The following is a 72089-nucleotide window of genomic DNA, read 5'->3' on the forward strand; positions in this document are numbered from 1 at the left end:
TGTATGTAACATTCAGAGCATTATATACAGTGTCAGGCACTCTAGTGTATGTAACATTCAGAGCATTATATACACTGTCAGGCACTCTAGTGTATGTAACATTCAGAGCATTATATTCAGTGTCAGTCACTCTAGTGTATGTAACATTCAGAGCAGTATATACAGTGTCAGGCACTCTAGTGTGTGTAACATTCAGAGCATTATATAAAGTGTCAGGCACTCTAGTGTATGTAACATTCAGAGCATTATATACAGTGTCAGGCACTCTAGTGTATGTAACATTCAGAGCATTATATACAGTGTCAGGCACTCTAGTGTATGTAACATTTAGAGCATTATATACAGTGTCAGGCACTATAGTGTATGTAACATTCAGAGCAGTATATACAGTGTCAGGCACTCTAGTATATGTAACATTCAGAGCATTATATACAGTATCAGGCACTCTAGTGTATGTAACATTCAGAGCATTATATACAGTGTCAGGCACTCTAGTGTATGTAACATTTAGAGCAGTATATACAGTGTCAGGCACTCTAGTGTATGTAACATTCAGAGCAGTATATACAGTATCAGGCACTCTAGTGTGTGTAACATTCAGAGCATTATATACAGTATCAGGCACTCTAGTGTATGTAACATTCAGAGCATTATATAAAGTATCAGGCACTCTAGTGTATGTAACATTCAGAGCATTATATACAGTGTCAGGCACTCTAGTGTATGTAACATTCAGAGCAGTATATACAGTGTCAGGCACTCTAGTGTACGTAACATTCAGTGCATTATATATAGTATCAGGCACTCTAGTGTATGTAACATTCAGAGCATTATATACAGTATCAGGCACTCTAGTGTGTGTAACATTCAGTGCATTATATACAGTGTCAGGCACTCTAGTGTATGTAACATTCAGAGCAGTATATACAGTATCAGGCACTCTAGTGTGTGTAACATTCAGAGCATTATATACAGTATCAGGCACTCTAGTGTATGTAACATTCAGAGCAGTATATACAGTATCAGGCACTCTAGTGTGTGTAACATTCAGAGCAGTATATACAGTATCAGGCACTTTAGTGTATGTAACATTCAGAGCAGTATATACAGTATCAGGCACTCTAGTGTATGTAACATTCAGAGCAGTATATACAGTATCAGGCACTCTAGTGTGTGTAACATTCAGAGCATTATATACAGTATCAGGCACTCTAGTGTGTGTAACATTCAGAGCAGTATATTGTGGTATTCTGAGCTTCGTATTTAAGTAAACAAGTATTTGCACATTGGTTATAAAGGTTAGCTCTAAAATTAGAGCTTGTTGCTCTTTTTTGTAGTAATCAGAAAACAACTTCTATGTAGCCTGATTAAACAATATGAGACATTTAATATATGATGAATTTGTATATTAACTACTGACTTAAGTGTTAATAAATATAAGGAATATTTAATATAATATATATCTTATGTTCAAGATATATATATATAACCGGAGGCCACAGATGAAAAAGAAATACTGACAAGCTCAGAATCTGAATTGGTAGAAACAAATGATTCTTCTTACTTCACGCAATCACACACAGCCTAAAATATTTACAAGTTCAGACATTCCACAGACATACAATGTTTGTTCATATTGGAGGAGATGCCCAATAATTCAGTATGGTAACAAAAACAAGCAGGTAAGAAGTTTAAAGGCTTTAGCATTGTTCGTATACGTTACCACCTTGAGGACCGTGATATTTCTGTTACCGCATTGGAAGATCCGTGTTTGGAGAGGCAGCGTGTGTGAATGCGGCTTACTTCCGGGTAGCGGTGAAAAAGTAGATCCGGCCGTTGAATGATCCAAAGTCGGTAATGACAAAGTAACGATTTGAGCATAAGAGATTCAAGACGCAGCTAGAGTAAACAAAGTAAACCACCTTGCACAGGATACAAGCAATAGGAGACCTGAGATAGGGAAAGCTACACCAGAGTAGCTAAGACTTCAATAATCAGGCAGTAAATGAGTGTTACAGGTAGTCCTTATATAGGGTGGAGACCAAATAGGAGGGTTATAGTTAAAGGTATACCACATCTCCCCCCCTTCAAGGAAGCACCCCAGGGGTTTCCAAACTAGGTTTCTCAGGATAGCGGCGATGAAAATTTCGTAGAAGACGAGGAGTGCGAAGATCAGAATGAAGCTGCCAAGAGTTATCCTCCGAACCATAACCTTTCCATTTCACAAGATACTCTAACCTCTTCCTATGGATCCTAGAATCCAATACAGCTTCAACTTCATACTCCTCTCGATCATCAACGAGTATTGGAGGTGGTCGAGACAAGGAGAGAGACTGAGGTGAAGGAAGATATGGTTTTAACAGAGAGACATGAAAAGAGGGGTGAATCTTAAAATCCTGGGGAAGCTCTAATCGCACAGCATTGAGGTTGATTATTTTAGAAATCTTAAAAGGACCCAAATATTGATTTGCTAACTTTTTGCTAGGAACTGACAGTTTGAGATTCTTTGTCGAGAGTAGTACCAAATCTCCAATCTGATAAGCCGGGCTAGCAGTGTGATGGGTATCATATAACCTTTTTTGATAATCTTTAGCTTCCGAAAGATGTTTTTTCAGGATGTTAAGTCTTTCTTGTAGGGTAGTTGCGAAATCCAATGCTGAGGGAGAGTTCACTTGTTGAGAGGACAATGAAATAGTAGTAGGATGATATCCATAAGTAACGAAGAATGGGGATAGTTTAGTAGATGTAGAAGTAGTATTGTTATAACAGAATTCAGCCAAAGGTAAATAGGATGACCAGTCATCCTGCAGATGAGATATATAACAACGAAGATATTGCTCAAGGGTTTGGTTGAGTCGTTCTGTAAGGCCATTTGTCTGAGGGTGAAAAGCAGTCGAGTATCTAGAATCAATTTTGATTAACTTACATAGGGATCTCCAAAAATTAGAGGTAAACTGTGTACCACGATCAGTTATTATAACTTTGGGCAGTCCATGTAAGCGAACTATGTTGTCAAGGAAAACGTGAGCTGTAGTGAAAGCTGTAGGGAGACCTTTTAGGGGAATGTAATGAGCCAGTCTTGTTAAATGATCAAAGACAACTAAAATAGTATTGTAATGGTGGGATTCAGGTAACTCGACAATAAAGTCCATTGATATGGTACTCCAGGGTTTGTCAGGAATAGGCAGAGGAGATAAAAGACCTGATGGTCTTTTGTGTGTTAACTTGTTTCTGGCACAGGTATCACAATGTTTTACATAGTTTGTAATATAGGTATCCATGAGTGGCCACCAATAATTTCTCCTGGTTAGGTCTATAGTTTTAGAAATACCTGGATGGCCTGCTAGTGTCCCGTCATGGGTTTGTTTAAGAATAGAAGATCTAATTTGTTTGGGGATATATAGTTTAGAATTATGATAGAAATGACCAGTCTTGGAATCTTTTTGACAGTCTATTCCATGTGGTGGTTCATGTTTTAATTCTTTTAAGATCTCCTCTTCTAAAGGTGTTAATAAACCTATAATTTTTTCTTTTGGAATGATTTGGTAAATTTGATTATGAGTGTCTTGTTCATGTAATCTAGAGAGGGCATCGGCTTTGGTATTTAAATGTCCTGGTCTGTAGGTTAAGAGAAAATCGAAACGATCAAAAAATATAGACCATCTTGCTTGTCTTGCAGACAAGGTCTTACTTGTTTTTAGAAATTCAAGATTTTTATGGTCAGTATAAATCTTAAAAGGTAGCTTAGAACCTTCTAATAAATGTCTCCAATGATCTAGAGCACGTTTTATAGCTAGAAGTTCTTTATCTCCTATGCTATAGTTTTTCTCAGCACTAGTTAACATTTTTGAATAGAAAGCAATAGGATGAATCTCAGTCTTGTTCTTATCTTGTTGTGATAAAACTGCACCGATACCTGAGTCGGATGCATCTACTTCAAGGATAAATTCTGAATCAAAATCTGGCATAACTAGAATGGGAGCTGTAGTAAAATTTTCTTTCAATTTATTAAAGGCAAGACTAGCGGATTCGGTCCACTTAAATCTTTGTTTTTCACTAGTGAGTGTTGTTAATGGTTTAACGATTGAAGAGAAATTTTTTATAAACTTCCTATAAAAATTCGCAAAACCAATGAATCGTTGTACTGATTTTGTGGAAGTAGGAGTAGGCCAATTTAGAATTGCTGATACCTTCTCTGGATCCATTTGAATTTTGTTGGGACTGATGATGTAACCCAAGAATTTTATTTCTGTGACATGAAAGGAACATTTTTCCAGTTTAGCATATAGTTTGTGTTCTTTTAAACGAGTTAATACCCAACGTACATGTTTTTCATGCTCTTGAGGTGTTCTAGAATAAATTAATATGTCGTCAAGGTATATTATGACACAAACGTCTATCAGGTCACGAAAGATCTCATTTATAAAAAACTGAAAAGTTGCCGGAGCATTACTCAGACCAAAAGGCATTACATTATATTGGAAAAGGCCATATCTGGTCCTGAATGCCGTTTTCCATTCGTGACCTTCTTTAATTCTAATCAAATTATAAGCTCCCTTTAAATCTAATTTGGTGTAAATAGTTGCACCAGTTAGACGTTCCAAAAGTTCAGGTATTAAAGGTAACGGGTATCTGTTTTTTATTGTGATGTTATTTAATGCTCTATAATCAATAATAGGTCTTATGGTACCATCCTTGTTTCTTACTAGAAACATACCTGCAGCTGCAGGGGATGTGGAGTGTGAAATAAATCCCTTACGTAAATTTTCGTCTAAGTAGTTTCTTATATACTGGAGTTCCTCTTGAGAGAGGGGATAGATCTTACCATGAGGGATTTTGGAACCAGGTATTATATCGATAGGACAGTCAAACTCCCTATGAGGTGGAAGGTTTTCTGCCTCTTTTAAATTAAATACATCTGCCAAATCCTGATAACACGAGGGTAAACCAATATCAAGTGACGCTATGGTTTGATGTGGATAACAAGTTTGGGAACAAAAAGCAGAATCTAATGTTACCTTATTTGAAACCCAATTTATGTGAGGGTTGTGTTTCTTCAACCAAGGATAGCCTAGGATGAGAGTATGCTGATGTATGGTTATGAGATCAAAAGATAAATATTCAGTGTGTCCCTGCAATGATGTTACAAGCAGGGGAATAGTATGATGTGTAATAGGTCCTTGTTCTATTAATGAACCATCTATCAGCTTAATAGATACAGGATTTTGTTTACAAATAGTAGGTATTCGATTTTTATTTACATAAGTGGAATCAATGTAATTTCCGGATGCTCCTGAATCAATTAATGCCTTGGTTTGGATATTTTTCTGGTCCCACTGTAAAGAAATAGACAAAGTCATGTGTGTATCATTAGCTATGCTGTAAATAAAGTCACTGGTTTTTTTCTTACCATTCTTTTGTTTTTTCAACAAAGGACAAGTAGATACTACATGTTCTTTTTGAGCACAATATAAACAGAGATTTTCCAACCTCCTTCTAATTTTTTCCTCTGGTGGCAGAGGTCCTCTAAGTACACCAATCTCCATAGGGGTAGCACTGCCATGAGCTTTGTCATGACTTGTTGTGACTTGGTAAGGTCTTCTATATGAGGTATCATTAGAGGCCTTTTCTGCCCTCCTTTCTCTCAAACGACGATCTAAAGATGTACTTAATTTAATAAGACCATCAAGGGTATCTGGGATCTCAAGACGTGAAAGTTCATCTTTGAGTGTTTCAGATAAACCTAAACGATATTGATTTTTCAAACTGATTTCATTCCACTGAGAGTCCTCTGCCCACATCTGAAACTCAGTGGTATAATCCTCCACATTTCTCTTACCTTGTTTTAGAGACCTCAATCTCATTTCAGCATTTATTTGAGAATTTGAGTCTTGATATAGACTAGTTAAAGCAGAAAAAAAATCTTGTAATGAATCCAGGATATTGTTATTGTTTTCAAAAAACCTATTAGCCCAAGTCCTGGGTTCACCTTGTAGGAAAGATATTGTGGTACAAACTTTAATCCGCTCAGTATGATGTCTTAGGTCTAAGAGAAAATAATAAATTACAGGCATTCTTAAATTCCCTGAACTCAGAACGTTTCCCTGAAAAAGGTTGTGGATAATTAATATGAGGTTCAGGTGGGTCATGAGGCTTTTGTGTAACAAAATCTTTAACTATAGTTTTCAGTGCAGCATTTTCAGTCTGCACTTCTGTCACAGCTCTTGCTAAATAATCAAGTTTAAGGTAAACATTATTAAACTCCTTTTTTATTTCATTAGGATCCATAATGTTTAATTAATTCAAAATTCGGTTTTTTGGGCCTGATTATTATGTGGTATTCTGAGCTTCGTATTTAAGTAAACAAGTATTTGCACATTGGTTATAAAGGTTAGCTCTAAAATTAGAGCTTGTTGCTCTTTTTTGTAGTAATCAGAAAACAACTTCTATGTAGCCTGATTAAACAATATGAGACATTTAATATATGATGAATTTGTATATTAACTACTGACTTAAGTGTTAATAAATATAAGGAATATTTAATATAATATATATCTTATGTTCAAGATATATATATATAACCGGAGGCCACAGATGAAAAAGAAATACTGACAAGCTCAGAATCTGAATTGGTAGAAACAAATGATTCTTCTTACTTCACGCAATCACACACAGCCTAAAATATTTACAAGTTCAGACATTCCACAGACATACAATGTTTGTTCATATTGGAGGAGATGCCCAATAATTCAGTATGGTAACAAAAACAAGCAGGTAAGAAGTTTAAAGGCTTTAGCATTGTTCGTATACGTTACCACCTTGAGGACCGTGATATTTCTGTTACCGCATTGGAAGATCCGTGTTTGGAGAGGCAGCGTGTGTGAATGCGGCTTACTTCCGGGTAGCGGTGAAAAAGTAGATCCGGCCGTTGAATGATCCAAAGTCGGTAATGACAAAGTAACGATTTGAGCATAAGAGATTCAAGACGCAGCTAGAGTAAACAAAGTAAACCACCTTGCACAGGATACAAGCAATAGGAGACCTGAGATAGGGAAAGCTACACCAGAGTAGCTAAGACTTCAATAATCAGGCAGTAAATGAGTGTTACAGGTAGTCCTTATATAGGGTGGAGACCAAATAGGAGGGTTATAGTTAAAGGTATACCACATATATACAGTATCAGGCATTCTAGTGTATGTCACATTCAGAGCAGTATATACAGTGTCAGGCACTCTAGTGTATGTAACATTCAGAGCATTATATACAGTGTCAGGTACTCTAGTGTATGTAACATTCAGAGCAGTATATACAGTGTCAGGCACTCTAGTGTATGTAACATTCAGAGCATTATATACAGTGTCAGGCACTCTAGTGTATGTAACATTCAGAGCAGTATATACAGTGTCAGGCACTCTAGTGTATGTAACATTCAGAGCAGTATATACAGTGTCAGGCACTCTAGTGTATGTAACATTCAGAGCATTATATACAGTGTCAGGCACTCTAGTGTATGTAACATTCAGAGCATTATATACTGTGTCAGGCACTCTAGTGTATGTAACATTCAGAGCATTATATACAGTATCAGGCACTCTAGTGTATGTAACATTCAGAGCATTATATACAGTGTCAGGCACTCTAGTGTATGTAACATTCAGAGCAGTATATACAGTATCAGGCACTCTAGTGTGTGTAACATTCAGTGCATTATATACAGTATCAGGCACTCTAGTGTATGTAACATTCAGAGCAGTATATATAGTATCAGGCACTCTAGTGTATGTCACATTCAGAGCAGTATATACAGTATCAGGCACTCTAGTGTATGTAACATTCAGAGCATTATATACAGTATCAGGCACTCTAATGTATGTAACATTCAGAGCATTATATACAGTATCAGGCACTCTAGTGTATGTAACATTCAGAGCATTATATACAGTGTCAGGCACTCTAGTGTATGTAACATTCAGAGCATTATATAGAGTGTCAGGCACTCTAGTGTATGTAACATTCAGAGCAGTATGAACAGTATCAGGCACTCTAGTGTGTGTAACATTCAGTGCATTATATACAGTATCAGGCACTCTAGTGTATGTAACATTCAGAGCAGTATATATAGTATCAGGCACTCTAGTGTATGTCACATTCAGAGCAGTATATACAGTATCAGGCACTCTAGTGTATGTAACATTCAGAGCATTATATACAGTATCAGGCACTCTAATGTATGTAACATTCAGAGCATTATATACAGTATCAGGCACTCTAGTGTATGTAACATTCAGAGCATTATATACAGTATCAGGCACTCTAGTGTATGTAACATTCAGAGCATTATATACAGTGTCAGGTACTCTAGTGTATGTAACATTCAGAGCAGTATATATAGTATCAGGCACTGTAGTGTATGTAACATTCAGAGCATTATATACAGTGCCAGGCACTCTAGTGTATGTAACATTCAGATCATTATATACAGTATCAGGCACTCTAGTGTATGTAACATTCAGAGCATTATATACAGTATCAGGCACTCTAGTGTATGTAACATTCAGAGCATTATATACAGTATCAGGCACTCTAGTGTATGTAACATTCAGAGCATTATATACAGTATCAGGCACTCTAGTGTATGTAACATTCAGAGCAGTATATACAGTATCAGGCACTCTAGTGTATGTAACATTCAGAGCATTATATACAGTATCAGGCACTCTAGTATATGTAACATTCAGAGCAGTATATACAGTATCAGGCACTCTAGTGTATGTAACATTCAGAGCATTATATACAGTGTCAGGCACTCTAGTGTATGTAACATTCAGAGCAGTATATACAGTATCAGGCACTCTAGTGTATGTAACATTCAGAGCAGTATATACAGTGTCAGGCACTCTAGTGTATGTAACATTCAGAGCATTATATACAGTGTCAGGCACTCTAGTGTATGTAACATTCAGAGCATTATATACAGTATCAGGCACTCTAGTGTATGTAACATTCAGAGCATTATATACAGTGTCAGGCACTCTAGTGTATGTAACATTCAGAGCAGTATATACAGTGTCAGGCACTCTAGTGTATGTAACATTCAGAGCATTATATACAGTATCAGGCACTCTAGTGTATGTAACATTCAGAGCATTATATACAGTGTCAGGCACTCTAGTGTATGTAACATTCAGAGCATTATATAGAGTGTCAGGCACTCTAGTGTATGTAACATTCAGAGCATTATATACAGTATCAGGCACTCTAATATATGTAACATTCAGAGCAGTATATACAGTATCAGGCACTCTAATATATGTAACATTCAGAGCAGTATATACAGTATCAGGCACTCTAGTCTAGTGTATGTAACATTCAGAGCATTATATACAGTGTCAGGCACTCTAGTGTATGTAACATTCAGAGCAGTATATATAGTATCAGGCACTCTAGTCTAGTGTATGTAACATTCAGAGCAGTATATACAGTGTCAGGCACTCTAGTGTATGTAACATTCAGAGCATTATATACAGTATCAGGCACTCTAATGTATGTAACATTCAGAGCAGTATATACAGTATCAGGCACTCTAGTGTATGTAACATTCAGAGCATTATATACAGTGTCAGGCACTCTAGTATATGTAACATTAAGAGCATTATATACAGTGTCAGGCACTCTAGTACAGGTAGCCCTCAGTTTACGCCGGGGTTAGGTTCCAGAAGGAATGGTTGTAAATCGAAACTGTTGTAAATTGAAACCCAGTTTATAATGTAAGTCAATGGGAAGTGAGGGAGATTGGTTCCAGGCCCCTCTCAAAATTGTCATAAGTAACACCTAATACATTATTTTTAAAGCTTTGAAATGAAGACTTTAAATGCTAAACAGCATTATAAACCTAATAAAATAATCACACAACAAAGAATAAATAATTAAACTAAGTTAAATGAGCAAAAACATTTGCTAAACAGCATTATAAACCTAATAAAATAATCACACAACACAGACTTCACTTGCATTTTTCTGCAAATAGTTCTTTCTATGCATTCCAATCTGGACTGATTTATAGACAGGAAGATCTTGTTCCTTTGAAATCTGCTCAATAGCTCAGGTCTGGTTAAACTGATTAAGTTCAGCTTGCTTGGCTTTGCTGCAACACAAGCGGACAGCTCCGCCTACTGGCTATTTTAATAAATGCACTGCTTCTCAATGCTTTTCAATAGCAGTCACATGACTGGGAAAAAAGGTTGTTATTCTGAAACGGTGTAAATTGAACCGTTGTAAAACGAGGGCCACCTGTATATGTAACATTAAGAGCATTATATACAGTGTCAGGCACTCTAGTGTATGTAACATTAAGAGCATTATATACAGTGTCAGGCACTCTAGTGTATGTAACATTAAGAGCATTATATACAGTGTCAGGCACTCTAGTGTATGTAACATTAAGAGCAGTATATACAGTATCAGGCACTCTAGTGTATGTAACATTAAGAGCATTATATACAGTATCAGGCACTCTAGTGTATGTAACATTCAGAGCATTATATACAGTGTCAGGCACTCTAGTGTATGTAACATTCAGAGCATTATATACAGTATCAGGCACTCTAGTGTATGTAACATTCAGAGCATTATATACAGTATCAGGCACTCTAGTGTATGTAACATTCAGAGCAGTATATACAGTATCAGGCACTCTAGTGTATGTAACATTCAGAGCAGTATATACAGTGTCAGGCACTCTAATGTATGTAACATTCAGAGCAGTATATACAGTATCAGGCACTCTAGTGTATGTAACATTAAGAGCATTATATACAGTATCAGGCACTCTAATATATGTAACATTCAGAGCAGTATATACAGTATCAGGCACTCTAGTCTAGTGTATGTAATATTCAGAGCATTATATACAGTATCAGGCACTCTAATATATGTAACATTCAGAGCAGTATATACAATATCAGGCACTCTAATGTATGTAACATTCAGAGCAGTATATACAGTGTCAGGCACTCTAGTGTATGTAACATTCAGAGCAGTATATACAGTGTCAGGCACTCTAGTGTATGTAACATTCAGAGCATTATATACAGTATCAGGCACTCTAGTGTATGTAACATTCAGAGCATTATATACAGTGTCAGGTACTCTAGTGTATGTAACATTCAGAGCAGTATATACAGTATCAGGCACTCTAGTGTATGTAACATTCAGAGCATTATATACAGTATCAGGCACTCTAATATATGTAACATTCAGAGCAGTATATACAGTATCAGGCACTCTAGTGTATGTAACATTCAGAGCATTATATACAGTATCAGGCACTCTAATATATGTAACATTCAGAGCAGTATATACAGTATCAGGCACTCTAGTGTATGTAACATTCAGAGCATTATATACAGTGTCAGGTACTCTAGTGTATGTAACATTCAGAGCAGTATATACAGTATCAGGCACTCTAGTGTATGTAACATTCAGAGCAGTATATACAGTGTCAGGCACTCTAGTGTATCTAACATTCAGAGCAGTATATACAGTGTCAGGCACTCTAATGTATGTAACATTCAGAGCATTATATACAGTGTCAGGTACTCTAGTGTATGTAACATTCAGAGCAGTATATACAGTATCAGGCACTCTAGTGTATGTAACATTCAGAGCATTATATACAGTGTCAGGCACTCTAGTGTATGTAACATTAAGAGTAGTATATACAGTGTCAGGCACTCTAATGTATGTAACATTCAGAGCATTATATACAGTATCAGGCACTCTAGTGTATGTAACATTCAGAGCATTATATACAGTGTCAGGCACTCTAGTGTATGTAACATTCAGAGCATTATATAGAGTGTCAGGCACTCTAGTGTATGTAACATTCAGAGCATTATATACAGTATCAGGCACTCTAATATATGTAACATTCAGAGCAGTATATACAGTATCAGGCACTCTAATATATGTAACATTCAGAGCAGTATATACAGTATCAGGCACTCTAGTCTAGTGTATGTAACATTCAGAGCATTATATACAGTGTCAGGCACTCTAGTGTATGTAACATTCAGAGCAGTATATATAGTATCAGGCACTCTAGTCTAGTGTATGTAACATTCAGAGCAGTATATACAGTGTCAGGCACTCTAGTGTATGTAACATTCAGAGCATTATATACAGTATCAGGCACTCTAATGTATGTAACATTCAGAGCAGTATATACAGTATCAGGCACTCTAGTGTATGTAACATTCAGAGCAGTATATACAGTATCAGGCACTCTAGTGTATGTAACATTCAGAGCATTATATACAGTGTCAGGCACTCTAGTATATGTAACATTAAGAGCATTATATACAGTGTCAGGCACTCTAGTACAGGTAGCCCTCAGTTTACGCCGGGGTTAGGTTCCAGAAGGAATGGTTGTAAATCGAAACTGTTGTAAATTGAAACCCAGTTTATAATGTAAGTCAATGGGAAGTGAGGGAGATTGGTTCCAGGCCCCTCTCAAAATTGTCATAAGTAACACCTAATACATTATTTTTAAAGCTTTGAAATGAAGACTTTAAATGCTAAACAGCATTATAAACCTAATAAAATAATCACACAACAAAGAATAAATAATTAAACTAAGTTAAATGAGCAAAAACATTTGCTAAACAGCATTATAAACCTAATAAAATAATCACACAACACAGACTTCACTTGCATTTTTCTGCAAATAGTTCTTTCTATGCATTCCAATCTGGACTGATTTATAGACAGGAAGATCTTGTTCCTTTGAAATCTGCTCAATAGCTCAGGTCTGGTTAAACTGATTAAGTTCAGCTTGCTTGGCTTTGCTGCAACACAAGCGGACAGCTCCGCCTACTGGCTATTTTAATAAATGCACTGCTTCTCAATGCTTTTCAATAGCAGTCACATGACTGGGAAAAAAGGTTGTTATTCTGAAACGGTGTAAATTGAACCGTTGTAAAACGAGGGCCACCTGTATATGTAACATTAAGAGCATTATATACAGTGTCAGGCACTCTAGTGTATGTAACATTAAGAGCATTATATACAGTGTCAGGCACTCTAGTGTATGTAACATTAAGAGCATTATATACAGTGTCAGGCACTCTAGTGTATGTAACATTAAGAGCAGTATATACAGTATCAGGCACTCTAGTGTATGTAACATTAAGAGCATTATATACAGTATCAGGCACTCTAGTGTATGTAACATTCAGAGCATTATATACAGTGTCAGGCACTCTAGTGTATGTAACATTCAGAGCATTATATACAGTATCAGGCACTCTAGTGTATGTAACATTCAGAGCATTATATACAGTATCAGGCACTCTAGTGTATGTAACATTCAGAGCAGTATATACAGTGTCAGGCACTCTAGTGTATGTAACATTCAGAGCATTATATACAGTGTCTGGCACTCTAGTGTATGTAACATTAAGAGCATTATATACAGTATCAGGCACTCTAGTGTATGTAACATTCAGAGCATTATATACAGTGTCTGGCACTCTAGTGTATGTAACATTAAGAGCATTATATACAGTATCAGGCACTCTAGTGTATGTAACATTAAGAGCATTATATACAGTGTCAGGCACTCTAGTGTATGTAACATTCAGAGCATTATATACAGTGTCTGGCACTCTAGTGTATGTAACATTAAGAGCATTATATACAGTATCAGGCACTCTAGTGTATGTAACATTAAGAGCATTATATACAGTATCAGGCACTCTAGTGTATGTAACATTCAGAGCATTATATACAGTGTCAGGCACTCTAGTGTATGTAACATTCAGAGCATTATATACAGTATCAGGCACTCTAGTGTATGTAACATTCAGAGCATTATATACAGTATCAGGCACTCTAGTGTATGTAACATTCAGAGCATTATATACAGTGTCAGGCACTCTAATGTATGTAACATTAAGAGTAGTATATACAGTATCAGGCACTCTAGTGTGTGTAACATTCAGAGCATTATATACAGTGTCAGGCACTCTAGTGTATGTAACATTAAGAGTAGTATATACAGTATCAGGCACTCTAGTGTATGTAACATTCAGAGCAGTATATACAGTATCAGGCACTCTAGTGTATGTAACATTCAGAGCATTATATACAGTATCAGGCACTCTAATGTATGTAACATTCAGAGCATTATATACAGTATCAGGCACTCTAATGTATGTAACATTCAGAGCATTATATACAGTATCAGGCACTCTAGTGTATGTAACATTAAGAGTAGTATATACAGTATCAGGCACTCTAGTGTATGTAACATTCAGAGCATTATATACAGTGTCAGGCACTCTAATGTATGTAACATTAAGAGTAGTATATACAGTATCAGGCACTCTAGTGTGTGTAACATTCAGAGCAGTATATACAGTATCAGGCACTCTAGTGTATGTAACATTAAGAGCAGTATATACAGTATCAGGCACTCTAGTGTATGTAACATTAAGAGTAGTATATACAGTATCAGGCACTCTAGTGTAAGTGGATATATGTAACAACTCTATAGAAGACAAGTCACCCTGCAGCTGATTTTTAGAGCTAGACAAAATCCTACCCATGGCAGTGTTGTGTGTGGGTATCTCTTTTCTATTGACAATTCCCTTATGACCTGTTTATTTCTTCCTATGTAATTCTCTTGGGGATAACATACCATCCTTTTCATTGTTACAACTTTCAATGAATCTTACTTGGCACTGTTTGATATAGACTAGATACACCTGAGACCCATACTGCCTCACACCAATATTTATTACCCCTCTGACAGCTGTGAGCACATTCTACGTATTTACCTTTTTACAAATAAATTGGCTTGACACTTTGTGATCTATTTTGCAGAAATTCTTACTGTTTTACAAAGGCTTCAAACACTGGAATTAAACAAAAAGGAGACAGCTGATAACGAGCCCAATCAAAATAACCATTTAATAGGATACAGACTGGAACTATCACTAGCTGTACTTATTTGGATATAAGATAACTAGGATATAAGCTGTTTTGACACAAATGTTTACATGCCATTGTTTTATGTAATTGGTATCTCTATGTGTAAAGAGTACCTATATTTTATGTAAGTGTCCTGTGCCTTTAAAAGGAGCTGTGTGAAAGCCCAACCTCTCAGCTGCCACATGATGGATCTGCATCAGGACCACGGAATATGGAACATCACTGATCTGCTCTGAATGTCTAAACCAGGACAGGGGTGTTCTCCATCCTAAACATGGGGCAGCATGGTTACCCCAGAGTGCAAAATACTGGGCACAAGCTGACCACAACAGCTTGCCCCCCTGTGTATTGAATCACCCCTGCCCCCAAAATTCCCAAGGGGTTGGGGGGTGGGGGACTATAGCAGCTACTTCAGGAACAAGAGAAGAGGAGACAGCTGTGACCTCCCTTAATCTGAAGGTGAGGACCCTCAATTTTTAGCTGCTGCAGTTCTTCTTGGTGTTTGTGTTTGTAGGGGGGGGGGAGGTATTATGGGTTTGTGTGTGTTGGGGGAGGGGGCTCAATGGCTGACAGGACGGGACTTAGGTATGCTTCCAACAGTGATACATATTGTATGGGTGGGACTGTATTAGGGGGATGGATGAAAGTGTGATTTTATCTACAGACAAAAATAAAAGGATGTGAGGCAGACAGAGGTGGAAAAACACAGGAAGAGTGAGAAAGAGACAGAGAGAAAGGGTGGGATGAATCAAGCAGGAGGGACTGAGAGATATATAGTTATAAGAGAAGCAATTAAAGAGACTGGTGGATATGAGAAGCTGCACAAGGGAGGATACATTAGAGAGATCTCTAAAGGGGCACAGGGTAGGAGACAGGACAGAGACCTGTAGGAGGGGGTTACAGGAGAGGTTTGTAAGGGGTGCAAAGGAGTCAGAAGAGACCTGAATAGGGGGCAGGGAAGAGCTATAGGATAGGACAGAGTGCCAAAGTGTAGGAGCACAAATGATTGAGTGACCTGTAAGATGTATGCATAAGGGAGGGGCAAGAAGGAAACCTGTAAAATACTAAGCATCTTTTTATTGATATAATGGTACCAACTATAAACACTCTGCATGCTATAGTCTTAATGAGTATATCTCTAAAAGCTGTTAATAAACAAGCTGCACATTATATTATTTATCTGCATGCCACACTATATTATAATACAGAGACCATATATACTAATAAGTAATACTGTTGTACTGAAAAATAATTCTAAATATTATACTCCACTCTGTATTGTACAAAGACTGGTGAGTACATTTATGTTGATTTGTCTATTGAAACATCCCTACACGCTGATAATGAGCATACTATATAATGATGAGTACCTATACTCTAATAGCCAACACATTTTATTCTATAATCATTTTAAATATCATAATACTGATAATGAACATGCTGCACTGAACAGCTATTTATCTACTGTTAAAGAGCTTGCTGCACTGTGTAATACTGAGTATCTATGCACATGCTGAGCTGTATAATTATACAAAATATCTCTATATTGATATTAATATTAAATTATACTATGATTTTATACAGTTATAATAAACAAACTGCATTATATTATTATTCTGATTAGATCTAACCTAATACTGAACACACTGCACTCTATAATGTTCCAGAGTAAAAATACACTGCAAAGGATCTCACTACCCTTTATGTTTATTTACTTTCAGATCAGTAGCACTTGTGAATCAGTGGATCATGGCAGACAAAGTGGCCCCCAGTCCTCCTGATGAAGGGCAGCTTGTGCAGGATTCAACACTTCTCAGCACACACCTAAAGAAGGTGGAAAACCATATTACAGATGCACGGCGCTTCTCCCACCTGCCCAAAAGGTCATCTGTGGATATTGAGTTCAAGGATCTGTCCTACTCTGTTAGAGAAGGACCCTGGTGGAGGAAGAGAGGTGACAGTAGAGAATGCAAGTCAGAGAGAATGGAGATGGAAAGAAGCAGGAAAAGAAAGAAATGATTGAGAAACTGTGAGCTGAAAGGATATAGATGTGAGGAGAGATAGCACAGGAGAGATGTAAAGGAGCAGAGAGGATGAGTGGAAAAGTAGGACATGTGAGCATAGGGATATTTAAAGGACAGTAAGCACCTTGTGATTACAAGACCTTTCTGTTGTCCTGCTATAGAAAAACATATCAGACAAGTCTAAAGGTTTTTAAAACAAATTGACATCTTTTTACTGCAATTGTCTTTCAAAAGCCAAACTTCACCCACTATTTGACTTATTTGGAGGGGCCAATCTGTTCTTTAGTCTGCAGACAACAAGGCTAACAACAGTCATAATGCTAGTATTATATTCATTGCTTTATAGTTGTTATCTAATAATGCCAATTAATGAAAGTTATGTAGCAGAGTTAGCCTGGAAAAGTCAACAGGGAGCATTTCAGGATCTGAGAATTAAAAATCTTCAATTTCAGTGTTAATTTACATAAAAGAGGGACACAATAAATAATCAGCGTATATTGCCAAGTTGTTACGCAGAATTAAACATTTTAAATAAAAACCTCAGAGGTATTTACAGTCCCTTTAATGAAGGTAGTATGTTTAAAGGTAAAGAAAAGGTGTGTGTTGGAGAAGGAGACGTTCATAAGAGAAGAGAAACTGGTTAAGTCAGTGATAGAGGCTGGTTAGATGTGTGGTTGGAAGGAAAATTAGATCAGGGTAGTGGATGACATACTTATAATTGAATGTGTAACAGATGGGAGCTTGGGTGTGTGAAAGAGGTGGTGTTTTACATAAAATATAAAAGAATTGAGGGCATTTGACTGATGAAGACAAAGTTGCACTGAGGTTTATACCAGTGAGGTTTGGTGGATGTTGAGTGAGTGAAGTTTCTTGGAGTTGGTTGGGAAAGAGATAAAACATTTAGGTTGGTGGATGAAGAAGGTGACATTGGAGATTATGTCAAAGGGCAATATATTTAAGGCATGTACCACCTCTGACATTCAATTTGACCCCTGCATAGGATACAAAACTCTTCTGAAGTGCTTGTCTGGCAGATTCTGCAGTCAGGAACTTATTGGGATCATGGGACCTTCAGGGGCTGGGAAATCCACACTAATGAATATTTTGGCAGGATACAGGTGAGTCAGGTGAGACACCACACAACACACAAGATTACCCAATAACACACTACAATGCATTGTGTTACACAGTATAATAGAATGTTACACTGTACACACAATTAACATAAATGAATGGGTCTGCTTGGAAGGCTTCAATGACTCAAGTGTGTAACTTCAGATTTCTTATTGGCAACACTCTAGCTGTCACTGTCTTAAATGAAGATATGCATTTACACCAGCAAGAAATAAAAGCTACCTAAAAGAGATATATTTACCCAATATTCTAGTGATGCTTATGAGACAAATACCATGGTCACCAACAGTTTATGTAGAGAAATGAGTTACAGATTCCAATGCATGTCGCGCAGCATTCTAAAATTATATCAAATGTGATTTCCAAATTAAAAGTAGCAGAACAGCCAGGCAAGAAAGCTTGTATTGGGTTTGGCTGATGCCTTGTCTGGTTGGTAACCAATCATCCATTGGCTAGGAAAAAAATCCAAAACAAGAAAAAACTAGATGAAATGTTTCTCTCTCTGATAGAGGAGTTTAACAATGAAGATGGACTTGTCTGCATCTCATTTATTAATAAGACCACTGACACTTTGAAGGATCTAATACCCATAGCATTAGAAGATTTTCAATGGTGCTGACCACAAATGGTGCTGTTGTGAATGGTGTCGATTTTATTTCCATGTTTGCCAAGCACCATTGCGTACCTCTGTATTTCCATATAACATAGTGTGCTGTAGCAGCAGGTATAAATCCTATCAATCAAAACACACACTTGTTTGTGACACACAGCAGTCATTGATGGACAGATACTTTTGTGGTTATAACACATTATACAATATGATAAGCCAGGGTTATAAATTACAGTCCTCAGGACCCTCTAACAAGTTGGCTTTGATGAGAACAAGTTAATTAAAGAGACAGTCTACTCCAGAATTTTTAATGTTTAAAAAGACAGATATTCCCTTTATTACCCATTCCCCAGTTTTGCATAACCAACGCAGTTATATTAATACACATTTTACCTATGTGATTACCTTGTATCTAAGGTAATCACAGAGGTAAAAGCCTTTTGACAGACTTGAGCCAATCAGTGCTGGCTCATAAATAACTCCACAGAAGTGAGCACAATGTTTATCTAAATGGCACACATGAACTAGCGCTGGCAAGCTGTGAAAAACTGACAAAATGCACTGAGATAAAAAGCGGCCATCAAGGGCTTAGAAATTACATATGAGACTACCTACAGTGCCCTCCACTGATATTGGCACCGTTGTTAAATATGAGAAAAATTGTCTTTATTGTTTAAATTTTGATATTTTGATAAAAAAATATACAAATATTCTCTGCTCTTATGGATATCAAACAATTGCAAACACAACAAATAAAAAGAAATCTTTGTTAAAGGGACACTGAACCCACTTTTTTTTTTTCGTGATTCAGATACATCATGCAATTTTAAGGAACATTCTAATTTACTGATATTATCAAATTTTCTTCATTCTCTTGGTATCTTTATTTGACAAGCAAGAATCTAAGTTTAGATGCCAGCCCATTTTTGGTGAACAACCTGGGTTGTTCTTGCTGATTGGTGGATAAATTCACCCACCAATAAACAAGTGCTGTCCGATGTATGAACCAAAAATTATCTGGCTCCTAGTGCCTCCTTGTGCGTGCGATGTGGTGGCGTTAAGCTCCATACCACACAAAAGCCAAGGGCTGAGAATATGTGCTCGTGCAAAAGCCCAATTTTTAATTTTTTGGGGTGTTTTTTTTTTTTTAGATTAGAGCTTTGGGCTTTGAAAAAAAGCTGAATGCCCTTTTAACGGCAATGCAAAAGAGCTAAATGCCCTTTTAAAGGCAATGCCCATACAAATGCCCCTTTAGGGGCAATAGGTAGCTTAGGTTTTTTTTTAGAGTTAGGTCTTTTATTTTGGGGGGTTGGTTGTATGGTGGGTTTTACTGTTGGGGGGACTTTGTATTTTTTTACAGGTAAAAGAGCTGATTTATTTAGGGCAATGCCCAACAATAGGCCCTTTTAAGGTTTTAAGGGCTATTGATAGTTTATTGTAGGCTAGGGGGTGTTTTTATTTTGGGGGGCTTTTTTATTTTTATAGGGCTATTAGATTAGATGTAATTGTTTTTATTTTTGATAATTTTGTTTATTTTTTTGTACTCTTAGTTTTTTGTTTTGTTTTTGTGATTTTAGTGTTAATTATTTTTGGTAAACTTAGATTTTTTAAATTTTTCGTAGGATTTTTTTTTTTAGTTGTAATTTAGAAAAATTTTTTTCGGAATGTTAGTTTTTTTTAAAATTTGTAATTTAGATATTTTAATTGGTAGTATTTTTTATTAGATTAGATTAGTTATGTTAGGTTAATTTATAGTTTAATGTTAGGTTTATTTTTATTTCACAGGTAAGTTTTTATTTATTTAAATAGAGTTATATTGTAATTTTAATTTAAAGTTAGTGGGGTGTTAGGTTTAGGAAAATAATTGTTTAATTTAGTGGCGGCTGTTTAGAGGTTAATAGGTTTATTTAGTGGCGGGGATGTGGGAGACCAGAGGTTTATGGGTTAATATATTTAAATAGTGTTGGCGATGTGGGTGGGCAGCAGATTAGGGGTTAATAAGTTTATTTAATAGCCGCGATGTGGGTGGTCGGCAGATTAGGGGTTAATAGGTTTAATATAGTGTTTGCAATGCAGGAGGGTGGTGGTTTAGGAGTTAATAGGTAGTTTATGGGCGTTAGTGTACTTTGTAACATTTTAGTTATGAGTTTTGTGAAACATTTTTGTTACACAAAATCCATAACTACTGGTCTCAGATGGCGGTATGGATCGTGTCGGTATAGGCTGTAACGCAAGCATTTTAGCCTCACCGCGCAACCTGTAATACCGGCGCTATGAAAATCCCACACAAAAACATCATTTTTTTGAGTGCGCGATTGACGTTATGTTACAGGATAAAATGCTTGTGGTACAGCTATACCGACATGACTCCCAATAGTGCGTTCCTGCTTTTACGCTGAAATTGCCATTTTTTAAGCGTTAAAAGTTGCAACGCAAAACTTGTAATCTAGGTGAATGATAGCAAGAGAACAAAGAAAAATTGATGATAGGAGTAAATTAGAAAATTGCTTAACCCTTTGAGTGCTAAGCACTTTCCCACCTGGGTGCTAATATTTTTTTAACTTTTCTTTTTTCAAGATCCCCAAGACTTACACTGTTGGAAAGGTTAGGCGATTACCTTTCCAACAGTGGGTCTTGGGGGTCTGTAGCTGTTTAGATGCCTGAGATACAGGCTTCTAAGCAGCATGCCCCCTGCTCCTATACTTAACATTGTTAAGTATAAATAAAGTTGCGCGGTGATGTCATCACGTCATTGCGTGTGACATCACCATGCAAAACATGAAGCCCCCGGCAATGTCTGTCATTATATAGGCCCGATCACCGGGGTAGGAGTGGGTGGGAGCCCCCAGATCTTCCTCAGGGTGGGAGAGTGCTAGTGACGGCTCTGAGCCGTCATTAGCACCAGAGTGGGAAACTCTGTGACAGCTCAGAGCCATTATTAACACTCAAGGGGTTAAAATTGCATGCTCTATCTCAATCACGAAAGAAAAAATTTGGGTTCAGTGTCCCTTTAAATATATGTGTGGCACAATTATTGTCACCCCTATGAATTCATATGAGAAAAATATATTTGAACTATATTCCCATTGATATTTTACATTTTTTAGCACACCTGGGTGTCTAGGAACAGGACATTTTTTAACCATGACTTCCTGTTTCACAGGGGTATAAATACGAGGTAACACATAGGCCAAATTCCCTTAGTCATGCATCACAATGGGTAAGACCAAGAAATATTGCTGTGACGTGCGTCAAAAAGATGTTGAGCTTCACAAAATGGGAAGTGGCTATAAGAAAATAGCAAAAGCATTGAAAATGACAATTTCCACCATCAGGGCAATGATTAAGAAGTTCAAGTCAACTGGAAATGTTATAAATCAACCTGGAAGGGGATGTTTGTCTACGGTGTCTCAACGCACTGTGAAGAGGATGGTTCGAGTGGCCAAAATATCTCCAAGGATCACAGCTGGAGAATTGCAGAAGCTAATTGTGTCTTGGAGTCAGATAGTCTCCAAAACTACAATCCGACATCACCTACATCACCATTGTTTGGAAGGGTTTCAAGAAAAAAGCGTCTACTCTCATCCAAAAACAAACTCAAGGGTCTTCAGTTTGCCAGACACTACTGGAAATTCAAATAGGATAGGGTTCTATGGTTAGATGAAACCAAAATAATTTTAATTTTGACTAAACTGTCCCTTTAACCACAATTACTTAGCAGTGATTTTTTTACACCCTGCTAATTTGGTCTAATGTTGCAATAAACTACAATACAATATCACACACTCTGTTATATACAATATGTTAAAACCCTTATATTCAGTAGAATATTTCGGTTAGGTACTGTCCTAGGGAGAAATGATTCCCTAGCAATATTAAGTTTTTATTTACCAGACAGGTATAAACACTTTCCTACCAGGGATATAAAGAAGAGAAATTAACAACTTTGTACCAGTCAATGAAATTCCACTGGATAACATTTTGGGCCCCTTTTCTTCTAGACATACAAAGAAGAATGATTGAACATTTCTCTCCAGATAGGGAATTTGAATTATTAACTACTTTCTACTGCTAGAGAAAATGGGGCCGATTTATGAAAGTGCGAGCGGGCATAATACAATGTAGCGTATCATGTCCGCCGCACATCGATAAATGCTGACAGCATACGCTTTTGGCATTTATCATTGCACAAGCAGTTCTTGTAAACTGCTGAACTGAAGGCTTGCGCAGAAACAGGGGCATCAAGCCCCATTTGTAGCTTGATAATTCGGCCCCAATGTTTTAACCATCAGGTTGCCAACTTTTTTTAAGGAAATAAGGGAGAATAGGGAATCAACAAATTCCACATAGGAAATAGACAAATTAACTGTTACCGACCCCCCTCCCCCACTTTATTTTACAATTTGATAGTTTGTTACAACAAAATCCTTCATAAAAATCATCTTCATTCACACAGTCTACCTTAATAAATTCAACCACTTTTTGCAAATATGTAATTATATTTCTTATTTAAAGCACAGTTGGAGTAAAGACATTAAATTACCAGATACATCAAAATGATTAAAAATGTAAACAATTCTTTTATCTGAGCCATTCTCATGATGTCCTTAGTTGAAAAACATATCTAGTTAGGCTCAAAAGCTGGGAGATAGCTACTGATTGGTGGCTGCACATATAAGCCTCTTGTGATTGGCTTACAAATGTTTTCAGCTAGTTCCCAGTAATGCATTGCTGCTTCTTCATGAAAGGATTCCAAGAGAATGAAGTAAAATGGATCAAATAAGTCATTTGGAAAGATGTTTACATTTGTATGCTCTATCTGAATCACAAAAGAAATTGTTTGGGTTTAATGTCCCATTAACCCCCTTTCTACCAGACACATACATTACAACAATTAACTCTTTCATGACAGACAGATATACTGTTTAACCCCTTCATGTCAGGCTCATACAACGCTCACCAAATCATGGTACACAACACCCATGCATAATGATGCCTCTATTATCTCCATTCTTCAGCTCCCAACTTCGGTGCCATGCAGTCAAATACTCTTTATGAACAACCCAATGCAAAACAAGCAAGTCATTTTTTAATGGAGGTCTAATTGCAATGACCTGGATCAAGCTGGGGTGGGGTTGCAATGCACTTCCCTCAATATCTACTATACTAACATCTACTGCTATAGGTTTAAGCATTGTCAAATGAGCTTGGCATGTGTGTATCTGGCATGAAAGCTTTAACTATTGTCATCTATGTGCCAGGCAGAAAGGCGTTAATAACTGTAATATATATGTCTGGTAGAAAGGAAGCAAATATGATATAAAATATGTGGAGTGGGAAGGGAGGCAACATTTTATGTGCTTAAAAAGGGACAGTCAAGTCCAAAAAAAACCTTTCATGATTAAAATAGGGAATGTAATTTTGAACAACTTTCCAATTTACTTTTATCACCAATTTTGCTTTATTCTCTTGCTATTCTTAGTTGAAAGCTAAACCTAGGAGGTTCATATGCTAATTTCATACAGGGAGTGCAGAATTATTAGGCAAATGAGTATTTTGACCACATCATCCTCTTTATGCATGTTGTCTTACTCCAAGCTGTATAGGCTCGAAAGCCTACTACCAATTAAGCATATTAGGTGATGTGCATCTCTGTAATGAGAAGGGGTGTGGTCTAATGACATCAACACCCTATATCAGGTGTGCATAATTATTAGGCAACTTCCTTTCCTTTGGCAAAATGGGTCAAAAGAAGGACTTGACAGGCTCAGAAAAGTCAAAAATAGTGAGATATCTTGCAGAGGGATGCAGCACTCTTAAAATTGCAAAGCTTCTGAAGCGTGATCGTCGAAAAATCAAGCGTTTCATTCAAAATAGTCAACAGGGTCGCAAGAAGCGTGTGGAAAAACCAAGGCGCAAAATAACTGCCCATGAACTGAGAAAAGTCAAGCGTGCAGCTGCCAAGATGCCACTTGCCACCAGTTTGGCCATATTTCAGAGCTGCAACATCACTGGAGTGCCCAAAAGCACAAGGTGTGCAATACTCAGAGACATGGCCAAGGTAAGAAAGGCTGAAAGACGACCACCACTGAACAAGACACACAAGCTGAAATGCCAAGACTGGGCCAAGAAATATCTCAAGACTGATTTTTCTAAGGTTTTATGGACTGATGAAATGAGAGTGAGTCTTGATGGGCCAGATGGATGGGCCCGTGGCTGGATTGGTAAAGGGCAGAGAGCTCCAGTCCGACTCAGACGCCAGCAAGGTGGAGGTGGAGTACTGGTTTGGGCTGGTATCATCAAAGATGAGCTTGTGGGGCCTTTTCGGGTTGAGGATGGAGTCAAGCTCAACTCCCAGTCCTACTGCCAGTTTCTGGAAGACACCTTCTTCAAGCAGTGGTACAGGAAGAAGTCTGCATCCTTCAAGAAAAACATGATTTTCATGCAGGACAATGCTCCATCACACGCGTCCAAGTACTCCACAGCGTGGCTGGCAAGAAAGGGTATAAAAGAAGAAAATCTAATCACATGGCCTCCTTGTTCACCTGATCTGAACCCCATTGAGAACCTGTGGTCCATCATCAAATGTGAGATTTACAAGGAGGGAAAACAGTACACCTCTCTGAACAGTGTCTGGGAGGCTGTGGTTGCTGCTGCATGCAATGTTGATGGTGAACAGATCAAAACACTGACAGAATCCATGGATGGCAGGCTTTTGAGTGTCCTTGCAAAGAAAGGTGGCTATATTGGTCACTGATTTGTTTTTGTTTTGTTTTTGAATGTCAGAAATGTATATTTGTGAATGTTGAGATGTTATATTGGTTTCACTGGTAAAAATAAATAATTGAAATGGGTATATATTTGTTTTTTGTTAAGTTGCCTAATAATTATGCACAGTAATAGTCACCTGCACACACAGATATCCCCCTAAAATAGCTATAACTAAAAACAAACTAAAAACTACTTCCAAAACTATTCAGCTTTGATATTAATGAGTTTTTTGGGTTCATTGAGAACATGGTTGTTGTTCAATAATAAAATTAATCCTCAAAAATACAACTTGCCTAATAATTCTGCACTCCCTGTAGACCTTGAAGACTGCCTCTAATCTGAAAGCATTTTGACCACTAGAGGGTATTAGTTCATGTGTTTCATATAGATAACATTGAGCTCATGCACGTGAAGTTACCCTGGAGTGAGCACTGACTGGCTAAAATTCAAGTTTGTCAAAAGAACTGGGGCAGTCTGCAGAGGCTTAGATACAAGGTAATCACAGAGGTAAAAAGTGTATTTCTATAACAGTGTTGGTTATGCAAAACTGGGGAATGGGTAATAAAGGGATCATCTTTCATTTTAAACAGCAAAAATTCTGGTGTTGACTGCCCCTTTAAGGCATCACAAATCTAAAAATATAATATACTCCTACTTATTTAAATTTAAAGGGATATAAACCCATTTTTTTTCTTTCATGATTCAGATAGAGCATGCAATTTTAAGCAAATTTCTAGTTTGCTTCTATTATAATTTTCTCTTTGTTCTGTTGGTATCTTTATTTGAAAAGCAGAAATGTACGCTTAGGAGCCGGCCCATTTTTTGTTTTGCACCTGGGTAGTGCTTGCTGATTGGTGCTAAATGTATCTGAATCATGAAAGAAAAAAAATTGGGTTTCATATCCCTTTAAAGTACTGTATCTTAGAATTCTACCATATACCATATACAGCCTGTACCTAAAATATATCAACACTGTACCATACATTTGATGTATCTACAAATGATCCAGTTTATCACCCTATGTATTTTATATATTTCAGTGCTCCTACTGTACACATAAAATCTCAGCACTCCCCATATATCCAATATATCTGGTATATTTTAGCACTCCCCATGTTTGCAACATATAATACTTTACTATGCAATATAATCTTCTTGCTATGCATGCATTCTATATACCTCAACATTCAGCACTTGAGTATATGTCATCAATACATCCATACCTTATTTGTATATTTTTGTTAGTAAAATGGTATTACTATTCTTAAATGACATGGAAAACATTCAATTTATTGTAACATATATGTTGCAGGGACAGCGGCATGACAGGTCAGGTTCTGGTGAATGAGAAAGTGAGGGATCGCCGCAAATTCCGGAAAATGTCATGTTACATCATGCAGGATGACATGTTATTGCCACATCTCACTGTTAAAGAAGCCATGATGGTGAGTGACTGGGGTTCCCAGGAGCCAATTAGAAGAGGTTAATTCAAAATATCAATGAAGTCCATCATAAGAAACATATTACCAGCTTGGTTGCCAAAGGCAGCTGCAAGTAATAACCTTGTAAATGTGGGTTTGAAGGGGTTGAAACCTATGCTTTGTCAGTTCCTAATTGTTATGAATCATGTCAGACTAATTTTTTATTAATTTATTTCTATATATGCTGGTCTTTCATTTGGGTAGACCCTGAGCACCAGTTATAACTGCAGTTTTGTGGGATTGTAAGTGGTAGAACTACATGTATATAGCTTATAAGTGCATATATGATGACACGTGATATAACTGATCTCATCATATGGAATTATAGACAATATACCCAAGGGGTAGGTATGGTCTGCAGAATAACAGAGGGGAAAGACAAAGAGGCTGGAATATTGGGCCTATATCCCATGCTGTGCTACAGCAAAAATTTGTGCTTTCAATTTATAGTGCAGTGGTTCAATTTTACTGACCAGTCCAGATGCTCAGGCTGCAAATCTTTAGTGAATGCTCACTAGTAGAGGCACCTGGTGGCTAGTTATAATAAAGAGTTTGATAGTGAAGTTTCTGTTCTAATTAGCTATAGAGAAAATTGAAGAAGAAGAAAAGCGAACAGAGAGTAGAGCACTCGCAAACCAAATTCACGACAATTACTGGTAATGTCAAAAGAATGCTGGGATTCGCAAACTGTAGAACGAAAAATGTTGTATATTGCCTTTTATGTGTCTGTGGAAAAAGGTATATAGGTATTACTACACGCGAATTACGCACAAGATTAGGGGAACATGTTAACAGCATTAAGAACTGCTTAAAGGACAAAGAAAACAATAAGAATCTCACCCCTGTGGCTAAACATTATTTGAAAAGATATGGAATAAAACCTGATTTGAAAGTATGCGTTTTACAGGTCATTAAACCTGGTATCAGAGGTGGCGATATAGAAACGATGCTACTACAGGCGGAATGTAGGTGGATTTTCTGGCTAAATACCCTAGTACCAAATGGTTTGAATGAACAAGATGGATATAACACCTATCTATAACAATAAACAATATCCAAACTGGTTATGAGAATAGGTTATGATATGGGAGCCTTTGTTGTTATTTTATATATATATTTTTTGATCAGTATATTGATAACACCGTATCCAAGGATAACAATGAGTTTGGACAAAACTGCCTAAGTCATCATATAATTATAGAAACCTAATAATAAAAACATTTTGCTACGTACACTGCTCCCTGTATTTGATATGTACTCTTTTTGAAATGAATGAGTATCAAACCCTGACTCTCATGTAAAGACAATTTACTGAAAAGAAATGTCTATTGCTATTTTCTCTTTGACATTAATAGATTTCTTGTTGACATTAATAGATTTTACACCAAATTTTGTCCAAACATAAGATATCTAATTGGCTTTCAAGTACTGTAAATTGTCATAAATTGCCCCCAACTCTATTGACACTGTTTCAGTACAGTCGCTCCACATGTATTATTACCACACTTTAGGATTGTCAAGTGACATGTAAATATCCAAAAACAAAACAACCTTTGTGGATGGGTCTTATAAGAATATATGACCACTTGAATTGCAGAATATATCTTGTGTAGGATATTAAAAAACAAATAACCACTACGATCAGTTTAATGACAGGTATACGTTTGTCATTTGACCCGTATATATAGGGCTTAACACTACTTTGAGACATCATTGCGTATTTACATGCTTATTTTCATCCAATGATTGAATCCTAGTAATCATTATAAATTGTTCCCTATCTTACGTGCTATTTATGATGAAGTATAATTTCTGCAGCATCACTACACACTTGAAATATTATGTAAGATGTAACATCTAATAAGAAAGGAATGTTATTTTGGCTTTGAGTCATAAAGATATCTGACCTCTTTACTTTGTTATATATATGTTTTCTGTGAGAATGTTGTTTTAATAAAATGATCGACATACTACAATCAGTCTAAGCACATAGATTTGTTTGTTTACTGTTCCTTATACAGTAGAGACTAAACCCTACTTGATCGCATTCGTGTCCAAATACTGTTATGTTATTAATTTCAACAATCTTACTCTACACTGTGACGGAGCATAACCGCTCCCTCCCCTAACATATTGACACTACCCCCTGCTTTTGATCTTGTGACATGCAACTGCCCAATAACGGGAGGACGACTTGGATTGGCTCACACGGAGGTGTGAACGATTTGCAAGATATGATTGGTTATCTTTGATATATAGGCTATGTGGCTATAATCAGTCCGGTTAGCCTTTGAGAAAGTCAAGTCAGGCGAAATGCGCATGAGGCGCCATTACGGCTGTACTATCTACTAAGTGTACATATGCTGTTCACACGGAAATAGCCATTTCATTATATTATAACCAAGGATTGGGCAGATTAATTTTGATTTGAACCTACACTTAATAGTTTATTTGTTTGAGGCTATACCTCTTGCTATTGGTACGTTTGTGTAGATTCAGTAACCCATGGGTCTGTAACTTCTGCTCTTACCCTTTACATAATTTTGTGCCTTTTATAATATAACTAATCAGTGTGTGTGTACCTACGCTATCTATACCTTCCCCACTGTTTTATTGTAACAATATTTGTGTTACTAGTGATTGATTTGGACAGACTCATACCGGTCCAGTATTGCACCAGAGAGTATAAATATCTTTGAGGTCAATCCTCTTTTTTAGATAGATTCTGTGCAATCCGTGAACCGTGTTTGGTGTGTCTCTGCCCAAATTCCTCTTACTCACTTATTTTGTTCTGTAATTATTACATTTCTTGGGGCAATTGTAGATAGACAGCCATCCATTATGTGTGTATTTTAATCTAAGTATTATTTACTACTTATATAATAGTTTTTATTTTTTCACATAATAAATGTTAAGTTTTAATGATGTTTACCTACACTGAATAGCCATCTATGCTAATTTGGTTTGCGAGTGCTCTACTCTCTGTTCACTTTTCTTCTTCAATTGTCTCTATATTTATATGAACAGTGAGCACCCTCCCCACTCTCAATACATTTACCCAATGTATTAAACTATATATCAGTTTGATTATCTCAATATTTTGGGAGATTATATTTCTATTGTGGAATATAGATAGCAATTTAATATCAGACGGGGAATTGTTATAAATACTTTAATCACTATTATCCAATTTCTTTCATGTAATTAGCAAGAGTCCATGAGCTAGTGACGTATGGGATATACATTCCTACCAGGAGGGGCAAAGTTTCCCAAACCTTAAAATGCCTATAAATACACCCCTCACCACACCCACAATTCAGTTTTACAAACTTTGCCTCCGATGGAGGTGGTGAAGTAAGTTTGTGCTAGATTCTACGTTGATATGCGCTCCGCAGCAAGTTGGAGCCCGGTTTTCCTCTCAGCGTGCAGTGAATGTCAGAGGGATGTGAGGAGAGTATTGCCTATTTGAATGCAGTGATCTCCTTCTAAGGGGTCTATTTCATAGGTTCTCTGTTATCGGTCGTAGAGATTCATCTCTTTCCTCCCTTTTCAGATCGACGATATACTCTTATATATACCATTACCTCTGCTGATTCTCGTTTCAGTACTGGTTTGGCTATCTGCTATATGTAGATGAGTGTCCTGGGGTAAGTAAGTCTTATTTTCTGTGACACTCCTAGCTATGGTTGGGCACTTTGTTTATAAAGTTCTAAATATATGTATTCAAACATTTATTTGCCTTGACTCAGAATGTTCAACTTTCCTTATTTTTCAGACAGTCAGTTTCATATTTGGGATAATGCATTTTAATTTAACATTTTTTACCTTAAAATTTGACTTTTTCCCTGTGGGCTGTTAGGCTCGCGGGGGCTGAAAATGCTTCATTTTATTGCGTCATTCTTGGCGCAGACTTTTTTGGCGCAAAAATTCTATTTCCGTTTCCGGCGTCATACGTGTCGCCGGAAGTTGCGTCATTCTTTGACGTTATTTTGCGCCAAAAATGTCGGCGTTCCGGATGTGGCGTCATTTTTGGCGCCAAAAAGCATTTAGGCGCCAAATAATGTGGGCGTCTTATTTGGCGCGAAAAAATATGGGCGTCACTTTTGTCTCCACATTATTTAAGTCTCATTTTTTATTGCTTCTGGTTGCTAGAAGCTTGTTCTTTGGCATTTTTTCCCATTCCTGAAACTGTCATTTAAGGAATTTGATCAATTTTGCTTTATATGTTGTTTATTTCTTTTACATATTGCAAGATGTTCCACGTTGCAACTGAGTCAGAAGTTACTTCAGGAAAGTCACTGCACAGTGCTGGAGCTACCAAGCTAAGTGTATCTCCTATAAACTTTTGGTATCTGTTTCTCCAGCTGTTATTTGTATTGCATGTCATGTCAAACTTATTAATGCAGATAAAATTTCCTTTAGTACTGTTACATTACCTGTTGCTGTTCCATCAACATCTAATTTTCAGAGTGTTCCTGATAACATAAGAGATTTTATTTTTTAAATCCATTAAGAAGGCTATGTCTGTTATTTCTCCTTCTAGTATACATAAAAGTCTTTTAAAACTTCTCTTTTTTCAGATGAATTTTTAAATGAACATCATCATTCTGATACTGATAATGGTTCTTCTGGTTCAGAGGTTTCTGTCTCAGAGGTTGATGCTGATAAATCTTTGTATTTGTTCAAGATGGAATTTATTCGTTCTTTACTTAAAGAAGTGTTATTTGCATTAGAAATAGAGGATTCTGGTCCTCTTGATTCTAAATGTAAACGTTTAAATAAGGTTTTTAAATCTCCTGTAGTTATTCCAGAAGTGTTTTATCTCCCTGATGCTATTTCTGAAGTAATTTCCAGGGAATGGAATAATTTGGGTAATTTATTTACTCCTTCTAGACGTTTAAGCAAATTATATCCTGTGCCATCTGACAGATTAGAGTTTTTTGAGACAAAAATCCCTAAGGTTATGGGGCTATCTCTACTCCTGCTAATGTACTACTATTCCTACGGCAGATAGTACTTCATTTAAGGATCCTTTAGATAGGAAAATTGAATCCTTTCTAAGAAAAGCTTACTTATGTTCAGGTAATCTTCTTAGACCTGCTATATTTTTAGCGGATGTTGCTGCAGCTTCAACTTTTTGATTAGAAGCTTTAGAGCAACAAGTAACAGATCATAATTTTATAGCATTATTATTATTCTATAACATGCTAATAATTTTATTGGTGATACCATCTTTTGATATCATTAGAGTTGATGTCAGGTATATGTCTCTAGCTATTTTAGCTAGAGAAGCTTTATGGATTAAACTTGGAATGCTGACATGTCTTCTAAGTCATCTTTGCTTTCCCTTTCTTTCCAGGGTAAATAATCATTTTAGTTCCTTTCCTTACAAGGAACAAAAGCCTGATCCTTCATCCTCAGGAGCGGTATCAGTTTGGAAACTATTTCCAGTTTGGAATATATCCAAGCCTTATAGAAACCTATAGCCAGCTCCTAAGTACCTATGAAGGTGCGACCCTTATTCCAGCTCAGCTGGTATGGGGCAGATTACGTTTTCTTCAAAGAAATTTGGATCAATTCCGTTCTTAATCTCTGGTTTCAGAAACATTGTTTCAGAAAGGTACAGAATTGGCTTCAAGTTAAGGCCTCCTGCTAAGAGATTCTTTTCTTTCCCGTGTCCCAGTTAACACAGCAAAGGCTCAGCATTTCTGTAATGTGTTTCAGATCTAGAGTTGGCTGGAGTATTTATGCCAGTTCCAGTTCTGGAACAGGGGCTGGGGTTTTATTTTATCTCTTCATTTGTACCAAAGAAGGTCAATTCCTTCAGACCAGTTCCGGATCTGTCATTATTGAATCGTTATGTTAGGATACCAACATTCAAGATGGTTACTGTAGGACTATCCTGCCTTTTGTTTAGCAAGGGCATTATATGTCTACAATAGATTTACAGGATGTGTATCTGCATATTCCGATTCATCCAGATCACTTTTAGTGTCTGAGATTCTCTTTTTAGACAAGCATTACCAGTTTTGTGGCTCTACCGTTTGGCCTAGCCTCAGTTCCAAGAATTTTTTTCAAAGGTTCTCGGTGCCCCTTTTTTCTGTAATCAGAGAATAGGGTTTTGGTATTTCCTTATTTGGACGATATCTTGGTACTTGCTCAGTCTTCTCATTTTCGAAGAATCTCATACGAATCGACTTGTGTTGTTTCTTCAATTTCATGGTTGGAGGATCAATTTACCATTCAGTTCATTGATTCCTCAGACAAGGGTAACCTTTTTAGGTTTCTAGATAAATTCAGTGTCTATGACTCTGTCCTTGTCAGACAAGAGAAGTTTAACATTGATATCAGCTTGTCAAAACCTTCAGTCACAATCATTCCCTTTGGTAGCCTTATGCATGGAAATGTTGGGTCTTAGGACTGCCGCATCAGATGCGATCTCCTTTGCTCGTTTTCACATGCGACCTCTTCAGCTCTGTATGCTGACCCAATGGTGCAGGGATTACTCAAAGATATCTCAATTAATATCTTTAAACCGATTTTACAACACTCTCTGACATGGTGGACAGATCACCATCGTTTAGTTCAGGGGGCTTCTTTGTTCTTCCGACCTGGACTATAATCTCAACAGATGCAAGTCTTACAGGTTGGGGAGCTGTGTGGGGGTATCTGACGGCACAAGGGGTTTGGGAATCTCAGGAGGTGAGATTTCCGATCAATATTTTGGAACTCCGTGCAATTTTCAGAGCTCTTCAGTCTTGGCCTCTTCTCAAGAGAGAGTTGTTCATTTGTTTTCAGATAGACAATGTCACAACTGTGGCATACATCAATCATCAAGGAGGGACTCACAGTCCTCTGGCTATGAAAGAAGTATCTCGAATTTTGGTTTGGGCGGAATCCAGCTCCTGTCTAATCTCTGCGGTTCATATCCCAGGTATGGACAATTGGAAAGCGGATTATCTCAGTCGCCAAACGTTGCATCCGGGCGAATGGTCTCTTCACCCAGAGGTATTTCTTCAGATTGTTCAAATGTGGGAACTTCCAGAAATAGATCTGATGGCTTCTCATCTAAACAAGAAACTTCCCAGGTATCTGTCCAGATCCCGGGATCCTCAGGCGGAGGCAGTGGATGCATTATCACTTCCTTGGAAGTATCATCCTGCCTATATCTTTCCGCCTCTAGTTCTTCTTCCAAGAGTAATCTCCAAGATTCTGAAGGAATGCTCGTTTGTTCTGCTGGTAGCTCCGGCATGGCCTCACAGGTTTTGGTATGCGGATCTTGTCCGGATGGCCTCTTGCCAACCGTGGACTCTTCCGTTAAGACCAGACCTTTTGTCTCGAGGTCCTTTTTTCCATCAGGATTTGAAATCCTTAAATTTAAAGGTATGGAGATTGAACGCTTGATTCTTGGTCAAAGAGGTTTCTCTGACTCTGTGATTAATACTATGTTACAGGCTCGTAAATCTGTATCCAGAGAGATATATTATAGAGTCTGGAAGACTTATATTTCTTGGTGTCTTTCTCATCATTTTTCTTGGCATTCTTTTAGAATACCGAGAATATTTCAGTTTCTTCAGGATGGTTTAGATAAGGGTTTGTCCGCAAGTTCCTTGAAAGGTCAAATCTCTGCTCTTTCTGTTCTTTTTCACAGACAGATTGCTATTCTTCCTGATATTCATTGTTTTGTACAAGCTTTGGTTCGTATAAAGCCTGTCATTAAGTCAATTTCTCCTCCTTGGAGTTTGAATTTGGTTCTGGGGGCTCTTTAAGCTCCTCCATTTGAACCTATGCATTCATTGGATATTAAATTACTTTCTTGGAAAGTTTTGTTCCTTTTGGCTATCTCTTCTGCCAGAAGAGTTTCTGAATTATCTGCTCTTTCTTGTGAGTCTCCTTTTCTGATTTTTCATCAGGATAAGGCGGTGTTGCGAACTTCTTTTGAATTTTTACCTAAGTTGTGAATTCCAACAACATTAGTAGAGACATTGTGGTTCCTTCATTATGTCTTAATCCTAAGAATTCTAAGGAGAAATCGTTGCATTCTTTGGATGTTATTAGAGCTTTGAAATATTATGTTGAAGCTACTAAGTCTTTCTGAAAGACTTCAAGTTTATTTGTTATCTTTTCCGGTTTTAGAAAGGCCAGAAAACTTCTGCCATTTCTTTGGCATCTTGGTTGAAATCTTTAATTCATCTTGCCTATGTTGAGTCGGGTAAGACTCCGCCTCATAGGATTACAGCTCATTCTACTAGGTCAGTTTCTACTTCCTGGGCGTTTAGGAATGAAGCTTCGGTTGATCAGATTTGCAAAGCGGCAACTTGGTCCTCTTCGCATACTTTTACCAAATTCTACCATTTTGTTGTATTTTCTTCTTCTGAAGCAGTTTTTGGTAGAAAAGTACTTCAGGCAGCGTTTTCAGTTTGAATCTTCTGCTTATGTTTTTTCATTAAACTTTATTTTGGGTGTGGATTATTTTCAGCAGGAATTGGCTGTCTTTATTTTATCCCTCCCTCTCTAGTGACTCTTGTGTGGAAAGATCCACATCTTGGGTAGTCATTATCCCATACGTCACTAGCTCATGGACTCTTGCTAATTACATGAAAGAAAACATAATTTATGTAAGAACTTACCTGATAAATTCATTTCTTTCATATTAGCAAGAGTCCATGAGGCCCGCCCTTTTTTTGTGGTGGTTATGATTTTTTTGTATAAAGCACAATTATTCCAATTCCTTATTTTATATGCTTTCGCACTTTTTTCTTATCACCCCACTTCTTGGCTATTCGTTAAACTGAATTGTGGGTGTGGTGAGGGGTGTATTTATAGGCATTTTAAGGTTTGGGAAACTTTGCCCCTCCTGGTAGGAATGTATATCCCATACGTCACTAGCTCATGGACTCTTGCTAATATGAAAGAAATGAATTTATCAGGTAAGTTCTTACATAAATTATGTTTTTTTATTCAACTAATTAGCTATAGCCCTAGTACCATTATTATAGCACTTTAAAAAGTATATACCCCAATGCCCCCTAAGCCCCCTGTTCAAAAAAACAATAACAGAGACTGACTCTGTAGCAACTTAAGTGCTAGGGTTTTTGCATAAGGGGGCTCACAGTTTGTGGACTGATGGTTTGGGTTCAAAGGCATTCATAGACTGATGGTTTGGGTTCAAAGGCATTGGGAGCCCCACAGAGGACTGTAATTTAAACATTTTTTACCAGTAGTTTTCATCTTTAGGCCTTGATAAATCTTTAAAAATGTTGTTCAAATCCTAATGGTACACAATAAGTGTAGCACAATGAAGGGGTATTGTAGTGACAGCTTTATGATGCAGCTCTGTAATGCTGTAGCAGATTGTATACAAAGTAGAGGGGGTTGCTACTTATCACTACATGGCTTGTGCTGCCATATATGGCACTCCAGGTGTAATCCCTAGCAATGCAAGTAAGAACTATTACGTTTTAGCTTGGACTCTAGTCTCAGATCTTATTGTAAACTTGCAATGTCCCCAATGAATAATATTATTGTGTTGAGTAGAGATGAGTTAATACCCAATACTTACATTATTCTATATTGCACATAAATAAAAGGAAAAATAAGGGAAAGGCACAAATGGGTATATGTTCAGCAGTACTGAGTGAAAGAATAATAATTCCTGGTCAAACTGAAGCTGACATACAGTAAGATATAATATGCAGTTAGAGCAAGAGTTTGCAAATCACTGAATCTAAAAACTATTTTTACACTCAGGTTTCCACCAATTTGAAGCTCAATGAAAAGCTGGAGGTGAAAAAGAAACTGGTAAGTGTTGGTTTTACATATCTGGGATACAGTCTATGGGGCATATTTATCACGCTCTGTATGGAGCTTGATGCCCCGTGTTTGGCTTGCAGAAAATATGAAGCAGCAGTCTAAACACCACTGCTCCATAACCTGTCTGCCTGCTCTGAGGCGGCGGACAGAAATCAACCTGATCGAATACGATTGGGTTGATTGACACCCCCTGCTTCTGCAGGGGGGGGGTATTGCACCAGCAGTTCACAAGAACTGCTGGTGCAATGATAAATGCAGAGAGCGCATGCTGTCGGCATTTATCAATTTGCAGCGGACACGATACACTACATCGTATCATGTCCGCTCGCACTATAATAAATTGACATCTATATGTTCTCCATGTTAGAGAGCATAGGCATGTGAATACAGATTGATAGAAGTAGAGATTTACATGAGTGTCCAAACCAATAAAGTCTTAGAACAATGCTCTATCACTAAGGGCCTGATATTCAAAACCTTGCTGCTCAGGTGAGATGATCTAAGAAGTCTTGTTGGTACGGCGAGGCCCTTAAAAAAACATTAGAAACAGAAATTTTATCTTGAGAAGTATTTATGTTGCTATGTAGTGTTCTTTGTGTGAAACAGAAAATCCTACATTACAATACAAGGTCTAAAAACAATCCCAAAGATTTTTCATGATTTCTCTCCATGCCGGCGAGGTTTTTTTATATCAGGCCCTAACACACAGCACTTGTCTATTAATTCTTAGCACTTGATTCATGTTTAGGCTTTGCATTTCCAAAACATCTTTGAATCTTCTTATAGGTAAATGAGATTCTGACAGCACTTGGTCTCCTGGAGTGTTCTGGAACGCGCACACTGAATCTCTCTGGAGGTCAACGTAAACGCCTGGCTATAGCTCTGGAGTTGGTCAATAACCCACCTGTCATGTTCTTTGATGAGCCCACCAGGTGGGAGGGTTTAGCTCTTTCTTCTATCAAAGTTAATACGAACAAGCTTTTCCCTCTTATTCCTCTTTCTCTTTTACTACACAAACGTACATCCTTTTCTCTTACATCATTCATTCATTCCCTTCTTTCCTCTCCATCACACATTTTATCCCCACACTCTTTTTCTATCTTTTTTAGTGGTCTGGACAGTGCATCGTGTTTCCAGGTGGTATCTCTCTTAAGTTCCTTGGCACAGGGAGGTCGTACAATCATCTGCACCATACACCAACCGAGTGCAAAGCTCTTTGAGATGTTTGACAAGGTCTGTCCTTGAGTTTAAATTTGTTTCTCTTCTTCCTGATGTGTTTTCCTTGTATTTTGTTATACATACATTTCTGTCTCTCTCTGGTTCCAGCTGTATATCCTCAGCCAAGGACAGTGTATATATCGAGGGTCTGTAAATCAACTAATTCCATATCTGAAGGGCCTGGGACTGCACTGTCCAACATACCACAACCCTGCCGACTTCAGTGAGTCCATAAACACCCAGATATATGCATAGTGGCTTCTTTAAGAAATATATGGTCTCCACCTTCCTTATGTATCAGTTTAATATTTACATTTTGATTTTAGTTAACTCCCTATATTTGCCACAAAAGTGCAAGGCACCACTAAAGTCAAAATTAAAGTTTCATGATTGAGATAAAGCACATAAGTTAAAAAAAAATAATTTGATTAACTTTGAAATTTGCCAAAAAATATTCCACTACTCATTTCAAATCCAGTAAGTAGTAGCAGTAGTAAGCACTATTGCATTGTCTTTTTATTGAGTATTTGTCAGTTATTCAATTCTACTGTATTTAGTGGTCCTTTAAGCCCTCAAACATACACAGTTTTCTTTATAACTATCCTTTCCTTTGTCATTGCTCATGCAGTTATTGAGCTGGCGTCAGGAGAGTATGGAGATTTGAATCCGGTGTTATTTCGAGCTGTGGAGGATGGGCTGTGCCCCATCACCCGGGAAAAAAATAAGCCATCCAGGAAGGAGCTTGACAACTGCACCAATGTTAGTGGGTAACTCTTTTTAAAATAGGATGTATATAATAGATAGCTTTCAGTAGTAAGTGTAAGACACTTCAGTGGACAAGTAAGAAATTACACTTTTAATATGGAGTGGACTGGTAACTTTTGCCCTGACTGCTAAACTATAGGACTTGCACAGGAACTAATGCTTTGTAATGTTGTATTCATATTGTAATTGTCACTGAAATAGTATAAACATTATATTATATCTTTACTTTAGAATGATGGTTTATGCTGCTTTACAAATATGGTTGTCCACATTTGTATGAGACTATAGGGTGACTCAGTCCTTCTGAACTATAGTAGGTGACATTTCATTACTGTAAATGCCATAAGTCATTAAAACATAAATGTTCTCATTTATGAGGCTGTGTTTTTATATTTGTAATGAATAAAGTAATAACCAGGTTGAGGTAAATGATCATTAATATATGTAGTGTCCCATAAGAGTACTTAACAAATGCAGTGTATGTTAGAAGATATGAACACTGTCCATGGAATTATTTCTTTTTTGTCAACAGGATGTCTCTGGTCACATAGAGAGTCAGACATTTGCAACCAGCTCCTTGAACCAATTCTGCATCCTCTTCAAACGCACGTTCATCTCAATCCTCAGAGACACGGTACTGAGAATGGGGAAAGCAGCAGGGCAGAGAGTGGGGTTCTGTGACAGGATTATGAGGCATTGAAAACACAACATGGGGGTTAAAAAGATCTACAGGGGGGTTAAGGAGAAAGAGCAAATCTGTGGGAAAGATAAGGACAACATTTTGGGTAAGTAAGAGCTCAATAAGTGAAGGAGAATGTAACAGCACAATATATGGATAAAGAAAAATATAAAAAGAGGAAAGATGTACAACATATGTGGAGATGAGGAATACATACAGAAAGTTCAAAAACAGGGAAAAGGTTTGGCTGAATTCTAGATGCTACTGTAAGTTGGGCCATCAGGACACCAGTGTCCAGGATCTCCACATACCCACTAAATATGCTGTTATTTCCCCAGGTCCTCACTCACCTGCGTTTCATGTCTCACCTATGCATCGGGGTTCTGATTGGCTTGCTGTACCTTAACATTGGGAATGATGCCAGCAAAGTGTTTAATAACACAGGCTTCCTGTTCTTCTCCATGCTGTTCCTCATGTTTGCAGCTCTGATGCCCACTGTGCTGACGTGTAAGTGTGGTCTACATATTGTTCATTACAATATAGCTACCCACAAATACTCTCATTCATTCACTCCTTTTTTTCCTCTCTTATTTGAACCTTCTTGAAGTCACTTGAACCTCTCTACCCTCACTCCTCTTATATCCTTCTCACACTCCTCTCTTGCATCAATCTCCCTCTCCTCCTTTATTGGGTCTCTGTCTTGCTCTCTTTCTGGCTCACATCTAATTTGCCTAGTCTCCCACTCCTATCTCCCTTTCTTCTAACCATCTTTCTCTCTTTCTCTTGCCTCTCTCCCTCAACTGATGCCTCACATACATCCAATTCTTTCCCTCTCTTGCAACCCTTTCTTGTTCCTGACTATATATCCTCCTCCCTTATACCCATTTCCTCTTTTCTTTTTTAGTGCCCATTTACCTCACATGCTCTCTTGTGCACATTTTCTTTCCATCCTCTCTTGTATTCCTCTCCTCTGGAAACCATCTCCTGTTCTGTCATATTCAACCCTCTCCTGCTTTGTTGCACTCACCTCCTCTCTGACCCCCATCTCATGAACTCCACTCCACCTCCCTGACACCCCTCTTTTGCTCTGTTGCACTCACCTCCTCCTCATTGATACCCTTTCCTGCTCTGTTACACTCCTCTTGTTTCTTTTTTTCCACACCCCTTTCCTCTCTCACACTCATCCTCCTAATATCTTATGTAACTCATATTTCCCTCTCCTTCTTTCTCACTCTCCCCCCTCCCTTAGACTCCTATGCTCTTCCCCTGTTTACTTTCTCAATCCTCTCCCTACAGTCCCGCTGGAGATGTCAGTCTTTCGTAGAGAGCATTTGAATTACTGGTACAGCCTGAAATCCTATTACTTGGCCAAGACAATGGCTGATATTCCTTTCCAGGTAACATTTTCTCCCTTACCAAACAACTGCCTGGCATAGAGGTATCTGAATGTCCGTCTTTATATTGTCAACCAATCCATTCTTAGTTCAGCTTCCCCTTTTGCCTTTCTCACTCATAATTCTTTAACTGCTGTTCGTTGAATGGTTCCGAAGCTTATATTTGCCAAAGTAGCAATTTTGTGACTATTACCCTGGCTACAAAGTTGCCTCTGATTTTGCTTTACCATAATGGCTGCCAAAGTGAAAACTAATTTTAATGTATTGCAAAAGGCCTTGAGAAGCCCTCTTTGACATTCAAAAAGTTAGCCCAGGCCATGATCATAACTTTAACTGCCAGAAAGCAGCCATTCATCTGTCATCAAGATGACAAAAAGTATATTTAAAAAAAATGATAATAGGTAATAATGAGTAAAATACCAACATTGCATCCTTGCAATATTAACCAATTCCTTATCAGATAATATAATAAGAACTATTTATTGCTGAATTGGGTACTTATTTAAAAAAAATCTGTAAAGTTTATAAGTGAATGGTGCGTACTGTCACATAATAGTTATGTTTTTTATTATTGAATCAATTCTGTGGTATAATATCTGATTGCATCCGATTTCCACTTCATATAACCTATCCTGTGAAGTATGAAATATCCCATTCATTCCATGTTCATTCCATTTGGAAACCTAGTACCTAACTTGTAGAGCTAGAATAGTTCACATTTTGTGAGAAATCTATATCTATCTCCCCCTCTTGAGTGTATATTAATTATTTCAACAATCTTTACTGTAAATCTTTACTCGACTAGGTATCTCCGCCAAAAGATCCTTCTTTAGCCTGGAACCTGTAGCTGTAGAGTGGAAAAGTAATTTTAGAAAGAGCCCACCCTAATAACCAGACAAGACCAGTATTAAGGTGAAACACAAACAGAATTTATTAGGACAAACACATAGCTTATATACACTTTTGCCATCTTGATAAGAGCCTTATCTGATCAAATGATCCCCGCTCCTCCAGACAGGCTGGCATCTCCATAGGAGCCATAGTCACATAGAGATCCCACAATAGCTAGGTTGCTGTTCGGGGTGATCTAGAGGGAGCGGTGGATATTCCCAGGTATCGTTGGAGAGCTCCAGGCCCCTAGATGTCCCAGTACAAAAAGTGACATGATCCGTCGCTTGGGGCCAGAGTGGTAGCCGGGCAAAGGGTACTCCAGGCCAGCATGAGGTAGAGAGGTGTCCCAACCCCTCAGTTCCTGAGGGAGCTCCCCCTCAGCAATCACCCTAACCCATGTCCATCGAAGGCATAACCCAAAAAGAGAGGAGCTCTGGGTCAAAGGGCCTCTGGAGCGACCTAGGTCAAAGTTCAGTGGGAATCTCCAGTGGGCCCAGCCGGCGAGTAGTTCCACAGATTCCGGCTGAGTCTCAGCAAGTCACGAAGGGCCAAGCGGGGCAGCGATCAGCTCTTTCAGGGCAAAGTGTAATAATGGTAACAATAAAAGGGAAACAGTGAGAACACAATAATCCACAAGAGGAGAGAGGGTGGCCTTGGCAGCCTGGTATCTGTGACAGTGCTCCCCCCCTCAAAGTTCGGCAGAGCTAGCTAGATCCAGACGGGTCAGCTTGGGGCTGTCTGGTGGTACTATTCCAATTCAATTTGCCAGGAGAGGCCATTTGCAACAGGCATCCATTGTCGCCAGAAACCCTCTTGAGCCATACCAGGGGGTTGTGGTCTGTGAGCACTGTAAAAGACCTCCCGTATAAGTATGGTTGCAATTTCTTGAGTGCCCACACCAGGGCAAAACATTCCTTCTCACTGCCATGTAGCCCACTTCCCTAAGCAGTAGTTTTCGGCTGATGAAGGCTGCAGGGTGCTCACAGCCCTCCTCATCCACCTTAGCTCAGCACTGCTTCCAACCCAAACATGGAGGCATCTGTATGGACACAAAAGCATTTGGATGGGTTAGGAGCGGCCAGGATAGGGGCAGAAACTAAGGCTGTTTTCAGCTGCTGGAAGGGGGCTAAAACCTGGGTCTTGGTTTGGGGGTCAGTCAGTTAGCGACTGCCTCAACCTTGGCCGGCTCCGGCCTCTGCTTCCCACATCCCACTCGGTGTCCAAGGTATTGGACCTCCAACCTCCCTATGGTGCACTTGTCTGGCTTCAGAGTCAGACCCGCAGCCCTGATGAGGTCCAGGATGGTATCTAGGTGAACCAAGTGTTCCTCCCAGATATCGCTGTAGATCGCAATGTCATCCATGTATGCACAGGCATAATCATGGAGGCCATCGAGGAGGTGATCTACCATCCTTTGAAATGTCACTGGAGCATTCTTCATCCCAAATGGCATGACCTTAAACTCGTACAGGCAAAATGGGGTGATGAATGCTGACTTCGAAATTAATTCTAGGTCCAGAGGGAACTGCCAGTACCCCTTTCAGAGATCTAATATGGTCAGAAAGTTACCCCGGGTATGGTCCGGTTGTTAAGCCTATGGTAGTCTACACAGAAGCGGGTTGTGCCATTCCGCTTGGGCACAAGCACTAATATGGAGGCCCAGGGACTGTTGGAGGGCTCGATAACTCAGGTATCAAGCATCTCCCTAATCTTGCTGCGCATGTCTTCCCTAACTGACTCTGGGACCCTGTACCCCAGCTGCCTTAAGGGCGCCTGTCCCGGGGTCTCCACCCAGTGCACAGCTACTGTAGTGTACCCAGGGTCCATGGAGAACATGTCCTGTCGGCTCGATAGTACTTGTCTAACTTGCTCCCGCTGCACAGTCCCTATTCTCTCATCTACTCTTATGTCCCCTATGCCTGCTGGCGCCCTACTCCGCCTGACAGCTCCAGCATAGGGAGACTCTCCGAGTTCTCCGTGGCCAGAGCACAGATGACGGCTACCTCCTCTGGCCTCTACTGGTATGCCTTGAGCATGTTCACCTGAAAGGTCCGGCAGACTCGTTCATCTGAACATTTTGCTACCAGGTAGGTAGCATCACAAAGCTTTTCTACCACTCTATAGCCTGCAGCTTATCTGTCTTGGTGGGTTTCAGGGTAAGAACCTTCTGTGCTACTTCCAGGATGCGGTTGCGTGCGGTACGGTACACCACCGTTTCTGCCTACCCTGGGCAATCTGAAGGTTCTCCTGCACCGTGGCAGCGAGGTCCTTTGGTTGGTCCCTGAATTCCAGTGGGCTCTAAGTAGGTCTAGGGGCCCCCTCACTCTCTGGCCATATACAAGTTCAAAGGGGGAAATTCCGGTGGATTCTGGTGGATTCCGGTGGCACCTCCCGGTAAGCAAACAGAGGTGCGGCAGGTATATCTTCTAGTCTTTGTGACAGACAGAGAACATTCGAAGCAGCTGCTTCAGTATCCCATTGAACCTCTCACATAACCCATTAGTCAGGGGGTGGTATGGGGAGCTCCACAGGGGTTTTATCCTGCAAAGCCTCCATAGCTGCTTGGTGAGCTCAGCAGTAAACTGAGTGCCTTGGTCGGAGATAATCTCCCGGGGCAAAGATCCAGAGCAGGGCATCGGCTACTGTCTCTGCTTGGATGTTGGCCAGGGGGATTGCATCCGGGTACCGAGTAACATAGTCAACTACCATCAGTATGTATCTCTTCCCCAAAGGACAGGGATGGAGTAATGGTCCGACGATGTCAACAGCTAGCCTGCTGAACAGTTCATCGATGATAGGGAGGGGATGCAGGGAAGCTTTAGAGCTGTCACCGGTCTTCCTTATTCTCTGACTGATGTCACAGGTATGGCAGTACTGTCTAACGTCCCCTGTTATCCCGGGCCAGAAGAAAGTCCGGGTAAATTAGTGGTGGGTCCTAGTAATCCCTAGATGTCTGGCTAGGGGAATGTTGTGCCCTATGCGTAGTAGGTTTTGACGATACTTTTGCGGTACCACCAACTGTCGCTTGGGTGTCTGCCTACTCCCGCCACCCTCAGTAACCCAGTATGGGAGTCCTCTGTCCCACTCAAAGTGGTCCTCTCCTAACCCACCTGGGTCTGTCCCCGCCTTGGCCCGGTAGGGGGCTAACATCTGGTCACTTAACTTCTTCTGGTCAAAGTCGGAGGGGGAAGCCCAGAAGATGGGGTAATCTGTCAAGGTAATAGTCGGGAGGGGGTGGCTTACCTGGGTCCTATTGTCAAGTGCCTCAGCATGGAGCCTGGCTTGTTGGTGGGTGTTGACAGGCAAGCATCCGTGGGGGCGTCCATAAGAAAGGAAGAGGCAAGATGACCCAAATCATTTCCTAGCAGCACTTCGGCAGGCAAATGGCCCATGATGCCCACCTCCAGTCTAGATGGACTTGTGCTCTGGGGATCCGGAGCACCTTACCCCCAGCCACACGAACCACAACTGACTTCCCTGTCTGGTCTGACTTAATGACCAGGTGTGGCTGGACAAGGGTGGCTCTGCTGTACCATAACCCTTGGGCCTGGTGGCTGTTAATTCATACTGACTGCCGATAATGGAGCCGGTTGTAACCAGCTGCTGCTTGTACCAGGTCTACCTCATGTAAAACCCCAAACTCCTCTTTGGTCCAAGCGACTGGAGTAGCGGAGCTTCCTGACTCCAAACTATGGGCTGTTGCTCGGGAAATGCCAGCAGGGGCTCAGGTACAATTGGCTGGGGGAGGATTCTGTGGGCAGTTGGATTGTACATGGCCCACCTGATCACAGCTGAAGCACTGGATTCCCGTCCTCCGGGGTGGACTGGGGCTGGCAGGACGGGGTTGAGCCTACAGGGCTGAAGGATACTGGCTGGCTGCCGGAAGGTGAGGAGGAGCTGCCGGAGGACGGACCACTGACCAAGGCTCAGGTCTACTTGCGCGTCGGGCATCCAGAAACTGGTCCACCAGAACTGCTGCTTGGTCCACCGTGGTGGGTTTCCGATCCCAGACCCATTCTCTCACCTCAGGTGGGGAGTGATCATAAAAATGCTCCAGAAAGATGAGCTGTGATGCTTGCACCAGGGTCTTCACTTGGTAGGCCGAGAACCAGTAGTCCAGGGAGCGGGTGAACTGATGGGTCCACTCAGTAAAGGGCTGCCCCTCTCTCCTTCTCAAGCTCTGGAACTCCAGTCGATGAGCCTCCAGAGTGATGACGTACCTGGCCAGGATGCACTCCTTCACCCGTTCATAGTTCAGTTTATCTTCTAGGGCATTGGCCTCAAATGCATCCAAGACCCTCCCCGACAGCTTTCTGATCAAGAGGGTGACCCAGTCGGCATCGGCGATGCCCTGCAGCTCGCACTGTATCTCGAATACCTGTAGGTACCGATTGATCTCCTCTTCTTCTTCTTTAAAGGCACAGAAAGCCTCATGGGGTAGCTTCTTTCAGGGTGAAGTAGACCTCAGATCGGCCGGTATGTCTCCCTCCATAGATTTCTGGACCTCCAACATTTTGATGCGAGTAGTGTTGGCAATAATCTGTGTGATGATCTCCTGTGGTGGGATGGTCCCATTGGACCTTGGAAATCTCAGTCCCCCCAGTTGAGGGTTCACTGGCTTGGTCACTGCCCTGGCTACTGCCGGGCTCACTGGCCTGATAGCTGGCTTGATCGCCCTCCATCAGCTCGACGATGATCGCTGCCTTGTATTTGTTGCTGGCCACTTGTCCACGAGCTTCCAGCAAGTCTTTAAGGGTACTTCTTTTAAGCCCGGAGTATCGCTGCTCCATTTGAAGGGGGCTTGGTGGTGGTGCCAACCAGTTGTGATGTACTCCGATTACCTCAACTAAGGCATCTCCACCAAAAGATCCTTCTTTAGCCTGGAACCTGTAGCTGTAGAGCGGAAAAGTGATTTTGGCAAGAGCCTAACCTAATAATTAGACAAGACCAGTATTAAGGTGAAACACGAACAGACTTTATTGGGAAAACACACAGCTTATATACACATTTGCCATCTTGAGCCTTATCTGATCAAAAGATCCCCGCCCCTCCAGAGATGCTGGCACCTCCACGGGAGCCATAGTCATATAGAGATCCCACAATAGCTAGGTCGCAGTTTGTGGGGATGATCCCGAGGGAAAGGCGGCTATTCCCAGGTATTGTTGGAGAGCTTCGGGCCCCTAGATGTTCCAGTCCAAGTGTGGTAGCCGGGCAAAGGGTACTCCGGGCCAGCATGAGGTAGAGAGGTGTCCCAACCCCCGGTTCCCGAGGGAGCTCCACCTCAGCAATGACCCCAATCCATGTCCATTGGAGACATAACAAGTCCAAAAAAGAGTGGAGCTTTGGGGCAAAGGGCCTCTGGAGGGACCTTGGGTAAAGTTCAGCAGGGATCTCCAGTGCGCCCAGCCGGCGAGTAGTTCCACAGATTCCGGCTAGGTCTCAGCAAGTCACGAAGGGCCAAGCAGGGCAACGATCAGCTCTTTCAGGGCAAAGTGTAATAATGGTAACAATAAAAGGGAAACAGTGGGAACACAATAATCCACAAGAGGAGAGAGGGTGGCCTTGGCAGCCTGCTATCTGTGACAGATGTATATTTTTTAAGTGTTTAGCTACTGCAGATTCTTTATGATAGTTTTCAACATCCTTCAAATGCTCACAAACTCTCTTGTGTAGTTCACATGAACTAATTAAATATCTACATTTAATTGAGAGGGATCCAGCACTTACTCAGGTAGCAAAAAATTGTAAATTTGTATCTAAGAAACCTTTTACCCTAGGGTCTCAGTTATCACCGTGCATGGTTTCAAAATAAACCAGCGTAATTCTGTAAAGATTTACAGTTTTTTTCTCACCAGTTAGAAGGTGATGAGCTTTTCTTAAAACATTCAAAATACTTAACACCATAACAGAAGAACACATGCATATAAAAATAAAAGCAATTGTAAGATGCTATACGCAGAAAGCAGTGCAATGCCATTTATATTGGCTGCAGGATTCAATGTTTTAAGTGCGCCCCCTGCTCACTGCTAACTTCACTCTATGGAGTGAAGTGTCCCTTTCCAGTGAGCTCCATTAGTTTATATAGGAGCCAACTCGCCACTCCTAGGGACTGTCCCTTCTTTTACAATAATTAGACTACGGCCGCCCCTGCAAGGTTCTGCGTGGAAAACCATGTCTGATATGGCGAGGCTTAGAGAATTGGCCCCTAACTCTCTTACCTTTCCCTAGTACTAACCTTTGTGCTGTTCCCAGCCTTTGTCCTAGAAGTTATATTAGTGTGTTTGCGAGCATTCTCTGGTGTTTTGTATAGGTAGATCATGTAGTATAATATAGTGACATCTAATGGTACATTTAAATACCAGTTTACTGTAAATGTTACATTCTCCCTCGATGCAGATTAAAGGGACATTTTACTTAAAGGAACATTAAACACTTTGAGATGGTAATATAAAATAATAAACTGTATATATATATATACAGGTAGCCCTCAGTTTACGCCGGGGTTAGGTTCCAGAAGGAATGGTTGTAAATCAAAACCGTTGTAAATTGAAACCCAGTTTATAATGTAAGTCAATGGGAAGTGAGAGTTCCAGGCTCCTCTCAAAATTGTCATAGGTAACACCTAATACATTATTTTTAAAGCTTTGAAATGAAGACTTTAAATCCTAAACAGCATTATAAACCTAATAAAATAATCACACAACACAGAATATATAATTAAACTAAGTTAAATGAACAAAAACATTTGCTAAACAGCATTATAAACCTAATAAAATAATCACACAACAAAGACTTCACTTGCATTTTTCTGCAAACAGTTCTTTCTATGCATTCCAATCTGGACTGATTTATAGACAGGAAGATCTTGTTCCTTTGAAATCTGCTCGATAGCTCAGGTCTTGTTAAACTGATTAATTTCAGCTTGCTTGGCTTTGCTGCAACACAAGCGGACAGCTCCACCTACTGGCTATTTTAATAAATGCACTGCTTCTCAATGCTTTTCAAGAGCACTCACATGACTGGAAAAAAAAGGTTGTTATTCTGGAACGGTGTAAATTGAACCGTTGTAAAACGAGGGCCACCTGTATATATATACAGTGACACCTGGGTGCAACATTGCAACATACAGAGAGAAGTGCACTCACAGGGTGGATTTTACTCACCTGGGTGCATATATATATCTATATTTATATATATATAAAAAAAACTCTACATACTTTTATTATTCATTTTGTCCCATTTTTTGTAATTCCATTATGAAATTGTGACCATTTCAGTCAGTTTCTGTTAGAAATGTAAGTGCAGAGCGCTTTTATATTTCACACAGCCATTGGCTGCACACTCTAGTGACCTATTTATAACTGTTCCTAATTGGCCACAGCACAACACAGTAACCTAAGTTACAACATGTCAGCTCTCATTGTTTTATAGACACTAAAACTTTACACTTATTTTGTCACTATTTAAAGAACTAATGAAACTTTAAAAATCCATCTACGTGTTATTCTCAGGCTAATCTTTTATTTAAATGTATCATTCTATCTAGCATTTATTTAGGGCCAGATTATGAGTGGAGTGCAAATGTTTGCGTGCAATCCATAAGGGGTTTGCGCTAATCGGGCTTACCACTGGTATTACGAGTCGAAAGTAAATGCGATTGCTTGAGCATAATTGTGATTTATGCTAGAATGATTACTGCATCCTCAAAGCTCAGGTTAACTGTTTTGCGAAACAAAAAAGTTGCACAAAACACATCAAAAATACTTTACAAAGTATAGTTACACTCATAATAACACAATCTAATAAATATACATTACACAGTACAGTTACACATAACACAATCTAATAAATATACATTACACAGTACAGTTACACTCATAATAACACAATCTAATAAATATACATTACACAGTACAGTTACACATAACACAATCTAATAAATATACATTACACAGTACAGTTACACTCATAACACCATCTAATAACAATACATTACACAGTACAGTTACACTCATAATAACACAATCTAATAAATATACATTACACAGTACAGTTACACTAATAATAACACTATCTAATAAATATACATTACACAGTAAAGTTACACTCATAATAGCACAATATAATAAATATATGTTACACAGTACAGTTACACTCATAACACCATCTAATAACAATGCATTACACAGTACAGTTACACTCATAACACAATCTAATAAATATATATTACACAGTACAGTTACACTCATAATAACACAATCTAATAAATATACATTACACAGTACAGTTACACTCATAACACCATCTAATAACAATACATTACACAGTACAGTTACACTCATAATAACACAATCTAATAAAAATACATTACACAGTACAGTTACACTTATAATAACACAATCTAATAAATATACATTACACAGTATAGTTACACACATAATAACACAATCTTATAAATATACATTACACAGTACAGTTACACTCATAATAACACAATCTTATTAAAATTAATTAAAAAATATATTGCACACAAAAAGACATATTTATATGTGCCTTAGAGCCCTATGTATTTACTGTAAATATTTCACATATATTCACAAATATTTCCAATGTTCTGCACTTAGCAGAATATGTTCTATGTATTTCTAAATAGATTTTCCTATATATATCTGTATATATCTATACCTATATGTAATCATGTGTATATATATATATCCAGTATCTCACAAAAGTGAGTACACCCCTCACATTTTTGTAAATATTTTATTATATCTTTTCATGTGACAACACTGAAGAAATTACACTTTGCTACAATGTAAAGCAGTGAGTGTACAGCCTGTATAACAGTGTAAATTTTCTGTCCCCTCAAAATAACTCAACACACAACCATTAATGTCTAAACCGTTGGCAACAAAAGTGAGTACGCCCCTAAGTGGAAATGTCCCAATTGGGCCCAAAGTGTCAATATTTTGTTTGGCCACCATTATTTTCCAGCACTGCCTTAACCCTCTTGGGCATGGAGTTCACCAGAGTTTCACAGGTTGCCACTGGAGTCCTCTTCCACTTCTCCATTATAACATCACAGAGCTGGTGGATGTTAGAGACCTTGCGCACCCCCACCTTCCGTTTGAGGATGCCCCACGGATGCTCAATAGGGTTTAGATCTGGAGACATGCTTGGCCAGTCCATCACCTTTACCCTCAGCTTCTTTAGCAAGGCGGTGGTCATCTTGGAGGTGTGTTTGGGGTCGTTATCATGTTGGAATACTGCCCTGCGGCCCAGTCTCCAAAGGGAGGGGATCATGCTCTGCTTCAGTATGTCACAGTACATGTTGGCATTCATGGTTCCCTCAATGAACTGTAGCTCTCCAGTGCTGGTAGCACTCATGCAAGCCCAGACCATGACACTCCCACCACCATGCTTGACTGTAGGCAAGACACACTTGTCTTTGAACTCATCACTTGGTTGCTGTCACACGCGCTTAACACCATCTGAACCAAATAAGTTTATTTTGGTCTCATCAGACCGCAAGGCATGGTTCTAGTAATCCATGTCCTTAGTCTGCTTGTCTTCAACAAACTGTTTGCAGGCTTTTTTGTGCATCATCTTTAGAAGAGGCTTCCTTTTTGGATGACAGCCATGCAGACCAATTTGATGCAGTGTGCGGCGTATGGTCTGAGCACTGACAGGCTGACCCCTTCAACCTCTGCAGCAATGCTGGCAGCACTCATACGTCTATTTCCCAAAGACAACCTCTGGATATGATGCTGAGCACGTGCACTCAACTTCTTTGGTCGACCATGGCAAGGCCTGTTCTGAGTGGAACCTGTCCTATGAAATTGCTGTATGGTCTTGCCCAACGTGCTGCAGCTCAGCTTCAGGGTCTTGGCAATCTTCTTATAGCCTAGGCCATCTTTATGTAGAGCAACAATTCTTTTTTTTAGATCCTCAGATAGTTCTTTGCCATGAGGTGCCATGTTGAACTTCCAGTGAATAGTATGAGAGAGTGTGAGAGCGATAACACTAAATTTAACACACCTGCTCCCCATTCACACCTGAGACCTTGTAACACTAACGAGTCACATGACACCAGGGAGGGAAAATGGCTAATTGGGCCACATTTGGACATTTTCACTTAGGGGTGTACTCACTTTTGTTGCCAACGGTTTAGACATTAATGGCTGTATGTTGAGTTAATTTGAGGGAACAGCACATTTACACTGTTATACAGGCTGCACACTCACTACTTTACATTGTAGCAAAGTGTCATTTCTTTAGTGTTGCCACATGAAAAGATATAATAAAATATTTATAAAAATGTGAGGGGTGTACTCAATTTTGTGAGATACTATGTATATATATATATATATATATATATATATATATATATATATATATATATATATATATATATATATGCGCAACACACAGAGAAAACCCAGCACTCACTTACAAGCTCTCAGCTAAGATTTAAAAGCAAAAATGGAAAGGTTAGTCACCACATCTGGCCAAATGGGACAAGCTCAGGTACCACGTCAAGGTCCTCTCCAATACCTGAGACCCTAAAACAGCCTCACAATGCAAGCTTTCAAATCCAAACAAACTGAAAACAAGGGAAGGGTGCACAGGAATATGTAACCACCCTAGACATATACAAAACACGGAAGGGAACTGCACTCTCATACCGGACCGGGTACACATCCCATGACCCTGCAACATGCTCAGCCCTGGGTGCCACTGGCACTCACAGGAAGCTGTGCTGTCCCCAGAGCCACAAGCAGTTAACCACAGACAGGTCTGGGTGCAAGAACCATAGGGAAAATTACAAAACAAATTAATACAACACACAGAGAAAACCCAGCACTCACTTACAAGCTCTCAGCTAAGATTTAAAAGCAAAAATGGAAAGGTTAGTCACCGCATCTGGCCAAATGGGACAAGCTCAGGTACCACGTCAAGGTCCTCTCCAATACCTGAGACCCTAAAACAGCCACACAATGCAAGCTTTCAAATCCAAACAAACTGAAATCAAGGGAAGGGTGCACAGGAATATGTAACCACCCTAGACATATACAAAACACGGAAGGGAACTGCACTCTCATACCGGACCGGGTACACATCCAATGACCCTGCAACATGCTCAGCCCTGGGTGCCACTGGCACTCACAGGAAGCTGTGCTGTCCCCAGAGCCACAAGCAGTTAACCCCAGACAGGTCTGGGTGCAAGAACCATAGGGAAAATTACAAAACAAATTAATACAACACACAGAGAAAACCCAGCACTCACTTACAAGCTCTCAGCTAAGATTTAAAAGCAAAAATGGAAAGGTTAGTCACCGCATCTGGCCAAATGGGACAAGCTCAGGTACCACGTCAAGGTCCTCTCCAATACCCGAGACCCTAAAACAGCCACACAATGCAAGCTTTCAAATCCAAACAAACTGAAAACAAGGGAAGGGTGCACAGGAATATGTAACCACCCTAGACATATTAAACAACTAGAAAGACTAATTGTATGAGGAATACAATAGAATTCACAGCAGAGATTGCCACAGATTGTATATCATATAAACTCCAAATAATGGATTCAGATAGATTTTATATTATATTGTTTTTTTTAAAAAGTTCCATAACATTCATACCTTATAATCTTTATTAAAGCTTTATTAAAGCGACTAGGAACCAACATTCACACAGTGGTAGCGGTTAGAAAATTAAAAACACTTAAACCCAATCATGCATATTTGTTGTGCATAGATATATAGATCAACATGGGCATACTTAGAATTGTATATAACATAAGCTAAGCCCTTACAATCCGAGGGCTAATTTAACTTTTAACTATTAGTCTAAAGTAAGCACCATGATTGACCCGCTATTAGCAAAAGAATTTTTTGTATAATTTTTGCACAAGGGTAAGCAGTTAAAAACGGCAGACAGGAGAGACAAAGCTGCTCCTGCTGGACCCCTGACGCGCGTTTCACAGAACGCTTCCTCAGAGGGGGTGCGGGCCGCCGCTACCCAACGTGATTTATATATCTGTTGAGCCCACCTTCCTAGCATCATAGGTTGCCCATTATAGAAGATAGGTATCTGATTGGTTCATGAATCTGTCAGTCAGACCTATTTGCTCTGACATGGGTTGTCTTGCCGTGCAACTGGAGGGCGTAAGTCATAGGGCGTGTTTCCAACAACGGTAAAGCCAGTCACAATTGGTATACTGGGGGTGTGTGAGAACTACTCTGTGATGATAGGACGATCACAGAGTAGTGTAAACAAAAGATACGGATCTTGTGTCACATTCACTTATAAAGCTACAAATGATCTTATTGAAACATCGAACATACAGATTAATCTAAGCATCAATATAATTTTAGGTGGAGTATAAGAGATGATCTAAACTATCTTGGGTGAAAAACTTGTTAAAACCCTATTACATGCAATAGGAGAAAGAGTATCCATAGGATACAAGAGACCCAACAATATAAGAGACAAACTGGTATCTAGCCATTTTGTAAGATCTGCCAAGAGAAAAGATACCGATCCAGGCATGTACCCTTGCGGTACATGTTCAGCTTGCAAATATGTATTGAAAACAAAAACAATAACTGACAAAACAGGGAGATTATACAAACTCCAAGCACGCTTCTCATGCAAAACTATAGGAGTAGTTTATGTATTGTACTGCTCATGCCAGATGGCCTATGTTGGCATGACCACAAGGGAGGTCAAGACACGCATTCTAGAACATGTTTACAACATCAAATATGCTCAGAGAGACAAAGATAAAGGCAAGAAAATTACCTCAGTTGCAAAACATTTTTTGTTACATCATAATGGCTCACCTAAAGATGTAAAATACACAGTGATTCAGAAAGCATCTCTCGGTATAAGAGGTGGAAATATTGAAAAATCCTTATTAAAACTTGAATGCAAGTGGATTTATTCCCTAAATGCTGTTAAACCATATGGTATGAATGATTTCAATAATTATTTTGTATACTTATAAACTTCACTTCTGACTTATACAATTAAACCATCCTTTACTCAAAACTAATGGAAAGCGGTACAACATTGTTACATTACCAGGCATTGTATATATTGCTGTTAATATAAACAGGGTATAATCTGGGCAAAGTCTGCTATGACAAATATTGCATCACTTCACAATTTTAGACATTCACTTAATTGTGCTCTCTCTTTTTCTCACTCAATTATTACATATTTGAGTAATTTCTACTCACATGTCACTAACTAGTAAGATAACAGGTGATTGAATCCTACTATAAAATATTTATTTTCAATACTAGCACATCACTAAAAAGTAACTAGATAGTTACTTATTTTTTCTTGAATTTTATTTTGAATTTTATTTTTCACCTTCATTCACTTGTTATCCTTTTGGATTTTTGATCTTCAACATCACCAAACCTTTATTAATACTATTATCACAACTTCATTATTCACCCTTATAGTTTAATTTACAAGCAGCATTCTTTAACATAGATTATAATGATCCCCAGGCTTTATATACAACCATGCACCTGGCCTTCTATGATCAATGATTCCATAGTAAAAAACTTCACATCATTATTTTTGTAGTTCAGAAGTGCATTTTCTTTCCCAACAATACAAATTGTTTGCAAATTCGCAACATTTAACATCTTAAATAGAATTCAACCAATATTCAAATTACTTTATGAGGTCAGTTCATTGTAAAAAATTAAAGTAAGTATCTATAAAGAGAATATATATTTCTACTTAGGAGTATCCTGCAATGCTGACTTCTCATTCGGTAAAAATATGCAAACAGCATTGATCAGTATCAATGTATATGACATAATATCTTCTTGAATATTCTCTATATTTGTTGCGAATAATTTAATTTCTTGTCTGTAAAAATTCCATCTATATGTTATACAGATTATAATTTCATAATATACTCTAACTTTGTTAAAAGCACTTTATTTACGAATTTACAGATATTTCATAATATGCATACAAATGTATATATCAGTTTCATCGTATGTATTAGCAGTGCTAATCATGCACTTTTCTGCATCATGCCGTTTTTTCTCCTCTTCATACAATTGCTTCTCATTAATATTCCTATACTATAATGCACCAATAGTGCTCATACGGCACATTCATGTAATAGGGTTTTAACAAGTTTTTCACCCAAGATAGTTTAGATCATCTCTTATACTCCACCTAAAATTATATTGATGCTTAGATTAATCTGTATGTTCGATGTTTCAATAAGATCATTTGTAGCTTTATAAGTGAATGTGACACAAGATCCGTATCTTTTGTTTACACTACTCTGTGATCGTCCTATCATCACAGAGTAGTTCTCACACACCCCCAGTATACCAATTGTGACTGGCTTTACCGTTGTTGGAAACACGCCCTATGACTTACGCCCTCCAGTTGCGCGGCAAGACAACCCATGTCAGAGCAAATAGGTCTGACTGACAGATTCATGAACCAATCAGATACCTATCTTCTATAATGGGCAACCTATGATGCTAGGAAGGTGGGCTCAACAGATATATAAATCACGTCGGGTAGCGGCGGCCCGCACCCCCTCTGAGGAAGCGTTCTGTGAAACGCGCGTCAGGGGTCCAGCAGGAGCAGCTTTGTCTCTCCTGTCTGCCGTTTTTAACTGCTTACCCTTGTGCAAAAATTATACAAAAAATTATTTTGCTAATAGCGGGTCAATCATGGTGCTTACTTTAGACTAATAGTTAAAAGCTAAATTAGCCCTCGGATTGTAAGGGCTTAGCTTATGTTATATACAATTCTAAGTATGCCCATGTTGATCTATATATCTATGCACAACAAATATGCATGATTGGGTTTAAGTGTTTTTAATACAACACACAGAGAAAACCCAGCACTCACTTACAAGCTCTCAGCTAAGATTTAAAAGCAAAAATGGAAAGGTTAGTCACCGCATCCTTCCCTTGTTTTCAGTTTGTTTGGATTTGAAAGCTTGCATTGTGTGGCTGTTTTAGGGTCTCAGGTATTGGAGAGGACCTTGACGTGGTACCTGAGCTTGTCCCATTTGGCCAGATGCGGTGACTAACCTTTCCATTTTTGCTTTTAAATCTTAGCTGAGAGCTTGTAAGTGAGTGCTGGGTTTTCTCTGTGTGTTGTATTAATTTGTTTTGTAATTTTCCCTATGGTTCTTGCACCCAGACCTGTCTGTGGTTAACTGCTTGTGGCTCTGGGGACAGCACAGCTTCCTGTGAGTGCCAGTGGCACCCAGGGCTGAGCATGTTGCAGGGTCATGGGATGTGTACCCGGTCCGGTATGAGAGTGCAGTTCCCTTCCGTGTTTTGTATATATATATATATATATATATATATATATATATATATATATATATATATATATATATATATATAGATAGATATAGATATATAGATATATGTATATATATACCAAAAAACATCTGCTATGTGCAGACCATTGGAATGTTAAATATACATATTTTCACTTTTTTGCTCTCTTAACTTCTAAGGGGGAATACATGGTCTTGATATTGTAAGTTCGGCTTTTTGCACTGGTCGGGTTAGCAAAGTTTACTTTCAGCTCATAACGCTTGAGTGTGATACTTGATCTCTTTCACTTCCAGGTGATTTGTCCCATGGCATATTGCAGCATTGTGTACTGGATGACTAGTCAGCCCCCTGAAGCCTCTCGCTTCCTTCTGTTCTCTGCACTCTCCACTTCAACTGCCCTGGTTGCACAGTCTTTGGGGCTTCTTATTGGCGCTGCTTCCAACTCCTTACAGGTGAGTGAATAGTGGCCACCTACCATCTATTGCTATCAGACCATGGAATTGCCATGGGTATGGTTTCAAAATTTGATATCATCTCCTTTTAGATTGGCAACCAATGTAGTGCTTACTAATTAATATATAACGCAGCACTACCAATATATAACCCTTGTAGACTATGGTCTTTTTTCCCCTCTGCAGGTTGCAACTTTTGTGGGTCCAGTCACTGCAATCCCTGTGCTGCTGTTCTCAGGCTTCTTTGTAAGCTTCAAAACCATCCCAACATATTTGCAGTGGAGTTCCTACATCTCATATGTCAGGTAAGAAGGAGCTGAAGGGAATCTTAGGTTACAATCTGTGACAAAGCAGATACAGCAAGGCAAAAAATAAATCAAACAGGAGTTGCAGAGGTGCTCATGCTCCTTGCCATATGGCAACACAGTGGATTGGATAAGGGATCAAAACATCACAGGGAGAAAAAAAAAAGTTTTGCGGAGGGTGGTTCGGTGGGGAAAAATAATGTAAATATATTGTATTCAATAATAAAAATTGGAGTGTCTATATGTTATAAATGAAAGTACTATTGAAAAAAATGGAGAGTCAGGGTCCACTTTCACTTTATATAAACTTTGCTATCACTTAAGCTAATAGGTTGTATATGATCTGACTACATTCTATATCCCCTGCAGGTATGGCTTTGAGGGGGTTATTCTTGCAATCTACAGTATGGACCGTGCCCCTCTGCAATGCCGTGAACCTCCCTGTACTTTCCAGCTGCCCCAGCAGGTTCTGCAGGAGCTGGACGTAGAAGATGCAAAGTTGTATGTTGATTTTTTGGTGCTTGGTGGCTTTTTCATAGGGCTGCGACTCCTTGCATACCTTGTGCTGCGCTACCGTGTCAAGTCAGAGAGGTAGAAGGTAGAAAACTTGCAGGACTACAAAACACACACAGGTTAACACCTTGAACCCCGAACACAGGGAACTATCTACAGGAGATTCAAAGCCACATGTCCCCTTTGTCTCACATTCACCTCTTGTCTAATAACTTTCTTTTTAGAGTAATCACTGGTCGTATCTTTGTCTCCTTAACTTTGTAGTCTCCCTCCTTTACTTTTCTTCATGCTGTTTTGCCACCATCTTATATTTGTCTTTCTAATTTGTCAAATATAATTTCCTCTTTTCTCTAAACCTATACCTTCCATTTCTTCATGTTACCAAGTAAATCATTTTTCCCCTTTGTTTAATCTTACTGTTCACATCAGTTATTCTCCAGTTTATTTTGCCACAATGTTTCAAGAAGAAACAAGGAGATAGGTACCCGCACAAAGGAGGTAAGACTCGTTTGTCGACCAAATGCACTTATGCTAAGCTTACAGCTAACCATCTTCTATGAAAACTTGTAACAATTTGAATGGGATTTCCTGTGGTTCAAGGAGGTAGATAAAAAGACACGTTCTCATACTGGAATATTTTCCTTCTGTAGGACTGTTATTTTTCAGGGCTCCAATAATGAAAAGTTTACCAAAACGTTTGCCTGAGACACTGAAGCTCATAATGACTTTTGGAAGGAAGGATCTTGATGTTCACCGACTAAATGTATGACATGCAAAATTCATTCACTGTTCTTTTAAGAACCAATGAAGCCATCTTCCCAGCTGCTGCTAATGTTTCCCTAAAATGTCTCCACTCCATGCTGTGAATGGCTACAGTCTCACTCAGCTGATGCACCTAAGCCAAAACTTTTCAGGTGCTATCTTAAAATGTATAACAATTAGTCAATTTACTGCTTGAATGCCCATTATTGAGTTTATGAATGACTTATCTTTGTGAATGCCATTTATCAAGAAATGTCCACTGCCTGCCATAACTATATTTGCGATCGCACGTGAATGTTGACTTATTTATTCCAGAAAACTACTGAGGCACTCCTAGGAATTTTCTCATACCCTTCAATTATGGAATCAATAATAACTTCTCAAAGAGATCTTCTGACCAAGATAATGGAACTGACATTAACTTTGCCCAAACATGGCAGGGATGGGACATTTGTCTCTGTTGCTTCCTCACATAAATGCCTCCCACACACATTCTGCAGATTTCATCAAGTGGATAAGTTATATTGACTTTGAATGAGACTTTGGGATAGAGGAGTGGGTCTCAAACTTGCAAGAAGGCCTAAAACTTTTGAAGTTCATTTATCCCTTCACTGCCTCAGGAAGGCTGGATTCTATATATTTACATGTGTTAAATAAAATTAAAGCTATATATGAAAACATTTTTGACTCTTAGACTGGTTAATGTTAAAATATAATAAACAGCAAAACGTCTGATATTTGAAACATTTATACTAATGTAACTTTGAAGAAGAATTATCAAGTAAAAAATACTGGAGAGGTGACGAGGGAAAGTGGTTGGTGGAGCTGGGATCAGGTCTCAGATCAGATTCCCTGCATTTCCTGGCATTCATATGCCCATTTTAGACTTAATTTTCTGCAAGCCCTGTCCATTATATACACGTATCTAACCTCAAAGTAGGTCCTTAGCCTACAGGCTGCTTTCACGTATATATACATACATCAGTTTTATGCCCAGTTTTTTTACCTGTATTTTGCTGGACAGCTAGTTGAAATACTAGACTGTCTGGTTAAATTTTAAGGGCTAGATTAAGAGTGGAGCTGTTACTACAAGTGTAGCACAATGTGAACGCGACCTCGTATTCGCATTGCCAAGAAAGCCTTGCATTCATTAGTGTACGCTTCCATAGGCTTCAATTGGAGCCTCGTTTTAAAGCCTATAGACATGGCAAACCACCTAGTGTAGAATAGGTGGCAAATTGCGCAGCGTCTGGGAGCAATATATAAATATGTATGTATATGAATATATACATATATATTTATGTGTTTATATGTGTATATACACATATTAACACATAAATAGATATGTATATAAGAAACATACAGTATATAGTTATAGTGAATGTGAAAACACAGTCCCCCATTGACCTCAATATAAATGCACTTTAGGTGCCGTTTTTTTTTATTTTTTCAAACACTCCACATCCCCTCACTTTAACCCCTTATAACTGCTTTGTGCAGTTTTTTTTTACAAAAATAAAAATGCTCATATTTATTTTTAATTGTTAAGTACTGTAATCTTTATTTTGGAGGCAATTGGGGCATTTTTTTTCTTTTTAACCAGAGGTCTGACTGGTTAATTGTGCTAAGTGAAATGTAATGGCTAGTTATTTAATGTGCGCCCGTAAAGGGACAAATTTGCCCCTTTATGGGCGTACGTTTAGATAGCGCTATTTATGGGCGTACGTTTAGATAGCTGTTGTCTGCTTTTAGTAGGTGTCCATTCCAGTAGAATGAGGAGTCGGTGTCCAGCATGAACAGTCTTCATCATGTGGGCCCCTATTTCCACTCATAAGATTCTGCTATGCACAAAATCATTATATGCATGCTCAGGTGAATGTGTTCCTTTTTAAATCTATTTCAAGCCTTTTGAGTTACTAACGTTTCATGTGCAATTTAGGGCTAGATTATGAATGGCGTGCAAAGTGTAGCGCGCAAGCTATAAGGGGTATTTTGCATCTCTTTGTGCGTGTTGGAAATAGAACGCGTAATACGAGCCGCAGGTGTTAAAAAAAAGGCATGCAAAGGGCTTTAACATAGAGATACATACATACATACACATGTCTAAATATGTCTATGTATCTATCTATATATATATTATGTATTTAACTGTAAATGTACTGTATTTATTTCATATTCCAATGTTCTTCACTTACAGGATAATGACCTTTTTATTGTAAATACATATTTATATATATATCTGTATATACCTATACGGTATTACATGCATAACTATTCCTATAGATATATAGGTATAGATATGTATTTTTACATGAACAATATCAGATATATATAATAACAAAAAGTGCATTATTTTCTATGTGAAATATGTACAGTAAAAAAGCTTGAAAGCTCTAAAAAGTGAAAAAAAAGTCGTGATTTCATCTTTATTAAAACAATGCGAATCACAGAAACAATATTGGGTGTGCTGATGAAACTTACGCGTTTCGGCATTAGCTGTAATCATAGATCCTAGTCTATCAGTATATCACATGTCTTTAAAAAACACTTCATTTGTTAATATCATAATAGCACTCCACACCCTTTTAACTATTTAAATACCACCACATATTATTATTTAAATGATTGTCAATCCTAGCGTTTGTGAAACATTAGGATTGACCACTGGAACAAATAAAGGGGACTTTCAGTATAAAATACGTCATGCTGAAAGTTCCTTTATTTGTTTCAAGCGTTCGCTGCACTGAGCTGCTCAGGCAGTCCAAGGCAGAACGCTGTTTTGCTGAGAGATGACGTTTTCACCACTTAGCCAATAGCCTTGTGGAAAATCCGTCTTGGTGCCTGCTGGAACGCACAGCTATTTGCTTAGAAGGTGGAAACCTCACCTCTTAGCAAAATAGCGTTTCCTGTGGGCTGCCTGAGCAGCTCAGTGCGGCGAAAGCTTGAAACAAATAAAGGAACTTTCAGCATGAAGTATTTTATACTGAAAATCCCCTTTATTTGTTCCAATGCTCAATCCTAGCATTTCACAAACGCTAGGATTGACAATCACTTTAAGTTTTATATTGATCTAATAATACAACTTTTCTCATTATGAAATAGTTAGAAAAAGACATTAAGGCGCCGATTTAACAAATGTCTGTCCGACATGATCTACTCAGCAGATCATGTCCGACAGACATCGCTGAACGCTGTCGGCATTTAGCATTGCACAAGCAGTTCTGGTGAACTGCTTGTGCAATGCCGCCCCTGCAGATTTGCGGCCAATCACATACAGTAGGTAGTATATTTCAAATTTTAAGCTATGTTTTGTGAAAATCAAAATGACATTTGTTTACTACACTGGTTAAGCTATCCCATCCATAAGTCACAATAATTTATCACATCAAAATCAGAATTAAACCCTTTCGGAACCTAAGTGTCCAAGGTTAGGACTAAATACATACCTGTTTTGACAAGAGGTTCACCTTATCACCTCACCTCTTGGAAAGCTGTATTTTTTCAATTGCTAACCATCTAAAGGAGGTAAAAGCTCCAATAAATGTTGTGCCAAAGCTGAGCAGGTGTTATTGTATATAATATACCCCAAATGTTCACGTATACTGCTACACACTCTTCTGGTAGTCATACCAACATAGGGCCAGATTACAAGTGGAACGCTAATGTTTGCGCGTGAGTGATAAGGGGATCATTGTGGGTGTTTGCCCTCTTTGGGTTTACTGCTAGTATTATAAGTTTAAAGTAAACACGATCGGTTGACCTCAAGCATAATTTACGCTAGAATGATTACCGTGAACTCTGGTTAACTGTTTCGCAAAACAAAAAAGTGTCACAAAACATTACAAAGTACAGTTACACTCATAATAACACCATCTAATAAAATTATTATAAGTATTGCACAAAAAAATTATAAAGGCTCAAAGATATGAGGTCTCAGGTGTTAGAAGAAAAAAGCAGGCAAAGGGCTTTAACACAGAGATACATACATATACTCAAAAGATGTACAGTATATATATATATATATATATATGTCTATATATGTGTACATATGTATTAATGTATTTATACGTGTATATATGTATTTACAGACATATATACACATAAAAACACATAAATACATATGTGCACATATAGGCCCCTATTTATCAAAGGTCTTGCGGACCTGATCCGACAGTGCGGATCAGGTCCGCAAGACCTCGCTAAATGCGGAAAGCAATACACTCTCCGCATTTAACATTGCACCAGTAGCTCACAAGAGCTGCTGGTGCAACGCCGCCCCCTGCTGACTCACGGTCCAATCGACCGCCAGCAGGGAGGTGTCAATCAACCCGATCGTATTCGATCGGGTTGATTTCCGGCGATTCCTGTCTGCCTGCTCAGAGCAGGCGGACAGGGTTATGGAGCAGCGGTCTTTAGACCGCTGCTTCATAACTTGTGTTTCTGGCGAGTCTGAAGACTCGCCAGAAACACGGCCCTTCAAGCTCCGTACGGAGCTTGATAAATATGGGCCTTAGTCATAGCCAAAAATATTGGCACCCCTGCATTTCTGTCAGATAATGCACCACTTCGCCCAGAATATTGTTGCAATTACAAATGCTTAGGCATTCTCATGTTTATTTCTTTTGTTTGTATTGGTATGACACAAACAATTGGAGATAAAAAGCCACATTCCACGCAAAACTCTAAAAATCGACTTGTACTTAAACTCGCCTGTATCAATTAACAGGTGCTGACAATATAGAAATCACACCAGCAACCAGTTAAAATGGTGAAAAATGTGCTCAACCTTTCTGTTGTGTGTCTATGTGTGCCACACTGAGCATGGAGAAGAGAAAGAGCAGCAAAGAATTGTCTGAGGATTTGAGAACAAAAATTGTGGAAAAGCATGGACAATCTCAAGGTTACAAGTCCATCTCCAGAAATCTTAATGTTCCTGTGTCCACTGTGTGCAACATTGTCAAAAAGTTTACAGCCCATGGCACTGTAGCTAATCTTCCTGGACATGGACGAAAGAGAAAAACTGATCAAAGATTGCAACGAACAATTGTTCGAGTGATGGATACAGAACCTCGATCAACTTCCAGACAAATTCAAACTGACCTGCAGGCACAGGGTACAAATGTGTCAGCTAGCACTATATGTCTCCATCTGAATGAAAAGGGGCTCTATGGTAGGAGACCAAGAAGGACCCCACTGCTGACACAGAAACATAAAAAAAAAACAAATTGGAGTTTGCCAAAACTTACCTGAGGAAGTCAAAATTATTTTGGGAGAATGTGTTATGGACAGACAAAACAAAATTACAGCTTTTTGGTAAAGCCCATCATTCTACTGTTTTCAGAAAAAGAAATTAGGCTTTTAAAGAAAAGAATACAGTCCTTACATTCAAACATGGTAGTGGTTCACTGATGATTTGGGGTTGCTTTACTGCTTCAGGCACTGGATGGCTTGACTATGTGCATGGCATTATGAAATCTGAAGACTACCAAAGAATTTTGTGGTGCAATGTAGGGCCCAGTTTCAGAAATGTGGGTCTCCGTCAGAGGTCATGGGTCTTACAGCAGGATAATGACCCAAAGCACACGTCAAAAAGCAAAGCACACGTCAAAAAGCACCCAGAAATGTTTTAAGACACAGCGCTGGAGAGTACCGAACTGGCCAGCAATGAGTCCAGATCTCAATCCCATAGAGCACCAGTGGAGAGATCTCAAAACAGCAGTTGGGAAAAGGAACCCTTCCAATCTGAGAGACCTGGAGCAGTTGGCGAAAAAAGAATGGTCCAAAATTCCAGTACAGAGGTGTAAGAAACTCATTGATGGTTACAGAAAGCGATGGATTTCAGTTATTTTTTCCAAGGGTTGTGCTACAAAATATTAAATTGAGGGTGCCAATAATTTTGTCCAGTCCATTTTTGGAGTTTTCCGTGGAATGTGTCAGATTTGGCTTTTTTTTTCTCCACCTTTTTGTGTCATACCAATACAAACAAAAGAAATAAACATGAGAATGCCTAAACATTTGTAATTGCAACAATTTTCTGGGCATAGGGTATTAGTTTTTTTTTTTTTACACTTTTCATTCTCCACTGAAGTCTATAGGGCAATATGTTAACGCGGTCACAATATTCGAAGTTCATCTTTTTACGTGTGTCGGCTTAGCACGCAAGCATAAACTTTTTTCTTTCAACTTGTAATACAAGCTTACTTCTAGCGGGGTTAACGCCTGAGCGGAGGCGATAAATAGCACGTCACTCATAATCTGACCCACAGTATTTTAGTTGTTTGCAAGTTTCATGGTTTACAAATGTTTATCAATGGGACATGCAACTCAAAATTAAACTTTCACAATTCAGACAGATCAAACAATATGGAAAAAAAATACAATTTGCATCTGTTATCAAATTTACTTTATTCTTTTTGCATCCTTTGTTGTGGAGCATACTCAGGTAGGATAAAGAGTGTGCACGTATCTGGAGCACTATACTTCAGCATCAATGATTTTAACAATGTTATACATTTTCAGCACTAGATAATAAAATACAGGCATGAGATACATTTTCTTGCTTACAGGAATTTATTTTTACTAAATGTTGTTGCATCAAATCTTCAGGAATACAATAACATAATGAAATCAACTTACAGAGGAAACACATATACAGTTGTTTCATACTACACCTTAAAGGGACAGTCTACACCAGAATTGTTATTGTTTTAAAAGATAGATAATCCCTTTTTTACCCATTCCCCAGTTTTGCATAACCAACACAATTATATTTATATATTTTTTACCTCTGTGATTATCTTCTATCTGAGCCTCTGCAAACTGCCCCTTTTTTCAGTTCTTTTGACAGACTTGCATTTTAGCCAATCAGTGATAGCTCCCAGGTAATTTCACATGCACGAGCACAGTGTTATCTATATGAAATTCATGAACTAACACCCTCTAGTGGTGAAAAACCTGTTAAAATGCATTCTTAAGAGGCAGCCTTCAAGGTCTAAGAAATTAGTATATGAACCTCCTAGGTTAAGCTTTCAACTAAGAATACCAAGAGAACAAAGCAAAATTGGTGATAAAAGTAAATTGGAAAATTGTTTAAAATTACATGCCCTATCTGAATCATGAAAGTTTATTTTGGACTAGACTGTCCCTTTAAATATTAAAACAAAAATATAACAAAAGACCCCAGAAAAATAAAATCTTACCTTTTAATATATGGTGAGGGAATTAATATGTATAACAACACCTTTTACATCTGACTTTATTGCATATACAGTTTAACAGGCTCATTTCAAATTGGCTTATTTGTGACTGACGCTTTTTCACTGTGATAACATTTACCTGGCACTTTCCCTCTGGCTCAATTTTACTCAGCGTTTCACAACTCTAGTTCTCAAATTTTAATAAACATACAAGTTCATTTTATTTGTTGCATCAAAAAAGGCCATTTTAAGTTGCATGACAGTTTTTTTCTCTTTGTAAAATGGATGTTTTTTTTTCTTCTGAAAAAATAACTTTTTTTCTTTTTAGATTTGTGAGGTATATCTCTCGTTACTAATAAAGCAGTAGGGCAGAAATCCTGAAACTTGGCCCTCCAGAGGTTTTGGAACTACATTTCCCATGATGCTCAGCCTATGAGCTGGCTGAGTATCATAGGAAATGTAGTTCCAAAACCTCTGGAAGGGCCAAGTTTAAGGATGTCTGCAGTAGGGGGTCCACTCATTGAGGGACACTTTAGGTTTGGAAAAAAAGGTGTCAACCCTAACTGTACTGTCCTCACTAACTGATAGCTAGACAGCTAGTTAACAAACCAGACAGAAATAGCGTTGTGTTTATTCCAAACTGATTTTACTTCTGAATAGTTATTTTGTAAAACTGCAATACAATAAGAAAAGTAGAAATTACAATATGTAGTTACATGTGGTGCTTGCAATACATACAATAATACATGTTTCTAACACAGAGAGCTTACATTTAAACCTTACAGCAAATAGCAATGCAATTCAAATGCACAATGAACTCTTAGCAAACAATAAATAACTTACAGGCATATGTATATCTAGAGGCAAATATGAAGAGCTGATTTCCATGCTTCTTGGAGCTAAGATGGCTGCTGTCATAATATCAGTATCTCTTTACAGCCTGTCCCTTTAATTATGCCTGTTGTGTTCCTTTATAAGCATCCAGCTCCTTTGCTCATTGCTTGTTATTGAGGAACCGCCCCTGGTTTCATTTGAGCCACTTACTGCCTTGTTCAGCTGCTTCCTGCAGCATTACCTGGAAGTCTGCCTTCAGATTCAGTGTGCACCTGGACGTCTCCCCCTTTCAGACTGGAGCTTTGCAGTCAAACAGAAGCCTGCTGTTCTTTGGTGACAACACATCCTTTTTGTCAGCGGATTCCAGTAAGTACTTACTGCATTACCATACTACTTCAGACTGTTGCTGTTTGAAGTCTTGCTTTACTCCGATATTTTCCCAAGTCACTTCAGTTGTCCAGCTTCTGTTACTATAACCAAGACTTTGTTTATCCTGCATGTGATTGAGGAATTGAAACAACCAGTTTACAAGTTCCTTTGCTTAATGCTCTTATTTTTTCTTAATGCTGTTAACATCGATGTAGCAAATTATCAGCATCTTTATTTTTATATCTTTTCTGAGTCCACACTGTGATTATTTCATTTGCAAATGTTACATTGAGATCAATTACTAACCACTATATTAAGAATGTAATGTTAAAGTTAAACTTACATTCTGATAATGTGGGATATAAAAAGTCTGCAGTTAGTTTTTATTTCAAAACAGTATGTGAAGTAAAACTAAAGCAGAAACAACACTACTTAATTTTTTCTATATATTTGACTAAGGGGGGTAGTTATCAAGCCGTCAACCTCAAATACACTGGAATTCCGCAGCGTATTTGTGGCGAGGCTGATTCGCCTTAGTTATCAAAGGCTCGAGACCGGCAAAAGTAGAATTTTGTGACGTAAGCTTCGATCCGCTGGACTCAGTCCGACACAGATCGATTCTTACGTCACTCCAGATGTTCCGCACACAAGTGCGGCACATTCTCACTACTTTTGCTAGTTATCAAATGACTAGCAGGTACGCTCGGCACTTTTACGGCCCAGCGTACCTGGTTTTCAATCCGCCGCCCCTGGAGGCGGCGGATCCCATAGGAATCAATGGGAGTCTGACCATAGCGAAAGTACAAGTTCGCTGCTGACAGACATCCCATTGATTTCTATGGGAGCTGTCTGCACCTAACACCCTAATATGTACCCCGAGTCTAAACACCACTAATTTGTCCCCCCTACAACGCCGCAACTAAATAAAGTTATTACCCCCTAAACCGCCGCTCCCGGAGCCCACTGCAAGCTACTCTATACATATTAACCCCTAAACCGCCGCTCCCGGAGCCCACCGCAACTATAATAAATGTATTAACCCCTAAACCGCCGCTCCCGGAGCCCACCGCAAGCTACTCTATACATATTAACCCCTAAACCGCCGCTCCCGGAGCCCACCGCAAGCTATATTAAATTTATTAACCCCTAATCTGCCCCCCTACACCGTCGCCACCTATAATACATTTATTAACCCCTATCCTGCCCCCCACTACACCGCCGCCACTGTAATAAAATTATTAACCCCTAATCTGCCCCCCCTACACCGTCGCCACCTATAATAAATGTATTAACCCCTAATCTGCCCCCCTACACCGTCGCCACCTATAATAAATGTATTAACCCCTAATCTGCCCCCCCTACACCGTCGCCACCTATAATAAATTTATTAACCCCTATCCTGCCCCCCACTACGCCACCACCACTGTAATAAAATTATTAACCCCTAAACCTAAGTCTAACCCTAACCCTAACGCCCCCCTAACTTAAATATTAATGAAATAAATCTAAATAATATTTTTATTATTAACTAAATTAATCCTATTTAAAACTAAATACTTACCTTTAAAATAAACCCTAATATAGCTACAATATAAATAATAATTATATTCTAGCTATCTTAGGATTTATTTTTATTTTACAGGCAACTTTCAATTTATTTTAACTAGGTACAATAGCTATTAAATAGTTATTAACTATTTAATAGCTTACCTAGCTAAAATAAACTGAAATTTACCTGTAAAATAAATCCTAACCTAAGTTATAATTACACCTAACACTACACTATACTTTAATAAATGATTCCTATTTAAAACTAAATACTTACCTGTAAAATAAACCCTAATATAGCTACAATATAATTAATAATTACATTGTAGCTATCTTAGGATTTATATTTATTTTACAGGTAACTTTGTATTTATTTTAGCTAGTTAGAATAGTTATTAAATAGTTATTAACTATTTAATAACTACCTAGCTAAAAGAAATACAATATTACCTGTAAAATAAATCCTAACCTAAGTTACAATTAAACCTAATACTACACTATCATTAAATTAATTAAATAAACTACCTACAAATAACTACAATTAAATACAATTACATAAACTAACTAAAGTACAAAAAATAAAAAAAGCTAAGTTACAAAAAATAAAAAAATAAGTTACAAACATTTTTACAAATATTACAACAATTTTAAGCTACTTGCACCTAATCTAAGCCCCCTAATAAAATAACAACCCCCCCCAAAATAAAAAAATGCCCTACCCTGCCCTAAATTAAATAAAGTTCAAAGCTCTTTTACCTTACCAGCCCTTAAAAGGGCCTTTTGTGGGGGCATGCCCCCAAAGTTCAGCTCTTTTGCCTTTAAGAGAAAAATACAACCCCCCCAACATTAAAACCCACCACCCACATACCCCTAATCTAACCCAAACCCCCCTTAAAATAACCTAACACTAATCCCCTGAAGATCATCCTACCTTTAGTTGTCTTCACTCAGCCGAGCCACCGATGGAACTGAAGAGGACATCCGGACCGGCAGAAGTTATCCTCCAAGGGGCGCTGAAGAAATCTTCCATCCGATGAAGTGATCCTCCAAGCGGCGCTGAAGAAATCTTCCATCCGGGCGAGGTCATCTTCCAAGAGGCGCTGAAGAAGTCTTCTATCCGGGTGAGGTCATCGTCGAAGCCGGGTCTTGAATCTTCATACCGCCGACGCGGAACATCCTCCTTTCCCGACGAACTACCGACGAATGAAGGCTCCTTTAAGGGACGTCATCCAAGATGGCGTCCCTTCAATTCCGATTGGCTGATAGGATTCTATCAGCCAATCGGAAATTAAGGTAGGAAAAATCTGATTGGCTGATGGAATCAGCCAATCAGATTCAAGTTCAATCCGATTGGCTGATCCAATCAGCCAATCAGATTGAGCTCGCATTCTATTTGCTGTTCCGATCAGCCAATAGAATGCAAGCTCAATCTGATTGGCGGGATGAAGATTCAAGACCCGGCTTCGACGATGACCTCGCCCGGATAGAAGACTTCTTCAGCGCCTCTTGGAAGATGACCTCGCCCGGATGGAAGATTTCTTCAGCGCCGCTTGGAGGATCACTTCATCGGTTGGAAGATTTCTTCAGCGCCCCTTGGAGGATAACTTCTGCCGGTCAGGATGTCCTCTTCAGTTCCATCGGTGGCTCGGCTGAGTGAAGACGACTAAAGGTAGGATGATCTTCAGGGGATTAGTGTTAGGTTATTTTAAGGGGGGTTTGGGTTAGATTAGGGGTATGTGGGTGGTGGGTTTTAATGTTGGGGGAGGGGTTGTATTTTTCTTTTACAGGCAAAGAGCTGAACTTTGGGGCATGCCCCCACAAAAGGCCCTTTTAAGGGCTGGTAAGGTAAAAGAGCTTTGAACTTTATTTAATTTAGAATAGGGTAGGGCATTTTTTTATTTTGGGGGGGTTTGTTATTTTATTAGGGGGCTTAGATTAGGTGTAAGTAGCTTAAAATTGTTGTAATATTTGTAAAATGTTTGTAACTTATTTTTTTAGTTTTTGTAACTTAGCTTTTTTTTATTTTTTTGTACTTTAGTTAGTTTATGTAATTGTATTTAATTGTAGTTATTTATAGGTAGTTTATTTAATTAATTTAATGATAGTGTAGTATTAGGTTTAATTGTAACTTAGGTTAGGATTTATTTTACAGGTAATTTTGTATTTCTTTTAGCTAGGTAGTTATTAAATAGTTAATAACTATTTAATAACTATTCTAACTAGCTAAAATAAATACAAAGTTACCTGTAAAATAAATATAAATCCTAAGATAGCTACAATATAATTATTATTTATATTGTAGCCATATTAGGGTTTATTTTACATGTAAGTATTTAGTTTTAAATAGGAATCATTTATTAAAGTATAGTGTAGTGTTAGGTGTAATTATAACTTAGGTTAGTTTTTATTTTACAGGTAAATTTCAGTGTATTTTAGCTAGGTAAGCTATTAAATAGTTAATAACTATTTAATAGCTATTGTACCTAGTTAAAATAAATTGAAAGTTGCCTGTAAAATAAAAATAAATCCTAAGATAGCTAGAATATAATTATTATTTATATTGTAGCTATATTAGGGTTTATTATACAGGTAAGTATTTAGTTTTAAATAGGATTAATTTAGTTAATAATAGAAATATTATTTAGATTTATTTAATTAATATTTAAGTTAGGGGGGTGTTAGGGTTAGTGTTAGACTTAGGTTTAGGGGTTAATAATTTTATTACAGTGGCGGCAGGTGTAGGGGGGGCAGGATAGGGGTTAATAAATTTATTATAGGTGGCGACGGTGTAGGGGGGGCAGGATAGGGGTTAATAAATTTAATATAGGTTGCGGCGGGTTCAGGGAGCGGCGGTTTAGGGGTTAAACTATTTATTTATTTGCGGCTAGGTGCGGGATCAGCAGGATAGGGGTTAATAACTTTATTATAGAGGGCGACGGTATAGGGGGGGCAGGATAGGGGTTACTAGGTATAATGTAGGTGGCAGCGGTGT

The 72089-nt window shown here is 38.6% G+C and overlaps 1 protein-coding gene across 1 annotated transcript; it reads left to right on the forward strand.

Moving 5' to 3' along the window:
* Nucleotides 1-15210: 15210 nt before the first annotated feature.
* Nucleotides 15211-59830, forward strand: ABCG4 (ATP binding cassette subfamily G member 4). Its single transcript, XM_053691365.1, is given in 15 exon segments — nucleotides 15211-15450; nucleotides 16713-16945; nucleotides 18016-18133; nucleotides 26843-26975; nucleotides 36762-36812; nucleotides 37611-37756; nucleotides 37934-38057; nucleotides 38151-38265; nucleotides 38671-38801; nucleotides 39295-39441; nucleotides 39825-39993; nucleotides 40783-40883; nucleotides 57412-57570; nucleotides 57757-57875; nucleotides 58245-59830. Coding segments are annotated over 14 exon segments (1944 nt in total). The 5' UTR covers nucleotides 15211-15450; nucleotides 16713-16740; the 3' UTR covers nucleotides 58471-59830.
* The last annotated feature ends 12259 nt before the right edge of the window (nucleotides 59831-72089 follow it).

The sequence above is a fragment of the Bombina bombina genome, chromosome 8 (genome assembly GCF_027579735.1).
Source record: "Bombina bombina isolate aBomBom1 chromosome 8, aBomBom1.pri, whole genome shotgun sequence".
Lineage (NCBI taxonomy): Eukaryota > Metazoa > Chordata > Amphibia > Anura > Bombinatoridae > Bombina > Bombina bombina.